General features: G+C 40.8%; 2 protein-coding genes across 8 annotated transcripts; both read right to left on the reverse strand.

The window, feature by feature from the left end:
• Positions 1 to 22690: 22690 nt before the first annotated feature.
• On the reverse strand, positions 22691 to 50120 carry LOC108410970 (core histone macro-H2A.1). Of its 2 annotated transcripts, none has more exons than XM_017682314.2 (9): positions 49941 to 50120; positions 48003 to 48197; positions 45941 to 46047; positions 45182 to 45373; positions 44897 to 44998; positions 35774 to 35864; positions 32907 to 32993; positions 27181 to 27355; positions 22691 to 23345 (listed from the first exon to the last, which is right to left on the reverse strand). In XM_017682314.2, the coding sequence occupies exons 2-9, from the start codon at positions 48172 to 48174 to the stop codon at positions 23180 to 23182; spliced, it is 1092 nt and encodes a 363-aa protein (XP_017537803.2). In that variant the 5' UTR covers positions 48175 to 48197; positions 49941 to 50120; the 3' UTR covers positions 22691 to 23179. The 2 variants fall into 2 exon arrangements, with proteins under 2 accessions (XP_017537803.2, XP_017537802.2); XM_017682313.2 differs by lacking the exon at positions 35774 to 35864 and adding an exon at positions 37947 to 38046.
• An 8289-nt stretch (positions 50121 to 58409) lies between these two features.
• LOC108415434 lies at positions 58410 to 63077 on the reverse strand. 6 transcript variants are annotated; one of them, XR_005131616.1, is made up of 9 exons: positions 62908 to 63077; positions 62584 to 62805; positions 62203 to 62505; positions 61746 to 62111; positions 61545 to 61646; positions 60483 to 60563; positions 60181 to 60294; positions 59136 to 59167; positions 58410 to 59037 (listed from the first exon to the last, which is right to left on the reverse strand). XR_005131616.1 is itself a non-coding variant. In XM_017688475.2 (9 exons), the coding sequence occupies exons 1-9, from the start codon at positions 62966 to 62968 to the stop codon at positions 59017 to 59019; spliced, it is 1275 nt and encodes a 424-aa protein (XP_017543964.2). In that variant the 5' UTR covers positions 62969 to 63077; the 3' UTR covers positions 58410 to 59016. The 6 variants fall into 6 exon arrangements, 4 of the variants coding, with proteins under 4 accessions (XP_017543964.2, XP_037401696.1, XP_037401695.1 ...); XR_005131615.1 differs by having other exon boundaries at positions 60181 to 60320; XM_017688475.2 differs by having other exon boundaries at positions 60181 to 60267.
• Between the last annotated feature and the right edge of the window lie 9012 nt (positions 63078 to 72089).

The following is a 72089-nucleotide window of genomic DNA, read 5'->3' on the forward strand; positions in this document are numbered from 1 at the left end:
GTAATGGTGCTGGTGGTGTTGTTGGTGATGTATTACTGACGATTGTATTGTTGGCGGTAATGGTGCTGGTGGTGTTGTTGGTGATGTATTACTGACGATTGTATTGTTGGCGGTAATGGTGCTGGTGGTGTTGTTGGTGATGTATTACTGATGATGGTATTGTTGGTGGTAATGGTGCTGGTGGTGTTGTTGGTGATGTATTACTGATGATGGTATTGTTGGTGGTAATGGTGCTGGTGGTGTTGTTGGTGATGTATTACTGATGATGGTATTGTTGGTGGTAATGGTGCTGGTGGTGTTGTTGGTGATGTATTACTGATGATGGTATTGTTGGTGGTAATGGTGCTGGTGGTGTTGTTGGTGATGTATTACTGATGATGGTATTGTTGGTGGTAATGGTGCTGGTGGTGTTGTTGGTGATGTATTACTGATGATGGTATTGTTGGTGGTAATGGTGCTGGTGGTGTTGTTGGTGATGTATTACTGATGTTGGTATTGTTGGCGGTAATGGTGTTGGTGGTGTTGTTGGTGATGTATTACTGATGTTGGTATTGTTGGCGGTAATGGTGCTGGTGGTGTTGTTGGTGATGGTATTACTGATGTTGGTATTGTTGGCGGTAATGGTGCTGGTGGTGTTGTTGGTGATGTATTACTGATGTTGGTATTGTTGGCGGTAATGGTGCTGGTGGTGTTGTTGGTGATGTATTACTGATGTTGGTATTGTTGGCGGTAATGGTGCTGGTGGTGTTGTTGGTGATGTATTATTGATGTTGGTATCGTTGGCGGTAATGGTGCTGGTGGTGTTGTTGGTGATGTATTACTGATGTTGGTATCGTTGGTGGTAATGGTGCTGGTGGTGTTGTTGGTGATGTATTACTGATGTTGGTATTGTTGGCGGTAATGGTGTTGGTGGTGTTGTTGGTGATGTATTACTGATGTTGGTATTGTTGGCGGTAATGGTGCTGGTGGTGTATTACTGATGATTGTATTGTTGGCGGTAATGGTGCTGGTGGTGTTGTTGGTGATGTATTACTGATGATGGTATTGTTGGTGGTAATGGTGCTGGTGGTGTTGTTGGTGATGTATTACTGATGATGGTATTGTTGGTGGTAATGGTGCTGGTGGTGTTGTTGGTGATGTATTACTGATGTTGGTATTGTTGGTGGTAATGGTGTTGGTGGTGTATTACTGATGATTGTATTGTTGGCGGTAATGGTGCTGGTGGTGTTGTTGGTGATGTATTACTGATGATGGTATTGTTGGTGGTAATGGTGCTGGTGGTGTTGTTGGTGATGTATTACTGATGATGGTATTGTTGGTGGTAATGGTGCTGGTGGTGTTGTTGGTGATGTATTACTGATGTTGGTATTGTTGGCGGTAATGGTGTTGGTGGTGTTGTTGGTGATGTATTACTGATGTTGGTATCGTTGGCGGTAATGGTGCTGGTGGTGTTGTTGGTGATGTATTACTGACGATTGTATTATTGGCGGTAATGGTGCTGGTGGTGTTGTTGGTGATGTATTACTGACGATTGTATTGTTGGCGGTAATGGTGCTGGTGGTGTTGTTGGTGATGTATTACTGATGATGGTATTGTTGGTGGTAATGGTGCTGGTGGTGTTGTTGGTGATGTATTACTGATGATGGTATTGTTGGTGGTAATGGTGCTGGTGGTGTTGTTGGTGATGTATTACTGATGTTCGTATTGTTGGCGGTAATGGTGTTGGTGGTGTTGTTGGTGATGTATTACTGATGTTGGTATTGTTGGCGGTAATGGTGCTGGTGGTGTTGTTGGTGATGGTATTACTGATGTTGGTATTGTTGGCGGTAATGGTGCTGGTGGTGTTGTTGGTGATGTATTACTGATGTTGGTATTGTTGGCGGTAATGGTGCTGGTGGTGTTGTTGGTGATGTATTACTGACGATTGTATTGTTGGCGGTAATGGTGCTGGTGGTGTTGTTGGTGATGTATTACTGATGATGGTATTGTTGGTGGTAATGGTGCTGGTGGTGTTGTTGGTGATGTATTACTGATGATGGTATTGTTGGTGGTAATGGTGCTGGTGGTGTTGTTGGTGATGTATTACTGATGTTGGTATTGTTGGCGGTAATGGTGTTGGTGGTGTTGTTGGTGATGTATTACTGATGTTGGTATTGTTGGCGGTAATGGTGCTGGTGGTGTTGTTGGTGATGTATTACTGATGATGGTATTGTTGGTGGTAATGGTGCTGGTGGTGTTGTTGGTGATGTATTACTGATGATGGTATTGTTGGTGGTAATGGTGCTGGTGGTGTTGTTGGTGATGTATTACTGATGTTGGTATTGTTGGCGGTAACGGTGTTGGTGGTGTTGTTGGTGATGTATTACTGATGTTGGTATTGTTGGCGGTAATGGTGCTGGTGGTGTTGTTGGTGATGGTATTACTGATGTTGGTATTGTTGGCGGTAATGGTGCTGGTGGTGTTGTTGGTGATGTATTACTGATGTTGGTATTGTTGGCGGTAATGGTGCTGGTGGTGTTGTTGGTGATGTATTATTGATGTTGGTATCGTTGGCGGTAATGGTGCTGGTGGTGTTGTTGGTGATGTATTACTGATGTTGGTATCGTTGGTGGTAATGGTGCTGGTGGTGTTGTTGGTGATGTATTACTGATGTTGGTATCGTTGGCGGTAATGGTGTTGGTGGTGTTGTTGGTGATGTATTACTGATGTTGGTATTGTTGGCGGTAATGGTGCTGGTGGTGTATTACTGATGATTGTATTGTTGGCGGTAATGGTGCTGGTGGTGTTGTTGGTGATGTATTACTGATGATGGTATTGTTGGTGGTAATGGTGCTGGTGGTGTTGTTGGTGATGTATTACTGATGATGGTATTGTTGGTGGTAATGGTGCTGGTGGTGTTGTTGGTGATGTATTACTGATGTTGGTATTGTTGGTGGTAATGGTGTTGGTGGTGTATTACTGATGATTGTATTGTTGGCGGTAATGGTGCTGGTGGTGTTGTTGGTGATGTATTACTGATGATGGTATTGTTGGTGGTAATGGTGCTGGTGGTGTTGTTGGTGATGTATTACTGATGTTGGTATTGTTGGCGGTAATGGTGTTGGTGGTGTTGTTGGTGATGTATTACTGATGTTGGTATCGTTGGCGGTAATGGTGCTGGTGGTGTTGTTGGTGATGTATTACTGACGATTGTATTATTGGCGGTAATGGTGCTGGTGGTGTTGTTGGTGATGTATTACTGACGATTGTATTGTTGGCGGTAATGGTGCTGGTGGTGTTGTTGGTGATGTATTACTGATGATGGTATTGTTGGTGGTAATGGTGCTGGTGGTGTTGTTGGTGATGTATTACTGATGATGGTATTGTTGGTGGTAATGGTGCTGGTGGTGTTGTTGGTGATGTATTACTGATGTTCGTATTGTTGGCGGTAATGGTGTTGGTGGTGTTGTTGGTGATGTATTACTGATGTTGGTATTGTTGGCGGTAATGGTGCTGGTGGTGTTGTTGGTGATGGTATTACTGATGTTGGTATTGTTGGCGGTAATGGTGCTGGTGGTGTTGTTGGTGATGTATTACTGATGTTGGTATTGTTGGCGGTAATGGTGCTGGTGGTGTTGTTGGTGATGTATTATTGATGTTGGTATCGTTGGCGGTAATGGTGCTGGTGGTGTTGTTGGTGATGTATTACTGATGTTGGTATCGTTGGTGGTAATGATGCTGGTGGTGTTGTTGGTGATGTATTACTGATGTTGGTATTGTTGGCGGTAATGGTGTTGGTGGTGTTGTTGGTGATGTATTACTGATGTTGGTATTGTTGGCGGTAATGGTGCTGGTGGTGTATTACTGATGATTGTATTGTTGGCGGTAATGGTGTTGGTGGTGTTGTTGGTGATGTATTACTGATGTTGGTATTGTTGGCGGTAATGGTGTTGGTGGTGTTGTTGGTGATGTATTACTGATGTTGGTATTGTTGGCGGTAATGGTGCTGGTGGTGTATTACTGATGATTGTATTGTTGGCGGTAATGGTGCTGGTGGTGTTGTTGGTGATGTATTACTGATGATGGTATTGTTGGTGGTAATGGTGCTGGTGGTGTTGTTGGTGATGTATTACTGATGATGGTATTGTTGGTGGTAATGGTGCTGGTGGTGTTGTTGGTGATGTATTACTGATGATGGTATTGTTGGCGGTAATGGTGTTGGTGGTGTTGTTGGTGATGTATTACTGATGTTGGTATTGTTGGCGGTAATGGTGCTGGTGGTGTTGTTGGTGATGGTATTACTGATGTTGGTATTGTTGGCGGTAATGGTGCTGGTGGTGTTGTTGGTGATGTATTACTGATGTTGGTATTGTTGGCGGTAATGGTGCTGGTGGTGTTGTTGGTGATGTATTATTGATGTTGGTATCGTTGGCGGTAATGGTGCTGGTGGTGTTGTTGGTGATGTATTACTGATGTTGGTATCGTTGGTGGTAATGATGCTGGTGGTGTTGTTGGTGATGTATTACTGATGTTGGTATTGTTGGCGGTAATGGTGTTGGTGGTGTTGTTGGTGATGTATTACTGATGTTGGTATTGTTGGCGGTAATGGTGCTGGTGGTGTATTACTGATGATTGTATTGTTGGCGGTAATGGTGTTGGTGGTGTTGTTGGTGATGTATTACTGATGTTGGTATTGTTGGCGGTAATGGTGTTGGTGGTGTTGTTGGTGATGTATTACTGATGTTGGTATTGTTGGCGGTAATGGTGCTGGTGGTGTATTACTGATGATTGTATTGTTGGCGGTAATGGTGCTGGTGGTGTTGTTGGTGATGTATTACTGATGATGGTATTGTTGGTGGTAATGGTGCTGGTGGTGTTGTTGGTGATGTATTACTGATGATGGTATTGTTGGTGGTAATGGTGCTGGTGGTGTTGTTGGTGATGTATTACTGATGTTGGTATTGTTGGTGGTAATGGTGTTGGTGGTGTATTACTGATGATTGTATTGTTGGCGGTAATGGTGCTGGTGGTGTTGTTGGTGATGTATTACTGATGATGGTATTGTTGGTGGTAATGGTGCTGGTGGTGTTGTTGGTGATGTATTACTGATGATGGTATTGTTGGTGGTAATGGTGCTGGTGGTGTTGTTGGTGATGTATTACTGATGTTGGTATTGTTGGCGGTAATGGTGTTGGTGGTGTTGTTGGTGATGTATTACTGATGTTGGTATCGTTGGCGGTAATGGTGCTGGTGGTGTTGTTGGTGATGTATTACTGACGATTGTATTATTGGCGGTAATGGTGCTGGTGGTGTTGTTGGTGATGTATTACTGACGATTGTATTGTTGGCGGTAATGGTGCTGGTGGTGTTGTTGGTGATGTATTACTGATGATGGTATTGTTGGTGGTAATGGTGCTGGTGGTGTTGTTGGTGATGTATTACTGATGTTGGTATTGTTGGTGGTAATGGTGCTGGTGGTGTTGTTGGTGATGTATTACTGATGTTCGTATTGTTGGCGGTAATGGTGTTGGTGGTGTTGTTGGTGATGTATTACTGATGTTGGTATTGTTGGCGGTAATGGTGCTGGTGGTGTTGTTGGTGATGGTATTACTGATGTTGGTATTGTTGGCGGTAATGGTGCTGGTGGTGTTGTTGGTGATGTATTACTGATGTTGGTATTGTTGGCGGTAATGGTGCTGGTGGTGTTGTTGGTGATGTATTACTGATGTTGGTATCGTTGGCGGTAATGGTGCTGGTGGTGTTGTTGGTGATGTATTACTGATGTTGGTATCGTTGGTGGTAATGATGCTGGTGGTGTTGTTGGTGATGTATTACTGATGTTGGTATTGTTGGCGGTAATGGTGTTGGTGGTGTTGTTGGTGATGTATTACTGATGTTGGTATTGTTGGCGGTAATGGTGCTGGTGGTGTATTACTGATGATTGTATTGTTGGCGGTAATGGTGCTGGTGGTGTTGTTGGTGATGTATTACTGATGATGGTATTGTTGGTGGTAATGGTGCTGGTGGTGTTGTTGGTGATGTATTACTGATGATGGTATTGTTGGTGGTAATGGTGCTGGTGGTGTTGTTGGTGATGTATTACTGATGTTGGTATTGTTGGTGGTAATGGTGTTGGTGGTGTATTACTGATGATTGTATTGTTGGCGGTAATGGTGCTGGGGGTGTTGTTGGTGATGTATTACTGATGATGGTATTGTTGGTGGTAATGGTGCTGGTGGTGTTGTTGGTGATGTATTACTGATGATGGTATTGTTGGTGGTAATGGTGCTGGTGGTGTTGTTGGTGATGTATTACTGATGTTGGTATTGTTGGCGGTAATGGTGTTGGTGGTGTTGTTGGTGATGTATTACTGATGTTGGTATTGTTGGCGGTAATGGTGCTGGTGGTGTTGTTGGAGATGTATTACTGATGTTGGTACTGTTGGCGGTAATGGTGCTGGTGGTGTTGTTGGTGATGTATTACTGACGATTGTATTGTTGGCGGTAATGGTGTTGGTGGTGTTGTTGGAGATGTATTACTGATGTTGGTATTGTTGGCGGTAATGGTGTTGGTGTTGTTGTTGGTGATGTATTACTGATGTTGGTATTGTTGGCGGTAATGGTGGTAGTGGTGTTGTTGGTGATGTATTACTGATGTCGGTATTGTTGGCGGTAATGGTGGTAGTGGTGTTGTTGGTGATGTATTACTGATGTCGGTATTGTTGGCGGTAATGGTGTTGGTGGTGTTGTTGGTGATGGTATTACTGATGTCGGTATTGTTGGCGGTAATGGTGCTGGTGGTGTTGTTGGTGATGGTATTACTGATGTTGGTATTGTTGGCGATGTTGTTATTACTGATGTTGGTGGTGATGGTGGTATTGTAAGTGATGGTGGTGTTGGTACTACTGGTGTTGGTGGTGTTGTTGGTGATGGTATTACTGATGTCGGTATTGTTGGCGGTAATGGTGCTGGTGGTGTTGTTGGTGATGTATTACTGATGTTGGTATTGTTGGCGGTAATGGTGCTGGTGGTGTTGTTGGAGATGTATTACTGATGTTGGTATTGTTGGCGGTAATGGTGCTGGTGGTGTTGTTGGTGATGTATTACTGATGTTGGTATTGTTGGCGGTAATGGTGTTGGTGGTGTTGTTGGTGATGTATTACTGATGTTGGTATTGTTGGCGGTAATGGTGTTGGTGTTGTTGTTGGTGATGTATTACTGATGTTGGTATTGTTGGCGGTAATGGTGGTAGTGGTGTTGTTGGTGATGTATTACTGATGTCGGTATTGTTGGCGGTAATGGTGTTGGTGGTGTTGTTGGTGATGGTATTACTGATGTCGGTATTGTTGGCGGTAATGGTGCTGGTGGTGTTGTTGGTGATGGTATTACTGATGTTGGTATTGTTGGCGATGTTGTTATTACTGATGTTGGTGGTGATGGTGGTATTGTAAGTGATGGTGGTGTTGGTACTACTGGTGTTGGTGGTGTTGTTGGTGATGGTATTACTGATGTCGGTATTGTTGGCGGTAATGGTGCTGGTGGTGTTGTTGGTGATGTATTACTGATGATGGTATTGTTGGTGGTAATGGTGCTGGTGGTGTTGTTGGTGATGTATTACTGATGATGGTATTGTTGGTGGTAATGGTGCTGGTGGTGTTGTTGGTGATGTATTACTGATGTTGGTATTGTTGGCGGTAATGGTGCTGGTGGTGTTGTTGGTGATGTATTATTGATGTTGGTATCGTTGGCGGTAATGGTGCTGGTGGTGTTGTTGGTGATGTATTACTGATGTTGGTATCGTTGGCGGTAATGGTGCTGGTGGTGTTGTTGGTGATGTATTACTGACGATTGTATTGTTGGCGGTAATGGTGCTGGTGGTGTTGTTGGTGATGTATTACTGACGATTGTATTGTTGGCGGTAATGGTGCTGGTGGTGTTGTTGGTGATGTATTACTGATGATGGTATTGTTGGTGGTAATGGTGCTGGTGGTGTTGTTGGTGATGTATTACTGATGATGGTATTGTTGGTGGTAATGGTGCTGGTGGTGTTGTTGGTGATGTATTACTGATGTCGGTATTGTTGGCGGTAATGGTGTTGGTGGTGTTGTTGGTGATGTATTACTGATGTTGGTATTGTTGGCGGTAATGGTGCTGGTGGTGTTGTTGGTGATGTATTACTGATGATGGTATTGTTGGTGGTAATGGTGCTGGTGGTGTTGTTGGTGATGTATTACTGATGATGGTATTGTTGGTGGTAATGGTGCTGGTGGTGTTGTTGGTGATGTATTACTGATGTTGGTATTGTTGGCGGTAATGGTGTTGGTGGTGTTGTTGGTGATGTATTACTGATGTTGGTATTGTTGGCGGTAATGGTGCTGGTGGTGTTGTTGGTGATGGTATTACTGATGTTGGTATTGTTGGCGGTAATGGTGCTGGTGGTGTTGTTGGTGATGTATTACTGATGTTGGTATTGTTGGCGGTAATGGTGCTGGTGGTGTTGTTGGTGATGTATTATTGATGTTGGTATCGTTGGCGGTAATGGTGCTGGTGGTGTTGTTGGTGATGTATTACTGATGTTGGTATTGTTGGTGGTAATGGTGCTGGTGGTGTTGTTGGTGATGTATTACTGATGTTGGTATTGTTGGCGGTAATGGTGTTGGTGGTGTTGTTGGTGATGTATTACTGATGTTGGTATTGTTGGCGGTAATGGTGCTGGTGGTGTATTACTGATGATTGTATTGTTGGCGGTAATGGTGCTGGTGGTGTTGTTGGTGATGTATTACTGATGATGGTATTGTTGGTGGTAATGGTGCTGGTGGTGTTGTTGGTGATGTATTACTGATGATGGTATTGTTGGTGGTAATGGTGCTGGTGGTGTTGTTGGTGATGTATTACTGATGTTGGTATTGTTGGTGGTAATGGTGTTGGTGGTGTATTACTGATGATTGTATTGTTGGCGGTAATGGTGCTGGTGGTGTTGTTGGTGATGTATTACTGATGTTGGTATTGTTGGTGGTAATGGTGCTGGTGGTGTTGTTGGTGATGTATTACTGATGATGGTATTGTTGGTGGTAATGGTGCTGGTGGTGTTGTTGGTGATGTATTACTGATGTTGGTATTGTTGGCGGTAATGGTGTTGGTGGTGTTGTTGGTGATGTATTACTGATGTTGGTATCGTTGGCGGTAATGGTGCTGGTGGTGTTGTTGGTGATGTATTACTGACGATTGTATTATTGGCGGTAATGGTGCTGGTGGTGTTGTTGGTGATGTATTACTGACGATTGTATTGTTGGCGGTAATGGTGCTGGTGGTGTTGTTGGTGATGTATTACTGATGATGGTATTGTTGGTGGTAATGGTGCTGGTGGTGTTGTTGGTGATGTATTACTGATGATGGTATTGTTGGTGGTAATGGTGCTAGTGGTGTTGTTGGTGATGTATTACTGATGTTCGTATTGTTGGCGGTAATGGTGTTGGTGGTGTTGTTGGTGATGTATTACTGATGTTGGTATTGTTGGCGGTAATGGTGCTGGTGGTGTTGTTGGTGATGGTATTACTGATGTTAGTATTGTTGGCGGTAATGGTGCTGGTGGTGTTGTTGGTGATGTATTACTGATGTTGGTATTGTTGGCGGTAATGGTGCTGGTGGTGTTGTTGGTGATGTATTATTGATGTTGGTATCGTTGGCGGTAATGGTGCTGGTGGTGTTGTTGGTGATGTATTACTGATGTTGGTATCGTTGGTGGTAATGATGCTGGTGGTGTTGTTGGTGATGTATTACTGATGTTGGTATTGTTGGCGGTAATGGTGTTGGTGGTGTTGTTGGTGATGTATTACTGATGTTGGTATTGTTGGCGGTAATGGTGCTGGTGGTGTATTACTGATGATTGTATTGTTGGCGGTAATGGTGCTGGTGGTGTTGTTGGTGATGTATTACTGATGATGGTATTGTTGGTGGTAATGGTGCTGGTGGTGTTGTTGGTGATGTATTACTGATGATGGTATTGTTGGTGGTAATGGTGCTGGTGGTGTTGTTGGTGATGTATTACTGATGTTGGTATTGTTGGTGGTAATGGTGTTGGTGGTGTATTACTGATGATTGTATTGTTGGCGGTAATGGTGCTGGTGGTGTTGTTGGTGATGTATTACTGATGATGGTATTGTTGGTGGTAATGGTGCTGGTGGTGTTGTTGGTGATGTATTACTGATGATGGTATTGTTGGTGGTAATGGTGCTGGTGGTGTTGTTGGTGATGTATTACTGATGTTGGTATTGTTGGCGGTAATGGTGTTGGTGGTGTTGTTGGTGATGTATTACTGATGTTGGTATTGTTGGCGGTAATGGTGCTGGTGGTGTTGTTGGAGATGTATTACTGATGTTGGTATTGTTGGCGGTAATGGTGCTGGTGGTGTTGTTGGTGATGTATTACTGACGATTGTATTGTTGGCGGTAATGGTGTTGGTGGTGTTGTTGGAGATGTATTACTGATGTTGGTATTGTTGGCGGTAATGGTGTTGGTGTTGTTGTTGGTGATGTATTACTGATGTTGGTATTGTTGGCGGTAATGGTGGTAGTGGTGTTGTTGGTGATGTATTACTGATGTCGGTATTGTTGGCGGTAATGGTGGTAGTGGTGTTGTTGGTGATGTATTACTGATGTCGGTATTGTTGGCGGTAATGGTGTTGGTGGTGTTGTTGGTGATGGTATTACTGATGTCGGTATTGTTGGCGGTAATGGTGCTGGTGGTGTTGTTGGTGATGGTATTACTGATGTTGGTATTGTTGGCGATGTTGTTATTACTGATGTTGGTGGTGATGGTGGTATTGTAAGTGATGGTGGTGTTGGTACTACTGGTGTTGGTGGTGTTGTTGGTGATGGTATTACTGATGTCGGTATTGTTGGCGGTAATGGTGCTGGTGGTGTTGTTGGTGATGTATTACTGATGTTGGTATTGTTGGCGGTAATGGTGCTGGTGGTGTTGTTGGAGATGTATTACTGATGTTGGTATTGTTGGCGGTAATGGTGCTGGTGGTGTTGTTGGTGATGTATTACTGATGTTGGTATTGTTGGCGGTAATGGTGTTGGTGGTGTTGTTGGAGATGTATTACTGATGTTGGTATTGTTGGCGGTAATGGTGTTGGTGTTGTTGTTGGTGATGTATTACTGATGTTGGTATTGTTGGCGGTAATGGTGGTAGTGGTGTTGTTGGTGATGTATTACTGATGTCGGTATTGTTGGCGGTAATGGTGTTGGTGGTGTTGTTGGTGATGGTATTACTGATGTCGGTATTGTTGGCGGTAATGGTGCTGGTGGTGTTGTTGGTGATGGTATTACTGATGTTGGTATTGTTGGCGATGTTGTTATTACTGATGTTGGTGGTGATGGTGGTATTGTAAGTGATGGTGGTGTTGGTACTACTGGTGTTGGTGGTGTTGTTGGTGATGGTATTACTGATGTCGGTATTGTTGGCGGTAATGGTGCTGGTGGTGTTGTTGGTGATGTATTACTGATGATGGTATTGTTGGTGGTAATGGTGCTGGTGGTGTTGTTGGTGATGTATTACTGATGATGGTATTGTTGGTGGTAATGGTGCTGGTGGTGTTGTTGGTGATGTATTACTGATGTTGGTATTGTTGGCGGTAATGGTGCTGGTGGTGTTGTTGGTGATGTATTATTGATGTTGGTATCGTTGGCGGTAATGGTGCTGGTGGTGTTGTTGGTGATGTATTACTGATGTTGGTATCGTTGGCGGTAATGGTGCTGGTGGTGTTGTTGGTGATGTATTACTGACGATTGTATTGTTGGCGGTAATGGTGCTGGTGGTGTTGTTGGTGATGTATTACTGACGATTGTATTGTTGGCGGTAATGGTGCTGGTGGTGTTGTTGGTGATGTATTACTGATGATGGTATTGTTGGTGGTAATGGTGCTGGTGGTGTTGTTGGTGATGTATTACTGATGATGGTATTGTTGGTGGTAATGGTGCTGGTGGTGTTGTTGGTGATGTATTACTGATGTTGGTATTGTTGGCGGTAATGGTGTTGGTGGTGTTGTTGGTGATGTATTACTGATGTTGGTATTGTTGGCGGTAATGGTGCTGGTGGTGTTGTTGGTGATGTATTACTGATGATGGTATTGTTGGTGGTAATGGTGCTGGTGGTGTTGTTGGTGATGTATTACTGATGATGGTATTGTTGGTGGTAATGGTGCTGGTGGTGTTGTTGGTGATGTATTACTGATGTTGGTATTGTTGGCGGTAATGGTGTTGGTGGTGTTGTTGGTGATGTATTACTGATGTTGGTATTGTTGGCGGTAATGGTGCTGGTGGTGTTGTTGGTGATGGTATTACTGATGTTGGTATTGTTGGCGGTAATGGTGCTGGTGGTGTTGTTGGTGATGTATTACTGATGTTGGTATTGTTGGCGGTAATGGTGCTGGTGGTGTTGTTGGTGATGTATTACTGATGTTGGTATCGTTGGCGGTAATGGTGCTGGTGGTGTTGTTGGTGATGTATTACTGATGTTGGTATCGTTGGTGGTAATGGTGCTGGTGGTGTTGTTGGTGATGTATTACTGATGTTGGTATTGTTGGCGGTAATGGTGTTGGTGGTGTTGTTGGTGATGTATTACTGATGTTGGTATTGTTGGCGGTAATGGTGCTGGTGGTGTATTACTGATGATTGTATTGTTGGCGGTAATGGTGCTGGTGGTGTTGTTGGTGATGTATTACTGATGATGGTATTGTTGGTGGTAATGGTGCTGGTGGTGTTGTTGGTGATGTATTACTGATGATGGTATTGTTGGTGGTAATGGTGCTGGTGGTGTTGTTGGTGATGTATTACTGATGTTGGTATTGTTGGTGGTAATGGTGTTGGTGGTGTATTACTGATGATTGTATTGTTGGCGGTAATGGTGCTGGTGGTGTTGTTGGTGATGTATTACTGATGATGGTATTGTTGGTGGTAATGGTGCTGGTGGTGTTGTTGGTGATGTATTACTGATGATGGTATTGTTGGTGGTAATGGTGCTGGTGGTGTTGTTGGTGATGTATTACTGATGTTGGTATTGTTGGCGGTAATGGTGTTGGTGGTGTTGTTGGTGATGTATTACTGATGTTGGTATCGTTGGCGGTAATGGTGCTGGTGGTGTTGTTGGTGATGTATTACTGACGATTGTATTATTGGCGGTAATGGTGCTGGTGGTGTTGTTGGTGATGTATTACTGACGATTGTATTGTTGGCGGTAATGGTGCTGGTGGTGTTGTTGGTGATGTATTACTGATGATGGTATTGTTGGTGGTAATGGTGCTGGTGGTGTTGTTGGTGATGTATTACTGATGATGGTATTGTTGGTGGTAATGGTGCTGGTGGTGTTGTTGGTGATGTATTACTGATGTTCGTATTGTTGGCGGTAATGGTGTTGGTGGTGTTGTTGGTGATGTATTACTGATGTTGGTATTGTTGGCGGTAATGGTGCTGGTGGTGTTGTTGGTGATGGTATTACTGATGTTAGTATTGTTGGCGGTAATGGTGCTGGTGGTGTTGTTGGTGATGTATTACTGATGTTGGTATTGTTGGCGGTAATGGTGCTGGTGGTGTTGTTGGTGATGTATTATTGATGTTGGTATCGTTGGCGGTAATGGTGCTGGTGGTGTTGTTGGTGATGTATTACTGATGTTGGTATCGTTGGTGGTAATGATGCTGGTGGTGTTGTTGGTGATGTATTACTGATGTTGGTATTGTTGGCGGTAATGGTGTTGGTGGTGTTGTTGGTGATGTATTACTGATGTTGGTATTGTTGGCGGTAATGGTGCTGGTGGTGTATTACTGATGATTGTATTGTTGGCGGTAATGGTGCTGGTGGTGTTGTTGGTGATGTATTACTGATGATGGTATTGTTGGTGGTAATGGTGCTGGTGGTGTTGTTGGTGATGTATTACTGATGATGGTATTGTTGGTGGTAATGGTGCTGGTGGTGTTGTTGGTGATGTATTACTGATGTTGGTATTGTTGGTGGTAATGGTGTTGGTGGTGTATTACTGATGATTGTATTGTTGGCGGTAATGGTGCTGGTGGTGTTGTTGGTGATGTATTACTGATGATGGTATTGTTGGTGGTAATGGTGCTGGTGGTGTTGTTGGTGATGTATTACTGATGATGGTATTGTTGGTGGTAATGGTGCTGGTGGTGTTGTTGGTGATGTATTACTGATGTTGGTATTGTTGGCGGTAATGGTGTTGGTGGTGTTGTTGGTGATGTATTACTGATGTTGGTATTGTTGGCGGTAATGGTGCTGGTGGTGTTGTTGGAGATGTATTACTGATGTTGGTACTGTTGGCGGTAATGGTGCTGGTGGTGTTGTTGGTGATGTATTACTGACGATTGTATTGTTGGCGGTAATGGTGTTGGTGGTGTTGTTGGAGATGTATTACTGATGTTGGTATTGTTGGCGGTAATGGTGTTGGTGTTGTTGTTGGTGATGTATTACTGATGTTGGTATTGTTGGCGGTAATGGTGGTAGTGGTGTTGTTGGTGATGTATTACTGATGTCGGTATTGTTGGCGGTAATGGTGGTAGTGGTGTTGTTGGTGATGTATTACTGATGTCGGTATTGTTGGCGGTAATGGTGTTGGTGGTGTTGTTGGTGATGGTATTACTGATGTCGGTATTGTTGGCGGTAATGGTGCTGGTGGTGTTGTTGGTGATGGTATTACTGATGTTGGTATTGTTGGCGATGTTGTTATTACTGATGTTGGTGGTGATGGTGGTATTGTAAGTGATGGTGGTGTTGGTACTACTGGTGTTGGTGGTGTTGTTGGCGATGGTATTACTGATGTCGGTATTGTTGGCGGTAATGGTGCTGGTGGTGTTGTTGGTGATGTATTACTGATGTTGGTATTGTTGGCGGTAATGGTGCTGGTGGTGTTGTTGGAGATGTATTACTGATGTTGGTACTGTTGGCGGTAATGGTGCTGGTGGTGTTGTTGGTGATGTATTACTGATGTTGGTATTGTTGGCGGTAATGGTGTTGGTGGTGTTGTTGGAGATGTATTACTGATGTTGGTATTGTTGGCGGTAATGGTGTTGGTGTTGTTGTTGGTGATGTATTACTGATGTTGGTATTGTTGGCGGTAATGGTGGTAGTGGTGTTGTTGGTGATGTATTACTGATGTCGGTATTGTTGGCGGTAATGGTGTTGGTGGTGTTGTTGGTGATGGTATTACTGATGTCGGTATTGTTGGCGGTAATGGTGCTGGTGGTGTTGTTGGTGATGGTATTACTGATGTTGGTATTGTTGGCGATGTTGTTATTACTGATGTTGGTGGTGATGGTGGTATTGTAAGTGATGGTGGTGTTGGTACTACTGGTGTTGGTGGTGTTGTTGGTGATGGTATTACTGATGTCGGTATTGTTGGCGGTAATGGTGCTGGTGGTGTTGTTGGTGATGTATTACTGATGATGGTATTGTTGGTGGTAATGGTGCTGGTGGTGTTGTTGGTGATGTATTACTGATGATGGTATTGTTGGTGGTAATGGTGCTGGTGGTGTTGTTGGTGATGTGTTACTGATGTTGGTATTGTTGGTGGTAATGGTGTTGGTGGTGTTGTTGGTGATGTATTACTGATGTTGGTATTGTTGGCGGTAATGGTGTTGGTGGTGTTGTTGGTGATGTATTACTGATGTTGGTATTGTTGGCGGTAATGGTGCTGGTGGTGTTGTTGGAGATGTATTACTGATGTTGGTATTGTTGGCGGTAATGGTGTTGGTGGTGTTGTTGGAGATGTATTACTGATGTTGGTATTGTTGGCGGTAATGGTGCTGGTGGTGTTGTTGGTGATGTATTACTGATGATGGTATTGTTGGTGGTAATGGTGCTGGTGGTGTTGTTGGTGATGTGTTACTGATGTTGGTATTGTTGGTGGTAATGGTGTTGGTGGTGTTGTTGGTGATGTGTTACTGATGTTGGTATTGTTGGCGGTAATGGTGTTGGTGGTGTTGTTGGTGATGTATTACTGATGTTGGTATTGTTGGCGGTAATGGTGTTGGTGGTGTTGTTGGTGATGTATTACTGATGTTGGTATTGTTGGCGGTAATGGTGTTGGTGGTGTTGTTGGTGATGTATTACTGATGTCGGTATTGTTGCCGGTAATGGTGCTGGTGGTGTTGTTGGTGATGGTATTACTGATGTTGGTATTGTTGGCGATGTTGTTATTACTGATGTTGGTGGTGATGGTGGTATTGTAAGTGATGGTGGTGTTGGTACTACTGGTGATGGTGTTGGTGGTGTACTCGGTCACGTCACTCTGAAATGATGACCATGATGCAAGGATTGATGGAAAGGATGCCAAAAGGAATAATGGAGGATTGTTGCTGTTGGTCTGAATCGGGGTTAGTGTTTAAGGTTTGACATGCAAAGGATCTTTCTAGATATTTTTTTAAAGACCAAAAATTTGAAAAAAATCAAAGTTTCTTCTCTGTAATGCTACTTTGTTTCAATCTGTGTTGCAGTGAAAAGTAAAATTTGGATTTTGTTTTTGAAAACTGTAACAAACTTCTACACTTTTCACTGCTAGGTGTATTTTCATAATAATTTTCATTAACACTAATAACTGTGTCCAGATCATGTATTTTACAGGTAATTTGGTCCATTTTGCTGTTGTATATTAATCACATTTCTCTCTACATTTATTCTGTCAACATTATAAGGCAACAAAGAAATAGCTGAACTGACTGCGCTCCAAAAGATGCGGAATTGCGTTGCATGTTTACTGCGAAAATGGGTTATTTTCCTATTTGTAGATGTTTTAATCATTTTATGTCAGTGATTTGTCTTATTCTATTGCAAATGCTTGTTGACCCTATTTAAGCAATGCGAAGAGTACATGTTTTCATGCTTTGTTGATTTTTAACATACAACTATTCATCTTACTTGTCTTTAAATCAAACCCAGGTCATAATCTCAACCCTAATCTGAGCCTAAAACCAGAACCTAAACCTGATCTTCACTGTGGCCCAATTCTGTTGAGAATCTGTGAGTTCCACCAGTTTGTAAACATCTGTAGATATAAAATACGGCTTGATATAAGTGAAAAACATGTCAAAATAAGTTAAACAGTCTTTAAATGTTTTTACTGCAACCTCATAATAAGAACTAGATTTAAGTAGTTTTTTCTTGCCAAGACATTCTCCATTTCTCCGCTTTTGTCTAACAGATTTATTTCAGGATTCAGAGAAAGCTTTATTCCTTTTTTTATGATTTCCCTGAATTTGTATGTCCACCCTGCAGTCCAGCAGGGGATCTGTTCAGATGATGCATGTACAGGATCACATGGGACTGCATGTGAGTTAAAGGTCCATGGTATCTCCTCCAGAATCCAGCTGCCGGTCCAGCAGTGAGCCCAGGAGGTTCGTGGTGACGGCCGCTCGGTTTCAGGCTGTGCTGCGGAAAGCCTTAAAACACAAGAAAATAAATCAGCGCTCAGCTCTGGCCTGAGTAGACCTGGATTCACTTTACTCTGCTGATCCTGATTCAATGAGTCAAAGGGGACACGGCTTTCAGCTCCAAACACTCCAAGTGTACAACCACTTCAGCTACTTTAAAGTCACTCACTGCTAACACAGCTATAATCTCCACAGAAAAGCACTGACTGATAGAACAAAACACTCTGGAGCAGCCGCACAGGAGCCTAAGGTCACTGTGTCCAGTGCCAAGCGTGGGCTAGAGGGGCATAAAGCCCCCCAGCATTGGGCTGTGGAGCAGTGGAACTGTGTTCTCTGGAGTGATGGAGCTCCATCCAACACCTTTGGGATGAGTTGGAGATCCAGAACTGACCATCCAACATCAGTACCTGACCTCACTAATGCTCAATCAAATCCTCACAGCAGTGTTCAACATCTAGTGTAAAGCTTTCCCAGTAGAGTAGAGGCTGTTACTGCAGCAAAAGGGGACAAACTCACTATTGAAATAATTCATAATTAATTTTTACATGACCATTTTCTGACCTCTCTTAATGCCTGACAATAAAACAGGCTGTTTGTTACTGTGACTTTAAGACTGATATATGTAAATGAACTCTGCTCTGATTGGCTGTGTCTCATTTATAAAGCAGTCTGGGCTAAAACACTGTGGAATATTTAGTAGTGAGGAAATTTCACGACTGGACTTGCTGCACAGGTGGCGTCCGATCACGGCACCACGCTGGAATTCACTGAGCTCCTGAGAGCGACCCATTCTTTCACTAATGTCTGTAGAAGCAGTCTGCAGGCCTAGGGGCTCGGCTTTATACACCTGTGGCCATGGAAGTGACTGGAACACCTGATTACAATGATTTAGACAGATGACTGAAAACTTTTGGAAATATAGTGTATGTATATGTATTTGCTTCCATGACATCATAAAAATAGCAAATTCAAAACAGCAGCTTAGCTTCCATGTATGGTCTGTATATACTAGAGCAAATGGTACATTTTGAAACTTTAAAAATGTTTACGTACTAAATCAAACTCTTGCATTTCAAAAACAGGGAAAATGTTCCATGTCGTCTTTCTGTCAAGTTTTCCATGATGTGGACACTTCGGTACGCTAAATTAACAGGTGTGTACATACTAGTGCATGAAAACACTGATGAGGATGAGACTTCACATAATCAGGCCTATTAGAGATACTGAACGACTCCACACGGTTTGAGATAGGTGTGAGATGTTGTTAGCACCATGCTAATTGGTGTACATAAGATTCCATTACATGCTAGCATTGGGGAACCTTCAAGGCCTATTAGGATAAAAAATTTCTGTGCAATAAAAAAAAATCTGCTTTTTTTTTTAGTCCATTTGTGTAGAATCACCATGTTCTGCAGGTACAATAGTAAATCCATTGTTAAACAAAAGACCTAAACTCTTGAAATACAAATTGTCCAATCAGGATTGTTTTCTCAGTGGTATCTAGGCAGATACAGCCAAGCAAGCTCTCCCATTGGTTAGGACTTCAGGAACTGGACTGGAAGATGAATGCTGTGTTTGATTGGTGGGAAAACTGGAAAAGACCAGATTCCCCACTTTTAAAAAGCTCAGAATTCCAGATGGTACACATATTTATAGGATGTGACGTATAACGCAACGTTTCACCTTTTACATGAGTGAAAAACGGCAAAGGATGCAGTGAATGTGAAAAATGACATACCTGATGCGCTTCTATTAGATCTATGGCTTTAACAGCATATGAAAAGCAGGACTGTGTTCTCTGGACCTCCATGCTGTCTCTCTCCAAGCGGTGGGTGTTTCAAAGAACAAGCACCCGACTGAAATGCAGATATACTTACTAGTCAACCATCTGGTATATACACTCACCGGCCACTTTATTAGGTACAGTTCAGTTGCTTTTTAACACAAATAGCTAATCAGCCAATCACACGGCTGCAGCTCACTGCATTTAGGCATGTAGAGGTGGTCAAGACAACTTGCTGAAGTGCAGACCGAGCATCAGAACGGGGAAGAAAGGGGATTTAAGGGACTTTGAACGTGGCGTGGTTGTTGGTGCCAGACGGGCTGGTCTGAGTATTTCAGAAACTGCTGATCTGCTGGGATTTTCACACACAACCATCTCCAGGGTTTATGAAAATGCCTTGTTGGTGTGAGAGGTCAGAGGAGAATGGGCAGACTGGTTCCAGATGATAGAAAGGCAACAAGAACTCAAATAACCAACCAGAATCTCTGAGGAACGTTTCCAACACCTTGTTGAAAGTCTGCCATGAAGAATTAAAGCAGTTCTGAAGGAAAAAGGGGGTCCAGCCTTTTACTAGCAGTGTACCTAATAAAGTGGCCGGTGAGTGTACAACCTTCTGATGAGCACCTGAACACACCCATATATTCAGAATCCAATCACACTCTGAGTGGGTGAGGGAAAAACATCACTTGTGTCCTTGTGGAGGTTCTAGATAGGTCACTGACTGTAAAAAGGAGCTGTAGTCTAAGCAGGTTCTGGTTAGTTGTCCATCCATCCATCCATTTTCTAAGCCGCTTCTCCGTCAGGGTCGCGGGGGGTGCTGGAGCCTATCCCAGCAGTCTTCGGGCGGAAGGCAGGATACACCCTGGATGGGTCGCCAGTCCATCGCAGGGCAGACAGACAGACACAGACTGGTTGACACAGACTGGTCTGTCTGCGTCTGTGTCTGGTTAGTTGTTATGAATGTAAAACAGGGGCGGCAGCTCTATGCAGGCTTCTTTACTGAAAGATTGGCCGTAACACTGATACATACAAGCTCAGATATATGAGGACGTCTGTTATAAGCTATTATAATATATAATGAGTTTTATAAGCGTCGACTGTCCAGGTTTAATCTAGAATGGCCAAAATTGCTCATCTGCACCAGCGTTAGCTTGGCGCTAATGCACTGCTAGAAAACAAACATTACTATCAGCAGAAATCTACAGAACCCGAGGTGTTTCTACCACATTTCTGTCTGGGTTTTGATGCTTACGGCCCAAACCGAAGGCCTCGCTCCAATCGTCACGGTTCACAACTGCCTGCCAGCTGCATTAGCCTCACAGCACCAATCTAAAGAAGCAACCTAAAGGAAGGCTTTGGCTGAACTATCGCTTTAATACGGACGCAGCTCCACCGGATCCGGTTCGAATGAGCTATTCTGTGTCCCGTTTCATTACTGGCTCTGGAGCTTCTCGCAGTATCGCTCACAGTGAAATCCTGCCACACACACTTTCACTCTGGACACTGTTCTGAATAACCGCGCTCGCTTCGGGCGATGACCAAAAACTTCAAGTCCAGAAAATCAGCTCCGTATCACATCCCGGCCTTTTGCTTTCTGTAAACAGACATTTAAGCCGGGCTGAGATGACTGCGGGGATAAAAGTCAATCAACACACTCCCGGGGGATTAGTGGCCATCAGCGTGCCGGACTGGAGCTGCCCGTTATTTTCATAATGAAGCACATATTACATTCCCCCCTCATGTACACTGGCAGAAGCTTTGATGAGCAGCTATTTACCCGCCGTCATCTTCAGTACTGTTTGTTTTACTTTATTCAGCCCCCACCATCCCTTTTTTTTCATGTGAATAATAGAAGCCCGTGTGCCTGGGCTGCTGGGAAAGTGGGCTGTTTCTGCAGATGCTTTGAATTTGCAGAGCTTTTCCTCGGCGGGGAGAGAGGGAAAACCTGCCTGTATTTCCGGGGGATCGGGGGATTACTGCCCAGATTGGTGTCCTTCCTGGAGGTCCGTATGGGAACTGACCCCATCCACAACGGTCACACTCACAGACGGCACGATACCACTTTTTCTTTCGGCGATATCAATACTGATACCGACAGCTGGAGTATCGGCCGGCGCTGGTCCTAACCCGCTGTTAAAACCTCAAGCACTCTACAAACTAGCCAAACTACCTAGACTTAGAAGTACACTTGAGCTAGAACACCGAAACTGGACATCAGAGATGGTGTAAGGTTTTTAGGACTGACCTTTGGAAGTAATGTATACGTAGTACGTGCGGTATGAGCCATGGGGAGCCAACGAAAGACTCCTCAAAACATCAGGTCAAGCATGGTGGAGGATGGGTGAAGGTTTGGGGATCTTTAAGCAGTCGGTGATGAACCATGTTTAGTGCATCATGCAATATCGCTCTGGAAAATGTTTAAGCGGGAAGAAATTAATTCTACAGTAAGATAACGACCCCAAGCACACTGCTGAGATCCGAACGTGAGAATCGAACAAAGCTGCTGGAGTTCTGAGAGAAATGGACTGACCACCCCAGAGTCCAGACCTCAGCATCACTGAAAGTGTTTGATTACTCCAGAAAATCATCAACCAGCTTCTAAGACTGAACTCTGGAGGTGCGTCAGGAGATGCTTTGAGGAACTGAAGGGAGTCTCCTGAAAAGAGTGGAAGCTGAAAAGGCAAAGTGTGAACACACTAAATGATTGCTACACACACACACACACACAGACACACACATACACACACAGACACACACAGACGAACCTCATATCTCCAAAACAGCAACTTTACAGGAGAAGGAAAGAATATACATAACTTTTAATGGAAGTCAATGAAGCCAGAACTTTTTCCAGGCAATTTTCAGCCTTTTCTTTTCTTTTGATCCATTCATCACGGAATTTACACACAATATAAAGAACAACAGGCATTTTCAAAATATGTCAAGAACTAAAAAACAACAAAAATTGAGATCCAAGGTTTTGTTCTGACAATATAAATATATATACACCCCTCCGAATTTGCTAACTTGTTAATAACTTGTTCTTAAAGGCTGGTATGAATTAAAATTAAATAAATGAAGCGTGGTCTTTCGCACAGTGTTTGTGTGTGTGTGTGTGTGTGTGTGTGTGTGTGTGTGTGTGTGTGTGTGTCTGAAGAACCCTTTCACCATACAGAGAAGGCTTACTAAAGAACCCTTGAAGATCCACCTTAAGAGTGTAGTTTTGGAAGAAGTCGAGCAACTCGAGCAGTTTAGCAACTAAACAGGCGAGGAGCTTCCAAAACCTGTGAATGAGTCAAACAGCCCTTCACTGAGGACAGTGTTTGTATGAGGGTGGAGGAGTGAGTCACAGCAGAGCTGCACTTACATACACACTCCTCTCACTCCTGCTCTCCCACCGAGGACACGGAGACGAGGAAGCCAGTCGAGAAATGCCCAGCGATATGGCGCCATCTACTGGTAGCATTAAGAACTGCGACAACACAAAGAGAAAAGGACGCTCATTTCTCAGCCCAATATTTTACTAAAACTTTTTTCTTACACATAATCTATGTAATCTGTAAGTAATGCACATCATAGACCAAAAAAAAAACAAAAAGAGACAAAGGGATGGAAACAACAAAGAGGCACAGCACGGAAAAAAAAAAAGTGCACCAACCACTTTCCATTTACAACATAATCACAGCACCGCTCCACCTGGAATGCCACAATTCATCATTACACATTAATCCTTCATTATGAACATTATAAATACCGCAAGAGAGACCAGTATCATGACAAAAGTGCCCACAAGACAGCATCACCTCCACCGTAAGCATGGCAACACCAATAAGACAAGTACGCAAAGAGCATATCTAACAGAAATATTCTCAAATTGACTGCCTTTCCATAAAATCTTACCAAATAAATCTTTTCTTTTTCTTTTTAATTCTCAGAAAATCTGCGACGAGCATAAAAATTCAGGGGGGGGGGGTATAAATTTAGTTAGCGTCAAGTTTCGCCATTTCCTGCACGTAGATCCCTATGCTCTCGCTGTCAAACAGAACGAAGTAGACTGTTTTGATTGAGGATGACATGGTAGACACAAAGTAGCTGGAGATGGCCTTCAGGATGAGCTGGGCGGCCGTCTGCTTCGGAAAACCGTTTCTAAACAGAAAGGAAGAGTTTGATTAGATCAAAAACAGTGACTCTATAAAACAATCAGGGAACATGACAGCTGGCTTTAGTGTTATGGTGAGGCTGTACGTTATATATACACACCAATCAGACATAGCACGATGACCACCTCCTCGTTTCTACGCTCACTGTCCACTTTATCAGCTCCACTTACTGTGTAGCTGCACTCTGTAGTTCTACAGTTACAGACTGTAGTCCATCTGTTTCTCTGATACTCTGATACCCTGTTCTTCAGTGGTCAGGACCCCCATGGACCCTCACAGAGCAGGTACTGTTTGGGTGGTGGATCTTTCTCAGCACTGCAGTAACACTATCGTGGTGGTGGTGTCAGTGTGTGTTGTGCTGGTTCGAGTAGATCAGACACAGCAGAGCTGCTAGAGTGTTTAAACACTGTGTCCACTCACTGTCCACTCTATTAGACACTCCTACCTTGTCGGTCCACCTTGTAGATGTAAAGTCAGAGACGACAGCTCATCTGCTGCTGCACAGTCTGTGTTGGTCGTCCTCTCGTCCTTCATCAGTGGTCACAGGACGCTGTTGGCTGGATATTTTTGGTTGGTGGACTGTTCTCAGTCCAGCAGCGACACTGAGGTGTTTAAAAACTCCAGCAGCACTGCTGTGTCTGATCCACTCGTACCAGCACAACACACACCAACACACCACCACCACCACGTCAGTGTTACTGCAGTGCTGAGAATGACCCACCACCCAAACAGTACCTGCTCTGTGAGGGTCCATGGGGGTCCTGACCACTGAAGAACAGGGTAACAGAGTATCAGAGAAACAGATGGACTACAGTCTGTAACTGTAGAACTACAGAGTGCAGCTATACAGTAAGTGGAGCTGATAAAGTGGACAGTGAGTGGAGAAACGAGGAGGTGGTCATGATGTTACACCTGACCAGTGTGTAGAAATATGGGCAACTGATTTGGAAGCTGTTTGCTAATTATATCACCAGAGAGGGACAGAAATCAGACTCTTACACGCTTAAAAACATGGTTCTTCAAGGGTTCTTCAGCAAAGAAAATGGTTCTATAAAGAACCATTAACACTCAAAGAAGCCAATGCACAGTTAAAGGGTTCAGTCTTCAGACGGATGGATAATGTGCTGTAGATGGTTCTAGATAGAACCTTTTTTAAAAAGGGTTCTATCTAGCACCAAAAACAGTTCTTCCATTACTACAGGCTTGACATCGTGACAACTGAAGAACCATTTTTGGTGCTATATAGAACCATATACAACACATTCTCCATCAATCTGAAGAACCCTTTCACGATGCAAAGAATCCTTTAAAAGTTCTTCAGACTGATGGAGACTGTGCTGTAGATGGTTCTATATAGAACCTTTTTGAAAAGGGTTCTAAATAGCACCAAAAACAGCTCTTCTATTATTACAACCACAAACACTTAAAAAACCCTTCGAATGATTGATGGGTTCTTTACCTATTGTTATAAGCCTGACAATGTAACAACAGAAGAACCCTTCTGGGTGCTATGCAGAACCATTTTCGAAACGGTTCTATACAGAACCATACACAACACAATCTTCATCAATCTGAAGAAACCTTTCACCATGCGAAAGAACCCTGTAATCAGGCACTGGGTTCTTTAAGTGATCATGGTTCGACATAGAACCATTTTCTTAACTGAAGAACCCTTAAAGAACCATCATTTTTAAGCGTGTAGTTTAAAAGCCTCTGTTTTCCAGCCAAACTGTCACTTTTCACCCGTCATCATGTTTTCTGCGCTGAAAGATTCCCGTTAAATCATTTCCGTGCTGTTTTTGTTCTGGTTCTGTGAAGCGAAGTTGGGACGTTTTCTTAGCTAATCGTTCCGCAGCTTGTTCTCAGCGCTTTGTACTTTCCCTTGACGGCAATAAACAACGGCATTATGGGCGTTTTTCACAGTTCGGCTCTATTGTTCTCTACTTCTAGAGAAGAATCCTAAGTAAGCCTCAAAAATCTGGAATCAGTGTTTCCAATCAAATAAAAACTATTTGTTTCCAGACGAATGTGTTCAATGAATCTACAGCGCAGCTCCCGTTCACCTTCACCAGTTTCAGACAACCGATAGGAAGTCTAGAGCGGAAACCGGGAACTGTAGGACGTCTCCAACGGCCTTTTTGAGTAAATCATAAACACAATTTATAAAGCAAAGCATTTCATTTTACTCTGGATACGTCTAATTTCATGCAGCCCTGCTGGGGACATCCAGTATCCAGTATAAATACAAATAATGCGTGGCCACGGCATGTTAACGTGTGGGAACAAGATCCTAATGTATGGCCACGACTTAATCATCTCATTCCTACGTCTTACTGAGTCGGGGCTACCCATTAGGATCTCATTCCCACCTCTTACTAAAAAGACCATGCCATATTAAGCTGTATTCAAGGCTTAATTATCTCTTTCCCAGTTGTGGCCATGCATTAGGATCTTGTTCCCACGCCTTACTTACAAATGAGATCATATGTTGTTAAGCTGTGGTCAAGGGTTAATTACCTCGTTCCCATACTTTACTAAGACATGGCCATGACATAATTCTCTCTTCACCACACCTTACTAAGTCATGGCCACAACATAATTCTCTCTTTCCCCACACCTTACTAAGCCATGGCCAATCAGTAGGATCTTGTGGCCATGCCTTACTTACTAACTAGATCAGATCTTATGCTGTGGTCAAGGCTTAATTATCTCGCCCCCACGCCTTCATATGTCAGGTCCATGACTTTATCTCTTTCGCACACCTTAATAAGTCGTGAACATGCATTAGGATCCTGTTCCCATGCTTTCCTTACTAATGAGATCATGTCTAATTAAGCTGTGGTCAACGCTCCCATACCTTAATAAGTCATGGCCACGACTTAATTATCTCATTCCCATGCCTTTCTAAGTCGTAGCCATGCATAAAGATCTTGTTCCCATGCCTTACTTAATCGTGGTCATGCATTATTTTTATTTATATGGGACGTCACCAGCGGGGCTCTGTACAGTTTAAAACGATGATGTTCACAGAGATCCTCCTGGTGTGGGTTTCCTCTCTCTGTGCTAACAGCGCTCCTGTGTGAGGAATGGTCAAAAACCTGAGAGCACTATTATTAGTTGAGTTTTTAAAATAAAGAAACTGATTTCTGATTAATCGCGACAGCTTTACATGCGTCCAGAAACATGGACAGGGTATACAAGTGTGATTCTAAAATTACTGAGAAAGTCGTATGACATGAAGAATAAACTTCTGAATCAAAACTGAATATCCAGAACGTCCTGCGGCAATTAAATCTTTAGGCCAGTTTCTTTATTATTAAAAATAATAACATTTTTAAAATAAATTTTAACAGAACAAAATGCATCATTAAGATAATAATAATAATAATAATAATAATAATAATAATGGGAAAATGTTCCTAACCTCAATATAATAACTAAAAACCCCTTTTTGGAGTTAGTATATTATATTTGAAACTACATGACATGTTAATTGCAGTTGTCAGAAGAAAACCTCATGTCTCCAAAATAGTAACTTTACAGGAGAAGGGAAAAACCTACTTTACTTTTAATGTAAGTCAATGGAACCGGAATTTTTTCCAAGTCATTTTGGGTCATTTCTTTTAGTCCACTCATCTTGAAATGTACAAACAACGTAAAGGGCAACAGGCATTTTCAAAATATGTTAAAAACTGAAAAACGGTTTTCTTCCAAAAACAGCGTAATATTACACAGAAAAGACAAAGCTTTATTAATATGCCGAGTGATTCCACACTTCCGGACAGCAGTGCACTAATGAGGCAGTATTTCAGAGCTTTTACCTGCCGCTGCCAATGGAAGGGAAGGCGACGGATTTGAGTTTTTTCTCGTCAGCCAGAGCCAAGCAGTTCTTCACCGTTTTATCCAGAAGCTCTTCGCACTTATCGGATCCCCACCCGGGACTGTGACAGTGGATCACAAACTTAGCCGGGAGCCCGTAGCCTGAGGTCAGGACCGCTGAGGAAACAAGAACAGATTTCATTACAGAAAAAAGATAAAAACCCCCACAGTGCAGTGAACACACTGCTCCAGCTGAGGAGAATGAACCCCTGGCAAAGCACTAACATTCCCTGATCTCCTGAGAACTTTTAGAGCAGCTCCAGATTTACTCCATTTCCCAAAAATAACAGATTAGCACCGGCGAGAAGTGAGATTAGACGCTGATGGTTTCTCCAGAAGGAAAAGGATTCTGGAAGCCGCATGAAGAGCAGTTCCCATCACTGAAACCTTCCCACAGGAACTTTACCTACAGTCAGACTTTGGGTGAGAATAAGAACTCAATCTGATAAAGTGCCCAAGGCGACTCTGCTGATAGTAAAAACCTCAATGATAATATTAAGACACAGTTCATGTCCAAAAGCTTACAGACACCTCCACCAACAGTGTTTTTGGGGAGTTGGTTCCTTTTAGCTGCAGTAACAGCCTCGACTTATTAGTGAGGTCAGGTACTGGTGTTGGATGGTCAGTTCTGGATCACTCCAACTCATCCCAAAGGTACTGGATGGAGCTCCATCACTCCAAAGAACACAGCTCCACTGCTCCACAGCCCAATGCTGGGGGACTTTAGACCCCTCTAGCCCACGCTTGGCATTTGGCATGGTCATCTCAGGCTCATGTGGCTGCTCCAGAGCATATCTATTCCACTGTGTTCTAAAACCTGTTCTACTGTGTTAGTGTGTGTTGTACTGGTCTGAGTGGATCAGACACAGCAGTGCTGCTGGAGTTTTTAAACACCTCAGTGTCGCTGCTGGACTGAGAATAGTCCACCAACCAGAAATATCCAGCCAACAGTGTCCTGTGGGCAGCGTCCTGTGACCACTGATGAAGGACGAGAGGATGACCAACACAAACTGTGCAGCAGCAGATGAGCTGTCGTCTCTGACTTTACATCTACAAGGTGGACCGACATGGTAGTAGTGTCTAATAGAGTGGACAGTGAGTGGACACAGTGTTTAAACACTCCAGCAGCTCTGCTGTGTCTGATCTACTCGAACCAGCACAACACACACTAACACACCAGTGTTACTGCAGTGCTAAGAATGATCCACCACCCAAATAGTACCTGCTCTGTGAGGGTCCATGGGGGTCCTGACCACTGAAGAACAGGGTAACAGAGTATCAGAGAAACAGATGGACTACAGTCTGTAACTGTAGAACTACAGAGTGCAGCTATACAGTAAGTGGAGCTGATAAAGTGGACAGTGAGCGCAGAAACGAGGAGGTGGTCATGATTTTATGCCTGACCGGTGTCATTCTATTGGGAGATCATTTTAATTTTCTAGCTTCCTGTTATCTTAAAATTTACTCCCATTTTTATCCTTGGGGTCAATTTGTCCCCACGTCACGTGGATCACGCACTAATAATAAAAAAAATATATCAGTCATTTATTTAGAGATTGAATGGGGTCAAACTGATCCCAAAGATAATAGAAGGGTTAAGCATTATTTCTTTCAGATTAAGAGGCCCTTATTAGTCCCACAAACGGGGAAATTCCACCTCCGCATTTAACCCATCCATGAAGTGAAACAACACACACACACACTAGTGAGCACACACACTAGGGGGCAGTGAGCACACTTGCCCAGAGCGGTGGGCAGCCCAATCCACAGCACCCGGGGAGCAGTTGGGGGTTAGGTGTCTTGCTCAAGGGCACTTCAGTCACGTGCTGTCGTGACTGGGGAGTGGGGGATGGAAAGATGACTTTCACAAACAATCAGACAAAAATAAACATTACAATAAACCACAACAATACACTTTACACCATCACCTGATTCCACTGTACACCCTACAACCCCACCTGAGCAATATCTCTACGTTACTAACTGAGCACTTATGTAACCCGCTCACTCTCAATTATCACAATGGATAAAATGACCTAAAACAAGCAAAAGTGTATAGAAAAAAGCTGAATAATCTGATTCTCATAATATCTTTTTCTTTGCAGTGCAGAAGGTGCAAAGAGAAATAAGTTATGATCAGACTAGACTAGTCAGATCGTTTGTTTATATTAAAGGATTTAGACTGATGCTTTTCTCAGCGTCAATCAAAATAGTCTTTATTGTTCTTTACTGGACACAGTGATAAATTCACACAGGGCTCTATAGCCAACAGAATAAACAGATTAAAGAACGCAGAGAGCCCCTGCAGATGGTGGGTCCCGTGTGTCCCAGCACTTCTGCAGTACTTTCCCTAATTGGTTCTAGCTGTTCGTTTGTAGCGTAACTCCCTCTTACATCAGCCACCACAGCAAAGACCAACAGGCGCTGCGAGCATAAAGCCCAACTTCATTAACAACGAACACTCCACTGGAGCTGTTACAGCTGGACTCCTTAAAGCTGCAGAAACAAGCTGAGCTCCAGATGTTTCCACATGGTTCTCGGTCAAGCAGGAAGCCCACAGTGTCCCTTTGCAGTTTAACACCATTCGTCTCATTAACTGACCATCAAGCTTAACTTTCATTTAACCTGTTAATGTCCAGATCTGAAATGCTGGCCTTTTCTGGTTTTTCTCTGTGAGGAAACTTCAAACTGATCAAACTACATGGCTAAAAGAGCGCTTAACACATGTAAATGAATCTGACTGAATAAAAGTGTGAACGCAAGCAAACAGGTGCTGTTAGACATTGACTATACAAATCTGCCCCACTTCAGACCAATCAGAACAGGATCTGTGGCATTCCTCCTCATCATACTGAATGTAGCTGTTGGACATGAATGGGTCAATAACAGAAGAATAAGGAAACATCACATCATTAATGTCCTCGACACACAAAACCTCCTTTGTCCCGCAGTCTACTCAGGCACTAAACAGACGTAGGTAGGGTTTCTAAGACGACACAGTAAACAAGTTACAGTTTAATGGAGGTGACTGGTGAGGAAGAGCTGCTTTCACAAAAAAACAAATAAAAAATAAATAAGAAGGAGCCAATTTGCCGTACTGTCATCACGCAATCTGAGCATGCACAGAAACAATAAGCCGCAAATACTGACCGAGAGGCTATTTTGAGGTATTTTGTGGTATAGTAGTGATTATTATGGTTTGTATTTCATGGTACTGTAGTAATTAGTATTGTTTCGTATTTCGTGGTAAAGTTTGGTAGAAATTAGTATTAGTTTTGTATTTCGTGGTATGGTTTGGTAGTAATTAATATGATTTTGTATTTTGTGGTATGGTTTGGTAGTAATTAGTATAATTATGTATTTCGAGGTATGGTTTGGTAGTAATTAGTATAATTATGTATTTCGAGGTATGGTTTGGTAGTAATTAGTATAATTATGTATTTCGAGGTATGGTTTGGTAGTAACTACTATAGTTTTGTATTTCATGGTATGGTTTGGTATTAATTAGTATGGTTTGTATTTCATGGTATGGTTTGGTAGTAATTAATATAGTTTGTATTTCGAGGTATGGTTTGGTAGTAATTGGTATAATTATGTATTTTGTGGTATGGTTTGCATTTCATAGTATGGTTTGGTAGTAACTACTACAGTTTTGTATTTCATGAAATGGTTTGGTAGTAATTAGTATAATTATGTATTTTGTGGTATGGTTTGGTAGTAATTGGTATGGTTTGCATTTCATCGTATGGTTTGGTAGTAATTAATATAGTTCAAGGAAACTTTTCAAACGGATCAAACTACATGGCTAAAAGAGCGCTTAACACATGTAAATGAATCTGACTGTGAATAAAAGTGTGAAAATTTCATGTAATCAGACGCGAGCAAACAGGTGCTGTTAGACATTGACTATACAAATCTGCCCCACTTCAGACCAATCAGAACAGGATCTGTGGCATTCCTCCTCATCATACTGAATGTAGCTGTTGGACATGAATGGGTCAATAACAGAAGAATAAGGAAACATCACATCATTAATGTCCTCGACACACAAAACCTCCTTTGTCCCGCAGTCTACTCAGGCACTAAACAGACGTAGGTAGGGTTTCTAAGACGACACAGTAAACAAGTTACAGTTTAATGGAGGTGACTGGTGAGGAAGAGCTGCTTTCACAAAAAAACAAATAAAAAATAAATAAGAAGGAGCCAATTTCCCGTACTGTCATCACGCAATCTGAGCATGCACAGAAACAATGAGCCGCAAATATAGTAATCAGTAATCAATACTTTATTAAATCCTGTGCACCTATACAGCAAGTGGAGCTGATCAAATGGACAATGAGCCCAGAAACACGGAGGTGGTCATGATGCTGTGCCTGATCTGTGTAAATGGTTTTAAACAATGAGCTTAGGGACCTAAAACGTTCGCAGAGCACTGCATCTGCACATGAGGAGAAACCAAAGGCCAACATCTGCTGAGATGAATAATAAACTTAATCTAAATTTAATCTAATGTAACTAATCTGTAATTTAGTGGCGCATGTCACAGCAGCGTGAGGTCCCACAGGACGAAGGTCTGACCCTCAGTTGCAGAGCTGGAGACTTTATTTCAGACTGAATTGCTCTGCTGTTACTGATCCAATGTGCCGTGTGTGTGTGTGTGTGTGTGTGTGTGTGTGTGTTAGTTAATGAGGTGGAGCACAGCTGCTTTTACAGCATTACATCATCACGAAACCTAAACCACATTTCAACAGAGTGAAACGCTGGAGCCGCTGGAGATCTGCGCTGCTCAGACCTCCTCCATCCTTTTTTGCCACCTAATTTAAAAAGCTCATTATGTCACTTTATATCCAGGATAAGTAGAGTAACAGCACATACGGTCCAGAACTGTTTAAAAAGCTGACCAAAGCTCTCCTCGGTCAGCGAGCCGGAGGTTACCCTGCTCTACGAGAGCACCAAACACCTCGGACTGCAGCCTTTATCTACACTAGCAGGATGTTTTTACAGCAGAATTAAACTGCACACACACTACTGTCAAACTGCTGTCTGTGTGTGGAGACTTAACACACCAGAGTATAAGGTGTTCACTGAGTCTGGAGATGCAGCGATATGGAATTTACTGTTATTGGTATTGTTGTTGTTGTTGTTATTAATGGACATTTTGCAGAGGTGTGGACTCAAGTCACAAATTTGATGACTTGAGAAAAGACTCCAGTGACTCGGACTCGGATCAAAACCTCGTATCTCCAAAGTGGTAACTTTATAATAATAATAATAATAATAATAATAATAATAATAATAATAATAATACTACATTTTATTTGACGGCGCCTTTCTGACACTCAGTCACCTTACATAAAATGAGACAATAATAACAGTAAATAAACAGTAAAACAATAAAACACAGTAAAAACCAAGAGATAACACTCAAAGTATAAAATAAAATAAAATAAATGAAAATAAACATTTTACTTCTAATGTAAGTCAATGGACTCACCCCCCTCCCCCTCCCCTGGTCATGGTCTGTTCATCATGAAATTTACACACAACGTAAAGGGCAAGAGACATTTTCAAATTATGTCAAATTATTTTAAATTAAGTTCTATTTAATGTGTAAAAAACTTTTTGCCAAATTGTTTTACGAAAGCTCCAGCGCTGTGAAGGGTCTTACCTCCAGCCACCTCTAGAGGGCCGTTCTTGCGTAGCTCCAGCACCGCTTCACCGAACTCCTTCCCTCCCTTCTTCTCCAGCGCACTGCCTACAAAAACCACATTCTGCTGTCACTCCCGCGTCTCTCGTCTGCAGGCTGATCTAAAACGACTGATGGAGGGACTTCGAAATAAAGTCATGCAAAACAAACAAACTAACATGTTTCCTATAAACGTCCAACATATCAAAACACAGGGTTGAGGGTGAAGTGGATAAGAAACATCTACGTCACTCTTACAAAAGACGGTTCTTCAAGGCTTCTTCGCTAAAGAAAATGCTTCTATACAGAACCCTCTGCATGATTAAGGGTTCTTCGGATTGACGGAGAATGTGCTGTAGTTGGTTTTATATAGACCTGATTGCTGTAATTGTACTTATGACCAAGCTTGTAACAATAGCAGAACCTTTTTAAATAGGTTCTATATACATTCTCCATCAACCTGAAGAACCATTTCCCCAAGCAAAGACCATCTAACCATGCAGAGAGTTCTTTGAGCGGTCATGGTTCTATATAGAACCATTTTCTTTACTAAAGAACCCTTGAAGAAACATCTTTTTTAAGCGTGCACTGTTCAAACGTTTGGAATCAACATTTTCAATAGCATAAAACTACAGCTCACAGAATCGGCCTGAATATAAATGTATAAAATTATTCTGATCTGCTACTTCACAGGTTCCAGAGAATCAGCATGAACATAGGAAGCTGTAAACACAAACAAATTAGTCTGGAAAGATTAACGGAGCTGTAGAAGATTCTAAAATGCCTGGAGAAGCTGTTGAAGATCAAGAATGAAGGAGTAAATAAATCTGATATCCACAATTAATCATATTTCAAAAGTGGGGATTAAATTTCAAGATAGAAAACAATGTAAAATTGACATAGGTGGATAATTAAAGAATGTTATTTAACATCTAACAACTATTCGCTCACAGAATTGTTCATTAAAGATCTTTAGCAAATTATCTTTACTATTTAAATCCATGTGTATCATCATTGCATATAAAATATCTAAAATACTGGACATGGGAAGTGATTCCAAATGTTTGAGAGCCAGTGTAGGTGACAGGAAACGACATGCATGCAGGTTAAAAGAAAATGAGTCAACATTTAAGCCACTGAAGCAAACTCCAAAAAAATGGGGTGGATGTATAAATTCAGCGCTCTCGCTGCCGTGGTGTTAGAAAGCAAAGCGCCAAATGTGAAGGGTGCAAGTCAAGTTTAGGCAAATCTGGAGCTCTGAAACTTCCTAAAGACAGTCAGGGAGTAAGTGAGTAAAGACCCGACTGACTTGATAACTGAGCTGGATTAGTTTTATCTGGTGAGTGTTTTTAGTAGTTTGGGGTAGTTTTTGAGTGTAGTTTTTTACAGATCTGCTAAGTAATAATTCTGGAGAAAATGACTCAAACGCAGCTCTTGGCACAATTTGTTCATCCTTAGCCCTTTAATGTTCTGCCCAACCATTTGGTGCGAGCACATTTTGAGTCACAATACACCCACAACAAAGTGTCGTCTCGACCGTTTGGCAGACGTGAATATTTTTTTTTAAATTGTGGGGTAAAAAAAAAGATTTATCAAAATTTGATCAAAGTTTTTATTATTGGCCCAAACAAATATATATATTTTTTTTAATTCCACTGCTTTTTTCTTGGTGAGGACAAAAATCAGAAAAGAATGTAAACAGGACCGAAATCTCACAGATTTCATCTGTTCAGCTAAAGTCAGCTTTACTAGACTTATGCTATTGTATCTGGTATTAAATGGGAGTTTAAAATTTTTGGACAAAAAGTTTGGACAATCTTAACAGTGAAATGAACATCTGGGCTGTGATGTTTTGATCCGGGCTATCCGGATTCATTTGGGTAAATCACACACACTGCAAGAGAAATAAATAAATACTATTTTAAAATCTAATTTTCTCAAATTAGTTTAGACAAAATCTCATCTTTTCATTAAAAAAATCTTAATTATGCACTTAAACAATGGTTCTGTTTAGAACCCCAAGTTCTATATAGAACCATTTATATGCTTAAATGGTTCTTTGTAAGGCGAAACTGTTCTTCAGGTTGTTGGACGTGTTGTGCGTAGATCTTTAAAAAAAAAAAAAAAACACTAAAAGGGGTTCTTCTATTGTTAGAAGCTTGACACTTGACAACAGCAGAACCCTTTTTGGTGCTGTACAGAGCCAACACATTCTCCATGAACCTGAAGAACAATTTCACCATGAAAAGAACCACGTAAACATTGTCTTCACTAATTTCCACCTACAGGCCTCAACGTCCAAACTGGGAAGAGGAACCAAGTAAAAATCCACCAAAACATTTCAGAACTTTTTTTTGTTTCTTTTATTTTAGTTAGCTGAGCTTAAACTGTATTTCGTTCTTCAGTTCTGCAGACGCAATTTCTGTTTAAACTAAGTTGAGAAATATATAATAAATATATTTAGATGGTTTCACTTAAAATTTCACATTGATCTGATGTTTAATTTACAGCACAGAAATTTTATCCAATAAAACTCAGCCAGTCAAGGGACCCTAAGGAACTGATAACACTAATCCAGCTGGAATAGGGCTTTAATCAGAGCCACTGAACAAGCACTGTTAAAGAAAGTGAACGTCATGGAACTGAACTGCTGAGCTGCTGGAGGACGTTGCACTCACAGTGCTGCATTATAAACACTACAGAAGGAAGGAAGGTACAAATGCAGAACAGGCAGCATGTTTGTCTATGAGTTATGAGCTTCATGCAGACATCTAAGAGCGCTACAGCTAGGCAGGCACTTTCTTTCCTCAGTGCACAGTGACCTGTACGGGCGGAGGAGACTCCTTTACCTACTTCCCCACCCGTGTAGAGGGAGGAGTTGGTCGGATGGACAACAGCGTCACTGTCGATGGTGGCAATATCAGCTTGCACAACTTGCAACTACAACAACGACAACAACAACAACAACAACAACAGGCAAACAACATGGTGTGAAATTTCGGAAATGACAGGCAGATGAAGGCAGTGGGCACAAAAAAAATGAAGGGAAGGGAAAAGAAGGCTGGAAGTCTCAATGGGAGAAAAGCCACAAACAATTCTGCTGTGTTTACTGTCAGAAAAGAGTGACGGGGTGACAGAAAACCGTTAAAGCGAGCCTGAGGAACAGTCAAAATCACAACACTGCCCAGATCTGACAGAGCCCCCTTCTGAAGAGAGGTTTCATTTTGGGCTAAAATCAGTCAAATCTTCAGATTTAAAAAAATAAATAAAATAAATTAATTAAAAATAAAAAAAAGTTACCTACAGACCTTTTAAGATTTGCTTAATATTTTGAGGGATTAATGTCACTGTATCCAACAGATCGTGTACAAAATCTTAGGCTAATATCTTGAGTTGTTTCCGAGATATTGAGGCTTTAAAAAGTGGATGTGGCCTTGAAAGGAGCAACATGTAATACTGACAGCGAGTGTTTAAAATGGGCACTGCAGCCTAAATTCACAATATTGAAGAGAGCTGCCCCGCCCACTCCTCCCCAGACTCAAAGCTAATGTGGGTTGCCAGGTTGAGGACACTGAACCTATATGAACAAGCGCAAGACTAAACTTTAACAATAACAAGTGAAGAATCATCCAAACCATTCAAACCAGCTCATGTAGATTCTTTATAACTCTGTCAGCGTTGGCTAGATGCATGACAGGCTATGAACAGTAGCCAAAGCCAAGGTCGTTGTCCCGAAAACAAAAGCCCACCACTCCGAAAATACACACCTGAGTGGGAGTTAATGCTTTCCAAAGACATATCGCTCAACTGAACGTCAGCCACCATCAGATGGAACTCGATGCTAACCAGTTCAGGAGAAAATGAGCAAACTCAGCATCTCTCTCAAAGTCCTTCTGGGCTCTGAGCATCTCCATCTTTCAGATGTTTCACTGCGTCTCTGGTCATGGAGCTTTTTTACAAGGATGCCGGGGCTTTTCTGGGTCTGGTAGAATCGAACGTTATCTCTGTTTATCCAGTTCATTTGCTGGCTTCCATGGCTGCAGCATGCTGTGTCTGCTGGCCAATTAGGTTCTTACCTGGCAACCCAGGGTGTCAAAAATGCTGCTGACAAATGGTCAGTGGGTGGGATCACAGGCCAAAATACAAAGAGATCGTTGGAGAAGCCAGTAGTTGAACTTTCCTTAATCTCTGATCACATATGGTCTTTTTATGATTTAGTACAGTAAATATTACGTATTGTTCCTTTAATTGTTGCCTTCTGTAGAAAAAGGAAACTTTGCCAAGTCATTTTTTAACTATTAATAATGGATGCATGAAATTACAAGTGCTTTTTGGAGGTGCAATAAACTACCAAAATAGAAGATACTGAAATGCATGCAATTGTATGTCTAGACAGACAGACAGACAGACAGGCAGATAAATAAATAGACAGGCAGACAGATAGACATTTTAAACCAATGTACAATCTTTACGTCAAAAGTTATGACTGATCAAAATTTGCACTTTTTTCCCATAGCGCTCATTTTAAAAGTTAAGGCCCAGTTTTTAAAACCTGTATGTCTCAGAAACAAATTTTAGCATTAGCTTAAATTTTTTAGCCTAAAAAAAAAAAAAAAAAAAAAAAAAAAAAACTTTCGGGAACAACAACATTATTTCCTAGAATTATGAAGCGAATCTGCGATGGCCAATAAGGAGTCGTTTGGTAATTTAACCTGATGGATTAACTAGTTTTAGGATCATCAAATCTACAATATCCCCGTTAAACGGTGAATTTCGTTTTCGAGTGTTTATCAAATCCAGGCAGAAAAATGCCTCCGACACTCAAACGTTGCGCCGAGTCAAAAAGATCCCGTCATTGCACAAACTCAAGCGGTGCCACATTTTCCAGTCTGCTAACAGAGGCCGAAGGGTCAGTTCACCGCAATAAGAAAGGCATTACTTGCTTGTGCAATGTCAGCAAAAGCGAAACGCTCTGGGCAGAATCGGCAGGTTTTCTGGATCCGGGCCCGCAGTGCCGCTCACCTAGATCATCTTTAAGGTCAATGTCAGCATTGGTCGGATTGATTACCCCTTCCACGTCAAAGCCAGCCAAGTTACTGATCTCGCTGTGAATAAGATTGAGCTGCAGAAAGAGCATGCGGCGGGGTGGGGACGTGGGGGGGGGAGAGGGGGGAGAGCATTGCGATTAGTCTGAACACAGCAAGTCCAGCAGTGAGCAGGATTAAGCACCACAACACAAACAGAATGCGCTAAAGCAAAAACAGCAGGCATAAACACTAACAATGCACATTACAGTAAATCACATTCAAATGTATACATTTCATACCAAACACCAGCGTGACGCATGGTGATTATAGACCTTAACCTTCACAGATGTTCTTATTCTAAGCTTAATTATTCAGTAGCAGCATTGAAAACAAGGCGAAGGTTATTACAGGTTTAATATTTACAGGTGTTTTGTGGGAAAAGGGGTTAAAAAGTACATTTTTTAATAAAATAAAAAAAAATAAAAAATTTTAACCATAAGACATTTCTTAAATGTCAGCTATAAAGCAATAAGACCACCATTCTGAAACATGAGGTCTGGTGCTAGTTTATATATACATACACACACACACACACACACACACACACAAATAAATTATGTACACTCTTAAAAATGATGGTTTGAGGGTTCTTTAGTAAAGAAAATGGTTCTATATAGAACCGTGAATACTAAAAGAACCCTCTGCATGATTGAAGGGTTCTTTCCATCATTAAATTGTTCTTAAAAAGCACCAAAAAGGGTTCTTCTGTTATGATGTTAATCTTGTAGCAACAGAACCATCTACAACACATTCTCCATCAATCTTAAGAACCCTTTCCCAATGCAAATAAACCTTTAACTATGCAGAGGGTTCTTTGAGTGTTTGTGGTTCTATACAGAACCACTCAAGCTAATTGGTTAAGAGGCACCGTATCTGTATCACTGCACTGAGACGCTGAGTCAGCTGACAGCTTTAGGAGACGCTCGAGCCGTTTGAACGTTTTTACTTCTTACTTTGCCACAAATAGAAAACGGACGCTGTTAAGATCACATCTGACCGACAGCTGATTTGGTCCGACTCTGAAGACGAGACGACACTAAATTCCCAAACTGTCGTCACCACTGAGCCGCTTTTCAGTCGGCAGCTGTGACAGAAGAACAGCTGAACAACCTGGAATCAGCCAGAAATGAACCCAACACCATTCGCCAAACTAAACGGGCTGTAAGAAGCTTCACAGACCGGCTGGAACAAAACAACATTAATACTGATCTGGAAAAACTGACCAAACTGAGCTGAACCTGATATTGGGTCAGTTTTACGGCGCAGTCTGATTTGGTCCGACTAGCCTGGTCACATCGTACCTTTTAGCTGGAAAACAGTGAGTTTATGAAGATTTCGTTATCAGATACCAAACACAATAAAATCAATAAGTGATGCTGGAACGTTTACTCCATTAAATCCATACAGTAGGGGTGTCAAACTCAACCACTTAAATATTTAAAAATCTCAACAAATCCTGAATGTCTATGTTTTTGTTTCATTCTTTATTATTATTATTATTATTAATAATAATAATAATAATAATAATATTTTTTATTTACATAGCACTTTTCATGCTGGTGGCAGCTCAAGGTTCTTTACAGACAGGTGATAAAGCTTAACGGTAATACAAGAAATATTAAGTATTCATTTAGAAATCATAAGAAAATGACAAATCAAATTAAAAAGATAAAAACCATGAGCCGTAGAGTTTTACTGAAGCTCTGAGTTAAAGAGCTGTGTTTTCAGGGGTTTATTAAAAGTGAGCTCTGAGCTCGACTGTCTAATAAAAGCTGAACTGAGCTCCAGAGTTTAGAAGCAGAAGAACTGAAAGTCTCTCCACGTTTTCTGTATTTTTACAGGAGGTGTTCAGAAGGTCAGTATCTGCAGATCTAAGATCATAAACAGACACTATGATATAAGCGGTGCTTTAGGGTCAGAGCCTCAAAAAACTAGGAGCAGGGCTTTAAACTCCATCCTGAACGACATGTGGCGCTGAACTGTGCTGTAACCCGAACTGGTAATTGTTTATTCAAAATACACAACCTCAGCAGTAAAACACAGGCGCTTATTATAGACCTTGAAATATTACATGAAAAGCTCAATCGTCCCAGCAGCTCAGTCTTTTAAACATACCTATTTGCTTGAACTAGACTCCTGGGGTTCTTTGTTTGCTGCCAGGTCATTAATACATGGGTCAGTTTCTGAGCGGCTGAGCTGAGAGTCGGGTGTTTATGTTGGTTGAGCTGCAGGTGAAACACAGCTAGTGTGTTTGGTGATATAACTGGTGTGGAGTTACGTAGAATTAAGTAGAATTGAGGCATATATGCTGTCCCACAGATGTGTAGGAGAGCCAGAGCACACATTATGTTGCAGTGCATGCTGGGGGCTGTAGTGCAGCACATCGTGAAACAGACTAATACTAAATGAACATACTTCTGTGGGCCGGACAGGATTGTGCTGCAGGCCTGATCTGCCACACAGGCCTTGTGTTGGAACCACAGGGCTTAGAGGAATTAAACTCAGACGTCTGGTTCCCATCACCACCACTATGGCACAGAGCATTTCACACCAAACCACTCCGAATGACTTTGTTTACATTTACGCTCCACTTATGAGGTTCGGTTTAAGTGCCAAAACAGTCATAATTCATTATTATCTGACCATCTACCAACATCTCTGACGCCTTTAACCAAGCAGGCTGTGAGTGTTATGGAGTCTTTAAGGTCTGGGTCATACTGCACAGCGTTCCCCCGATTTTAGCCCCGATTCTCAGTCCGAGTCTGACTGGCTCTAGTCTGCAGATGTTCGGGTCAGTCGGGGTCGACAGTTGGAGCGAGAGTCGAGTCGTGTTTGAGGGGCGCAGACTCAGATATGTGGCCTCCCGATCGCGTTTCAGACCAGTCGGAGTTTATCGATAATGATTGATTTTTTCAACCTGACTCTGAGAGTTATATAACGGGAACTGGTCAACGACGCAATCTGGACAGATTCCTGCAACAACCAATGAAAACAGAGGTAAAAACGGTGAAAAGCCTCTCACGTGTGGAGCGAAGCTTTTTAATGAGCTGAGTTTAATGCACAATCGAGTTGATGTACATTTAAAACTCTAATAAACGCCACACTGATCACATTTTTAAACCTATGGTCCTCATTTAAACATGTTTACCTGCAGAGAAAGCAGCAGCAGCCACTACACGTTTGTTTATTTGAACGCGTGACTTCGCGTGACTTCACATGACTTCGCGTGAGCTCCATTCAGATCAGCAACAACTTGAGCTCGAGTTGATACTGTTAAAAGCTGAAACAAAATTCACCAACTTCTCACGTGTAAAGCTGTAAATGTAAACGACCTTCCCTCTGGAGAACGATGTAACTAGCAAAATGACCGCTATGTGAACGAGGCTGATTACTGACCTGCCCTCCTTTTTACTGGAAAGCGTATCTGCAAGCCGACCTCAAAAATCAAGACCAAACAAAGAAAAGAAGAAAGACGATTTCCCTCCTTATTCAAACACGCCTCTGATGAATATCACTAAAAGGGTTTGATCTTTAAGCAAACAGAAGCGCTTAATCTGAGGATGAATGAGACGGCAGTGGCTGCCGTGACGCTTTAAACGAAACAGAGCTCCTTTGTTTCAACGCTGCTAAATCCCACACTGAGAGTGCTCAACTCGGGATGATGAACAGAGTAAATATTAACCCACATGAAGAATTTATGTTTAAATGGATTAAATGATCATGACAGACCGTGATGGCTCTCAAACTATTCACTGATCTTAATACGGCATCGTCCAAAATCAGGGGTTAATCCTTTCTACACTGAAAACGCTAATGCACTGAACTGAGTACAGCATTTTCACATCAACAAAACACTAGATTAACATATTTGTATTGGAGCCTTTCTTTCAAAACTGAGGAGAGTTCTTTTATGTAGAATTTGCCATTTTGTTGATGCCTTTGAATTAACGTAATAATGCTGGCAATACAGTGAAAATGAACGAGCACCATGGACTGAGAAAAGGAGACCTGATAAAGTTTTCAATTAAAAGTTGTAAATTTATGAAAATATTTCATGGTTTCCCAAAAGCATCTAAAGCTGAATTCCAGAGTGCCTCTTTCCACCATACAGCTGGAAAATCTCATTTTTAACCAGAAAGGCTTGTGAGTGCCAACCAGAGGAGGATGGGTTCACCTTTAAAGTCTTGGTTCCTCTCAAGGTTTCTTCCTTTTGCTTTGAAGGAGTGTTTCTTGCCATGTCACCACTCATTGGGGCTTGGACCCAGATTAAAAATGAGTAAAGCTGCTTTGTGACAACACCTGCTGTAAAAAGCACCATATGAATAAACTTGGACTCGACTTGGCTTTGGAACTGTCTTTGGACTTGGCTTTTTGGATGCTGTTAGCACACAAGGCGCTTTAGTGCATTTAGAGAAGAAACAGCCATGAACCCACACCAGCAGGATCTTACAAACACACCACAACCTCAGTATCCTTACTCTATCCTCCACTAGAGGGCAGTGTAGTGCTGCATCTTACAGTCTGGTCAGAGTATCTAATCTGTATAGTCCAGTGAAGGACACTACGGCAGCCGTCTAAAGGCTACCGCACACCGGCGAGAAGCTCCGCGCAAAGAAAACCGTTTTGTTAAAAATCAAACCCAACATCATTTTATTCTCTACTGTATAAATTTAATGGAATAAAACTTTCAACATCCATTAGTGAGTTTATCAGGTTTAATATCCAGTTTTCCAGACAAAAGGTGCAAGCGGAAATAAGCTTTGATGTGGCTAGTCCAGTAATGTGAACTGAGCCAGTAGACGATTAGGCCTTGCACATCCCCAGTGGAAATTATGTGCACATTTCAATCAAATAAAATTAAGTTATTCATTATTTTCTCTGTAGTTTAATGAAAGCTACAGCTTTGACTACAGCAGTTATTCTACAGCAACATGCAGTGTAAACAGCAGCAGCAGCTGAACTGTAGAAGCAGAGAACACTCAAGTCTAGAGAAAGGTGTAAAAAAACGAATATAATCAAAACACATCAGTCATAATTTTTTGAGCGCATAGCAAATTATAGAAAGTAGCGATGCATCTGTGTTTTTAATCTTTTTCAGACCAACTGCATATAAATACGTTTTTGCTACTCCCAGATACCAATTCCAATACCACACTGACTGATCTACTTACGCTGCAGTTGTTGTTAGCGTAAATGAGTGCAACGTACCTTTACAGCTAAATCATTCAAATCTAACTGATTTTAAATGAAGTGAATTACTGTGAATCGAAGTGAATTGAAGTGAATCACTATTAGTGACTTTGGATCAAGTAGCGCTGCAGTGGAGAAGAGCAGGCAGAACAGCTCTTCTGTACAGCTGTAAGTAAAGTAGGTTTCATAGTTTTGATCCTCATCCGTCTCTTTCAGCAGCAGCAGCACAGCTACTGCTGGAATGACATCCGAGGCTGATGCATCCGGGAGCTGACGCTTCCAGTTTTACGTCTTGATGGAGTCTTTTGACTGGCTGGTTAAGCTGCGGCTGAATGTCTAAAGCCGGACAGACACTGCGCGATGTTAGAAATCTCGTTATTTGGTGACTCACTGAGTTCTAATAGGCCATCATGTTCGAGCATAGCTACGATTTATACTCGCGCTGTACGAAAACGTGAAACGCAGCCTCTACAGATGCTCTGTCTACAGACGATCGTCAATAAAGCTGATTCATTCAAATCAACACGCTGGCGAACTGAGCTACAGCAGGGTTGCTAACATGGAACGCACTGTGCAACGAAACCAAATGCAGGCAGTGACCACGGCAGGACCATGGTCACCAACCCTACTCCAACCTTTGAGTTTGTATCCTCTCAAACCTGCATTCCTAACTAATTTAGATAATTAAGGAGCTCTGACGGCAACAAGTAAATATGTCAGATGTGTAAATCAGTGATGTAGCTGAAGTCTGCAGGAAAGTAGATTTCCAAGAGCAGAGCTGGTGTCCACTGCGGTGGGACTCTCTACAGCATGCTTCAAAAATCATCGCATTAATGTTTTTACCTCATAATTCTATTCAGTCAAACAGAATAAAGTGGCATATCGGTGCATTTTTATGAGTACAATTAAATAAGCACAATATAAGGATAAATACCTGATACCAGTATTGGTATCAATGCATCCCTAATACAAACGATAATTGTCTTGATTATATTTGTAATTATAATAATCATAATGCTATGACTGTAACTGACTGAGTCAATAAAACATGCTAATTTTGGGGGTATGATAAACTATTTAAAATAATTCTGAATTCTACAAAAATCGTCTAACTGAATTGTAGTTATAGAGGGAGATTCACTCGAAAGAGGCCCCGAATATTCTGCTGTCACTCCCGTCAGGATAAATCAATCTGAACCAGAAAAATCCACTACATATCTTGACGTGTATGAATCGATTGCATTACATGCATTGCTGGAAGTGATCTCCGTTTCCTGCCAGACACATTTCAACGCAGCGCTCCATGTTCCTGAACATTTCAGCAGGCATACCGGGGGGAATAGCAGCAATTTCATGTTGGATGTTTTCCTGCATCCCAGCTTGTTCGAAGCTCCATATACTGAGGAGCACATTGCACTTTGTTTTGTTCAGGTTTCTCTGTACCAGCGAGAATTATTACAAAATATGCGGGGCGTCTTTTTAAGTGAGTCCCCCCGTTTTTAATTGCTTGTGTTGCACTGAACAAATGAATAAAATAATAAATTGCTATAATAATTGACTGACGGAATCCTAGCTGACCAAGACGCTACTGAGCAGTCCACTGAGAGAGAACAGCCATACAGATAACAACCCCATCATTAATTTATAAATAAATAAAGTTTGATAATAAATAAAGTTTGATAAGTGCAGTCATACCTTCTGTCCCAGGAAGAGGCTCTTTGTGGAGAGAACGGTGAAGCCGTCAGTCGGAGTGTCGGTGGTGCTGTCGGCACTCGCAGATTTACTCCCACTACCCTTCTGCTCAAACAACAACACAATAACAATCACCCCTGCTTCTGCTAATGCTTACACACACACACACACACACACACACACACACACACACGCTCACCAACAGAAATTAAATGATCAAGCCAATAATTACACACTGTGATGGGACACTCCAGGACACTGAAGGGGTTAATGTGCAGTGACCTGTACCTTCGCTCTTGAAGACTTTTTGGTGCCCAGTTTCTTGGCTGTTCCTGATTTTTTGCCAGTTTTGGTTTTCTTGGCTGGTGGGGGGGTGATGACCGCCTCCAGTTTGCCCTTTGACCCTCTCTTCTTCGCCAACAGCTCAGGGTGGATGTTGGGTAAAACTCCACCTGCTGCGATGGTTACGCCCTTCAGCAGCTGCAACACACACACACACACACACAGATTCATCTTCCACGTTGAGCATCACAACCATCAAGTCTAGGCAAGTTTAGTTCTGCTGGAGTGTCATCAGCAACACGGTGTAGTGCATCACTGCTGGAACAAAAGCTGGCATGTCCGAAATGTACACACAATGTAAAGGGTCACAGGTGTTTTCCATGCGGCGGGAGCTCGGGCCGACGGCATGCGGTGGGAGCTCGGGCCGACGGCATGCGGTGGGAGCTCGGGCCGACGGCATGTGGCGGGAGCTCGGGCCGACTGCAGGGCTGAATTTTCCTTTTCTTCCTAACACATGAGCTACAGCTGCAGCATCATGTGAAACAGGAAAACGCTTCTTATCACAGCTAAGCTCCCTTAAGACTGACCTTTAACTAAGAGAGTGGAAATAAATTGCAGTGTTTCAGAGGATTATTCCTCTCTCCCTCTCTCATCTGCAGAGGAATCAAACGGCTCCCACAGTCCATTAACCAACAAATAATCTCTGTTCGCTGCACATGCCGGAGCTCCGGAGCGTAAAGCCGAGTCTGCGCTCTTTCATTTTACCTGATTGAGCTCCTCGTCGTTGGCCACAGCCAGCAGGATGTGTCTGGGAGTAACACGGCCTTTCTTATTATCCCGCGCCGCGTTTCCCGCCAACTCCAGGATTTCAGCTGAAACGGTGACAGCAAACATGATTCAGTTTAACTACTATTAATCATAACAATTCAAACACACTGAATTCATTACTAATAATGTCTTTTATATCACTGCTGTCAGAAGAAAACTTCACAGGAAAAGTAAAAGACCTACTTTACTTTTAATGCAAGTCATTTTGAGCCGTTTCTTTTGGTCCATTCATCATGAAATTTACACAAAACAAAGGGTTGATTTTCAAATCATGGCAAAAACTGAAAAACAACGAAAATGGAGATACGTGGTTTTCTTCCGTCAACAGCAATACATATACACATACACACATATATATACACGTGTGTGTGTTTTTCTGAAGGTTCTGGCTGGACAGAGTCCAGATTTAAACCCTACAGTGAATGTTTGGTCTTACATTAAAACACAGCCTAGCTCTGCAGTGTTATTCAGCTGTGTGAAGCCGTCAGTGCTGAGTGGATCAGTACGGACTCTTCTTTCTGTTTAAGACTGTCTGCATATTTACACACTAAACCTAAACTTTTCATATCAAAGTGAAAAGCTCTCCCATATTAAGATACTTTACATTTTTAAAAAATTATTAATTGTTAATGTACTTTTTTTACACAGTATATATTTACAAAGTATATATTCAAATTGTTATTAATACCATAAATGGCCAAGAATTTTTAAAGAGGGGGTTAATTAATTAATAAATTAATAAATAAATATAATAATAATATAATATAATATAATATAAATAATAATTATGATCAGCATTTTTAACACAGCCTATTTCAACTTGGGGCCCAACTGACACATCACACCAGAATCACAATCAGAATCACTGTATTTTTCCAAGAATGTTGCACAGAGATTTTTACAATTATTCTAATTTAATGATGTTATCATTTATTTGCTGGCTTTCAGGGTCTGTGATATTCCTCGGCCTGTCTCCTCCACCAGCTCTGCTGTCAAGGATGGACTCCATTTCCCAGGATTCCGTGTTAGGTCACATGACACCTATATCTACTCTCGCCACCAATCACAATTCACTTCATCGTTCTGGGTCACCTGAGTACTGACTGTTTTCACCTGTTGCCAGATTTAGTTTCATTATAAACACTGGACTGTTTCCGTCATGCGTTGGGAAGCGTTGCCGTGGTGCTCACAGTGCACGCCGCGCAGTTTCTCCTCGCCTGAGAGCATCGTGGTTTTGACCTGCTCTGGTTTTTTGCTTCTCCCTTTTGTTCCCGTTGGCTGTTTTGGGTCTTCAACCTGGATCCGTTTTTTTTTTTTTGCTAATCTTTGGCTTCATCCCTATGCATCTCTCTCGGTTTTGACTTGGGCCTGTTTGTGCACTAACATTAGATAAGATAATCCTTTATTAGTCCCACAACAGGGACATTCTCAGTGTTACAGCAGCGAAGGGAGAGCAAGGCACTCAAGAAAATACAAGAAATAACAAGAAGAGAATTAACAAGTAATTTACCTTATTAATTAGTAACCAAGGTCCACCCAAACCCCCCCCCCCCCCGCAACCCTGAGGGAGAAGTGGCTGTTTGTTACTTCTTACTTTATAAACAATATATGATACTAAAAGTGTAAAATAAAAATATATAAACTTTTTCCTTCACAAAAACGAACAGGATTATAAATAAATAAATGAATAAAATAAGTACACTGTAAGGAAACTCTGCCGTCATCTTATTCACTTTAACCTGAGAGCGTCTGGCTTGTTTTTGGAGAGTTCATCGACGCAACAGCAGCAGGACTCAAGCTCACGAGCTCTAGACGACAGGACAGACCTGAGATAACCTACTATAACATTTAGATCAGTGAGTTTCACCACATCAGGCAGGACGGCGCTGTTTAACTACAACTACTGGTGCAAAAAATAACATTTTAAGCTACAAATATAAAACGCTGCACATATTAATGATCTTATCAGTCATGTGAATTTTTGGAGCCGGTTCCTCACCTGTCAGATACTCCAGAACCGCAGCCATGTAAACCGGAGCGCCCACGCCGATCCTGTATTTGGGGAGGCCTCTCTTAATGTAGCGCAGCATTCGGCCCACGGGGAAGATCACCCCAGCTTTAGTGGACCTGGACGTCTTCGTGGTCTTCTTCTTTCCTCCTCGGCTAGACATTGTGCAACAGCCAGTGTGAGGTCCTGCACAGAGAGATCCATCATTAATCACACGCTCACTTATTCATCTCCTACCAGTCTGACTTACAGTAAGACTGGAAGAATGTTCATTATTAACATGTTGCGCAGGGTAACTGGTACGGATATGACCAAAGTTCAGAATTACACCTTCTGAAATATCAATGTAATGCTCATATTACAGTATGCAGTTTTGTTGGTATGAAAACAAGATGAATATTATTATTATTATTATTACCGTATTTATATATATATATATATATATATATATATATATATATATATATATATATATATATATATATTAAGTATATTATTTTGGTTTATATTGTTAATTCTGTATTACAATCCTTAATTGTGTTAGTGTTTATTCTGTATTAATTTAATTATTCTATCTTTAACCTGTGTCAGAGTATTTATTCTATATTATACCCTGTAATCTATGTTAGTGTTTATTCTGCATTGCAGCCTTGAATCTGTGTACAGCATTTAATCTGTATTACAGTCTGTAAATATATACAGTGTTTACTCTGTATTTTATCATTTATATCACACTGTTTAATATTTATTCTATATTATAGTCCATAGTCATTACTCTGTGTGTTTTTGTCAGGTTTCCAGACCCAGATCAAGTTTAAAGCTAAACTACAAATAATTCCCAATAGTGATTTGTCATTCATTAGCCCTGCAATTAATTCCAAGATCAGACGTAATCTGTGTCCAAGTAATCGGTCCTCAGTCTGCACTGCTTGTTGTATGTTACTGGGTGTCAGTCTGTAGTGCGGCGTGTTGACTGGGTGTCAGTCTGTAGCGCGGCGTGTTGACTGGGTGTCAGTCTGTAGCGCGGCGTGTTGACTGGGTGTCAGTCTGTAGCGCGGCGTGTTGACTGGGTGTCAGTCTGCAGCGCGGCGTGTTGACTGGGTGTCAGTCTGCAGCGCGGCGTGTTGACTGGGTGTCAGTCTGCAGCGCGGCGTGTTGACTGGGTGTCAGTCTGCAGCGCGGCGTGTTGACTGGGTGTCAGTCTGCAGCGCGGCGTGTTGACTGGGTGTCAGTCTGTAGTGCGGTGTCTTTACTGGGTGTCAGTCTGTAGTGCGGTGTCTTTACTGGGTGTCAGTCTGTAGTGCGGCGTGTCGACTGGGTGTCAGTCTGTAGTGCAGCGTGTCGACTGGGTGTCAGTCTGTAGTGCGGCGTGTCGACTGGGTGTCAGTCTGTAGTGCGGTGTGTTTACTGGGTGTCAGTCTGTAGTGCGGCATGTTGACTGGGTGTCAGTCTGTAGTGCATTGTGTTTACTGGGTGTCAGTCTGTAGTGCGGTGTTTACTGGGTGTCAGTCTGTAGTGCGGTGTCTGTAGTGCGGTGTCTTTACTGGGTGTCAGTCTGTAGTGCGGTGTCTTTACTGGGTGTCAGTCTGTAGTGCGGTGTGTTTACTGGGTGTCAGTCTGTAGTGCGGTGTGTTTACTGGGTGTCAGTCTGTAGTGGTGTTTCAGTGCTCAGGCCTGAGGGCTGATCTGTAACCCGGACTGTCACTGCAGGCCTCAGCTGGTCTGGTTATGCGGTACTGCAGGTCCGTCAGAGCAGATAAACCCGTAAACCCGTAAATAAGCTCTGTGCGGTTCCTGTTCGGTTCTGTAAGCGGATCTCGGCCCTGTCTGGTTCTCCTGCTGAGCCCGAACAGCAGAGCAGTCAGAGCATCGCGCCCAGACTAAACAAACCCAAACACAGCAGAAACACACAGACCACGCATTACTCACAGCTCAGCTGGGTCAGAGTTCGGCTCCTGCTCGGGTCAGTGTTTGGGTCGGTCCGGCTCGGTTCTGCTGGAGGAAAAACAAACCCGCCGTGCCTCCTGTTCCCACAATCCCCGCCGCTGAATGTGTTTCGTGGGGAAACAGAGAGCGCAGCACAAACGGGCCCAGGCTTAAAGGGGAATAGCAGAGGGAAAAGGGCAGAACTTCGCCATCTGCTGGTTGCTCCCAGATCTCCATACAGTCCTATGTATGTACTGCATGTCTCTGTGTGTATGCAGTTATGTATGCTATGTATATATATGTCTATGGTATGTATGTGTTTATTTATTTGTGCATTTATTGTATTTTTATCTCATCTTTCTCTTCGTTAAATGCTTGTCTGGTCTGTCCAGTATGTTAATGTTTGTTCTATGTACCACATTATTTGTAAGTCGCTTTGGATAAAAGCGTCTGCTAAATGTAATGTAATGTAATGTTAATGCCATACATGTGTAACTTACCAAGACTATTTTTATATGTGTAACATAATTGGTAAATTCTGATTCTGATTTTTTCGGTGAAAACTGATCAAGTAATAATTTGGAACTTTTATACATTATATGTCACATATAACTAAACAGGGAGGTGTTATGTTGTACATCACATACCTCAAATTCATTGTTAAAGATTAAACAAAGGGACCGGTCACGTATGAAAAAATAACACATATTTTTAGACTGTAAAGATGTTTATATTCACAGTCAGCAGTCTATTTCTGTCTGGGTAACCTGACAACTGTATAGGATGAGAGAAAAATATAAATGAATAAAAGACAAAGTATTACCGCGGCAAATATTCTGATGCCAGAACTAATACATTTGTGGCGATCTTTGCGATTTTTAGTCTATATATATATATATATATATATATAAACATAGATTATATCTGAAGGCCTTATTAGTATTCAATAAGTGAAGTGTCTCCATCAGAGCGTCTGAGAGCGCGGAAGGAAAAGTAGTTCCTCTCTCACATTCATTTACTAAAATCTTTTGTACACTTTTTTTTTAACTTTTAGCTTAAAAGATAGCTTCGGTTTTTTTTTTAATAGATATATGATTTCATAGATTTTAATGTTTTAATGTGAGGATAAAAAGAAGCGGGAGGCTCGGTCGTATCCATCCGCCAACGGTCTGCAGCACAGCGGTGAGGCCAGGGAGCCGCAGCAAGAGCAGAAGCTCCTCAGCGAAATTTATTAGCTAAAAATGTGGAGAGAAACGAAGAAATATACACCTGTCCGAGTGTAAAGGAGCGGAGTGCATACTAGACGACTCTAGGATGTATTAGCGCTCGCCAGAAACGTATTTCGACCAAAAATAAAAGATAAAAAAAAATCGAACGTCAGGTTCGATTTACCTCAGGTTAGCCAAGATGCTAACCTGAAGTAAAACTAAAACGGGAGAATTCAGGCGCAGAAAGAAGCTATTGATAATGAATGTGTCTAGAAATTCAGCATAATCCATTATAAAAGCAAGACAGAGATAAGAAAAAGAAAAGACAGAAAGTGAAACAGGTAAGTTCAGTGACTATTTTTTTCACAGCTAACAAAAATAGCCTCTTTATTAGCTATTAGCCACAGCCAGCAGTGACCGTTATGAATGGATACATTTGAACGGTGGGAGGGCGGAGCCTCAGCAGCCTCCCTGATGACGACCTGGAAAACTCTCAGTGCTGATTTACACGGAGCCCATAGAACAACATGGTAATTCGTTTTTAACAAGGCGTAGCCACCAATTAATATACTTCTCATATTCCATGGCCTCAATATAGTAATTCACATTCTGTATAGTAAATTATAGTAAATTGTTCCCTGAATATATTTGTGGCCTCTATAGTAAACTATGTTCTGCATATAGTAATTTCTGCCCTCACTATAGTAACATGTGGCCTCAATGTAGTAAATTGTGGCTTCAGTATAGTAACTTGTGGTCTTAGTTTAGAAATTCATGGCTTCAATATAGTAAGTAATGGCCTCAAGAAAGCAATTTCTGGCCTCAATATACTCATTTGTGGTTTAAAATAGTAATTTGTCGCCTTTATTATAGTAATTCATAGTCTCCTTGTAGTAAATTATGGCCTCAATATAGTCCATTGTGACCTCAGTATATTAATCTATGGCCTCAATATAGTAAACCGAGGCCTAAATGCAGTAAGTTGTGGCCTCAGTAAAGTAATTTGTTGCCATTATGTTAATCTTCCTCAATACATTAATCTTTGGCCTTAATATAGTAGTTTGTCACCTAAATAAAGAAAACTGTGCCCTCAGTTTAGTCACTTGTGGTTTCAACAAAGTAACTTGTGGCTTTAATACATATATTAAACTGTGGCTATTAAAACTAATCACCATGTCACCTCATTTGATCATTTAAATTGGCAATTTTTTTTTTTAGAATTTATATTTTATCTTTTTACATTTAAACCCCAGCTTGAGGCAGTGCACATGCAATAAATTCTGTAAACTAAAACTTAGTATATTTATTTATACAGCGTTGTCCTGCCTTTAAACGTGGTTGTATTTCATGGAACCGCTGTTATAACACACTGATAACTACTTAATATAGGTTTTATGGGTATGCCTGGTTTAATTATTGTCAAAGATGACAGGCAGTGAGACAGGACATTATAAACGATAAAACATGTAGAATGCATACAAACAAAAATATTTTTATACTAAAATAAAAGACTAAATATATATTTTTAAATGTACATTCTCATTTAAACAGACTACAGAATCTGTTTCTTGGACGGCATCACAATTTTCATAGATATACAAAACATTTTGCTGTTATATTGTGTCTGTAGCTACTTTCAAAAAATGATTATTTTCATGCAATCAGAAAATTCCCTGTGGAGAAATGAATAGAGATTTAAAAATGTACTGGACACAGTCAGCAGATGGCGTAGGTCTGCATTTTCCCTCCCCATTAGTAACTGCAGTGTGGTATACAGTACTGCAGTTGTATTCATCACTGTGATAAATGACATCACAGTATGTTTTTCTGAGAATATTGTCGATATTCTCAGTAATTTAAAAACTCAGACTGCATGTTTGATTACAAAGAGAGCATAATTAGCCCCGTTTTAATTGTTTTTAGCGCAGTACAGTGTGTAAAATGTTGAAAACAAATAATGTACTTCATAGTTTTGATAGTATTTTTTCAATGTATGCTCACTTTGTCTGTTCTAAAAAACATATCTTGATATGACATTTTGCCGTATCAGACACACACACACATTTTCTAAGCCACTTCTCCCTCAGGGTCGCAGGGGGGTGCTGGAGCCTATCCCAGCGGTCATTGGGTGGAAGGCAGGATACACCCTGAACAGGTCGCCAGTCCTTCGCAGGGCAGACAGACAGACATAGACAACCACACATTCACTCACACCTAGGGGCAATTTACCATGTCCAGTTGGCCTGACTGCATGTCTTTGGACTGTGAGAGGAAACCGGAGAACCCGGAGGAAACCCACGCCGACACGGGGAGAACATGCAGGCTCCACACAGAGAGGACCCTGGCCGCCCGGCCGGGGAATCAAACCCAGGCCCCCCCTTGCTGTGATCCAGTACAACAGCATTAAAACCAGCAGTGCAGTACGAAAAACAGCATATTTTTAAAATGGAAAAACTGGCTCTGTTCTTTTTATAGGGGTTCTCCGAGAAACTTGCTAGGTTGTGAAGTTGGTGGCAGTTGCGTTCTTACTAGACAGGTAAGTTAACATGACCAGAACGTCACCTCTGTGAATCAGTGGGTGGCTTGACGTAAAGACTCCGGCAGCTTACAGCTTGTGTAGACAGTTAAAGGCACTGATTTCGAGTGGACCTCCTCTATAGATTATGTGTCGTGTTAGATAACTGCCGTGTTTGAACTCTGGCCAATTTGCACTAATATACAGATGCGTTTTTCACGTAGACATCCAAGAACTTTTGTAACTCACTGGATAAGAGCGTCTGCAAGAAGATGTAAGTGCACATCTAGTCAAGATGTGCTTACTACTTTCATGATTTGATGTCAGGGTACCTAATTGACCGTGTGCAAGATTTTAGGTTTGAATCTTGAATGTTTACAATGTGGGGGTCAATGATGAATTTGTTGAATTTGAATGATGAATTTGAACTGTTTCTGATAAAATGGCCAGTGAGTGTAGCTACAAGTTGGAGTATCTCATAAGCAGGCAACTCAGTTTATCTCAGGATGCGTTGTGGGTGTTTTCACACTTCCGTGTCTGAAGTGGGGCTCAGGCCGCTTAGTCATGGTTTTCTGTGCATATGTGAACATGCCAGACGAACTCGCACCCCTCTAAATGTCACCAAAACGGACCGAACTGAGACCACCTGTCGAGGTGGCTTCAGTTCGGTTTGTTTGTAATTCGTTTTGTGGTGAAGACCTCCAGGTTGACCGTACACACACAGCCACAGTCTTCCAGCATTCCATTTATAAAGTTCTGCTCAAGAAAAAGCCTGGCTGTGATCTGCGACCCGACAGCAGCCCTGACATATAAAACGATAATATGCGAGAACCTGCGTGATTTTAACACGTTAAAGGCTCATCGCATCGCTGAGTTTTAAGCTGCTTTCACACCGAACACTGAATGAATAAAAATTCACCACTGCTCTTTCAAATGCTCTATTGCAGACATGGATTTTCCCCGGGTGGAGCTCAGTGAGGAGCACAGCAACGAACAGAACCCACCACAGTAGACACGCAGGGTCATATTTCCAATTTTGTGCCATGCACTTCGGCCAGCCGCTTCAGCGTGGCCAACAGGAGAGCTGCAGGCAGGTCTGGTCGTTTCCGACCGACACCTGAAAGGTTAGATTTATCAGAGAACGCTGCCCACATTGTGAGCACTGCACACACGGCGAGTGCTGTGAAAGGGGTCTGAGTTCTAATGGAGAGCACAAAATACATTGTGAGCTGAGATCATTTACAGTTGGTTCCCTTTCAGGTTCACTTTAACAGAACTCAGTGTGGATCATTTGAAAAGAACTATATGCCAAAAAAAACTCTTATTTTTGTAGTTCAGAGCTGTGTTGCACTAGTTTATGCATAAAGTCCTTCATTACATTAATTAGTTTCAAACTATTCCTTTGCTAAGTTTGTTGCACTACAAATCTTAAAGTCTTAGCTAGTAACAACTAACTAATGTGTCCATCACTTTAACACAACAACAATACGTTCAGAACCATCTATAAACATGGAAACGTCGCTGCAGGTTGTGCAGACTTTTTGCATTCCAGCAAAAAATATGGAATAGAAGGGAACTGTCAATGCAGGTTTACAATTTCCATCCATCCATTTTCTAAGCCGCTTCTCCGTCAGGGTCGCGGGGGGGGGTGCTGGAGCCTATCCCAGCAGTCTTCGGGCGGAAGGCAAGATACACCCTGGACAGGTCGCCGGTCCATCGCAGGGCAAGGTTTATAATTTTATGTTTTACAATTGAAATGAAAAAAACTGAATACTTGTTTGTTTGTTTATTCTTTAATATTTTCTAGCAACAACCAAATATGCAGCTTTTTAAAACTGTTTCTGGCCAGCTAACACGAGCAGCATCAGTTGAACGTTTCAACTGCAGAGTCTCAGAACAGGAGCTGCGGATGTGAGCTTGGAGTCAAAATCAGGGTCATGATTAGAGATGTAAGTAACATCAGCTTTTATTCTTTTTAGATCAGTGTCTTAACCAGAAAAGTCAGGCCATGGTTTTGGTCTTCTTGGTTGGTTTCCCCATCACTTACACCTGCTAGGAGGGTGTAAAAATATACTAACTACTGGGCACAACATACAAACTAGTTTGCATGGAGCAGTTTTTTCTTTCATTGAGTAATGCATAAGCCTGAACTTAGTAAGGACTTGCAGTATGACCAACCTGCGTTTGAACTCTGATGCAACTGGCTGTGCTTCCTTTTGTCCAGACCAAAGCAGGACATTATATACAGCCTCCTTCCCCGAGCAGATGAATCTGATTTTTACAAGCCCATTTAAACAGTTTTCAATGAAAGCTCAGTCAAAACTTGGTGAAATACGCATCTTCTGAGGGTGTGAGTGGATTATCTACTATTGTATCATATCTTCATAAGTAGAACGCTGATTATAAGATCATTTGAGGCCTAAACATCGAGCTGGACCTTCTTTTCGAGGCTGTGCGTGACGTTAATACGTAAAAGACTTTTACATGATTATTTTGGGCTTTACGGGACACCTTGCAGCAGTTCACACTCACCGTATTTTAGCCTGTTTTTATTCTTCTCACTCAGTGACGATATTTTCTTCTGTTTTGACAAGAAAATCTTTACTATGTAATGTTTCTTTTTTTCAGATGTTTTATTCAGCAAGTAAATAGAAATTGTGCTCTACATATTTGCAGAATAACACCATATTTAAGTTTTTTTCCTGGTAGAGAATGCGGCAACATAGAAAATGAACAATACATGTGATTTGACCGGGAGTGTTCAAACTGTATTTTTGCATTTAGTTTAGTGAAATTTTTGTAAATATGTAAAGTCATATGGATGAAAAGTCAGTAAAACTGCTCTTCTGATGTAATTTTTAAGTTGTGAAAGTGAAATAAATCTGCAGTCTCTTGCAGCAAATTCCTTTACTGATAATAATGCAGCGTTAGCAACATTTTGGCTCCGGGATATTAAAAAAAGCTACGTAATAACATCACCAAAAGCTTTTTAAACATATGTTTAAACAATAAGTTCAAAATTTTACATGTGAAAAGGTTTGCATTAATATGGTCAGTGTTAAGCATGCTGATTATAAAATACAACAGTGGTGAATGAGCTGTGATGTGACTCAGTGGACCTGATTTAAAGAACTGAATGCTGACCTTTAAAAAGAGGCCAATGAGCGTTGTGGCCAAATCTGAAGCCTGGCGTTCAGTTGACAAACCACAGGACTGCATGAATAAACGTCTCATTTGTTAGTTTCATTTTTCTATTGCAGCTTAACTGCAGGTTATACTGGATCTACACATAAGAAATTATGGAATCTGTGATTTAAACAAATGGAAAGCATTGTTTACATTGATATTTTAGCAAACTATTATCAAATTTATTCTGAATATTTTATGGATAAAATTTAGACTGCTTTTATTTTTTTCAAAACAAAACTTACATTTAGTAAACAATGAGCATAAATTTCCTAACTCAGCCTAAATAACCACAGACACCTTTTAATATACACTACCACACCAAATTTTAAAAACACCTGATAGGATGTATGTTTTTCATAATCTTGAAGACCTTTTAATCTGCCAGTTATGCTTAAATGCTATGCATATATATTAATATGGTCAAATTATGTGTTGTTGACTTTTTAAGGGAAATTCATTCTCTACAGAGAACACATTTTAATGCACAGTTACTGTTTATTTGATGTTAATATAACATATAGGGGAAAAACTAAATGTTGCCTGCACAAACATTATTAAATATTTCATGTTTTACTTTTTAGCAGATAAATAGAAATTGTGCACTAAATTTGGAGCGTATTTAAATTTGTTCTCTGTAGAGAAAATCAACAAAACATCTAATCTGACTGGTGAAGTTCAAACTTTTGCACTTGAATAGTTTAAGACATGCTTATGCATGAATTTATTTCCAAAAATGTATAAATTAAATGTTCGTTTTCTGCATGTAATACTTTAAAAAGTAGTTTTTACCAGCCAACAGGGTCATTTATGTGTCATTCAAGCCTATTGGAAAAGGCAAAAACGGGCCACTATTAAGAATCTAAAATAGAGGACAACATTTGTTTTGGTCATTGCATAATTCTGTTTGTGTTGTTTTATAGTTGTATTCACTTATATTGTAAAATGTGTGAAGTAGTAAGCCAAAAATATTAGGAAAAACCCTTCTGTGAGTATGCTTACATTTCTGGCTGCTTATGTAAATATAGATTAATCTGATTTTTCACATTTATGATGAATGACATCTGTCTGAGTAATAGTTAAGTAATAGTAACTGATTAATTGTTCACTAAACCAATACAGATACAATAGAGGTCAGACTTTTTCAGCTTTAATCAAACCTCAAACCAAAGTTTCAGTCCAAAAATAATTATACAGAATTCACTCTGGGCAAACTGTTGTAATCGGTGCAGTGAATATATAACCAGAATCAGCAAGTTGAGTTTAGATTTCACTCTTACACAGATCATCTCGATGAGACAGGAAACTGCTCGCATCTTTGAGCCTCGGCTAAAACCACTACAGCTGAATAAACGAGAGCTGCAGGCTTGAATGTACAGTAAAAAAACTTTTATATTTCACTGGCATGCATGATGCATGTAATGCTGGCATTCACAAATGTGCATCACAATAAGAACAGGAAGTGAAATGAGAAAACTGAGCTGCTCAATAAGAAAACCTATACTTATTAAATATTTTTAATCAAAGCAAAAACGTTTGTTATGATAAAGGACACCCAAAAACTCAAATATCTGTTTTAATTATCTAAAATGACAATTCATACTGAAAGCACAGCAGTAATTATTGACATTGCAATCAGGTGAAATTTTATTGAGGAACTTTAAGATAATTTCAGTTTTCAGTTTAATTTCACAACTTGATAAATCAACTGGTATTGTCTACATCAAAAGCGTTATGTTCTTATTTTACTTTCCTATTATCATGTGTGTATTATCTCCTCAGCTATAATAATAAAGATTTTCACCGCACTGTCTATAAATGCACAAAGAAACATTTCATAGTTTACAATTTACATTGTGTCTGATTATATTTTGTGACTTTAAAAGACCGAAATTACACTCACTTAATTCCCCACAATTTATTTTTCTAGAATTTAAAGTGTAGATCAGAGTGAATTTAAAAAAAAAAGAATAACGAACAAAAGAGATATAGTATTGCTACAGCAAATAATTTAGATTATCTATATTGCAAAATGATACATGTGTTAATAATGATTAACTAGAATACATTATACGTATACAGGTGTAAACTTATAGTGAAATACTATATACACACCAAATAAAATTTAACTTAAACATTTAGATAAGTTAACAGATGAATACAGGACTTCTTATTCGGCTGAATTGTCCTTCTGAATAAGAGGAGACAGAAAAGATGGGGTCTTTTATACAGAGAAACAGAGATGAAACAGAAGGAAATGGGTTTGTGCTGAACTTTGTCTTTACTTACAGAAACTGGCTCACATTCAGAGGAAACATCATCTGCAAAGAGTTTCGTACATTATATTAATCCGTTATATTCCAGAACAGACTGAGCAGTAGAAGAAGAAAACTGAGAAAACTGACAGAGCTACACTGATTACACACTTTCAAAAATATAAAATGTAGTGTGTCGCAGGTAAACGTATAAAATTATTCTAAATCACTTCTAATAACTAGTAGAACACTATCAAGCTGTAAAGATATAAAGATGTGTCCAGATTGAAGAACTGAGATGGCTGTGTAGCATCAAGCCTGAAGACAAAATAAAGTTAAAATCCAGAAAGCATCTTCAAAATCAAATCTTAAGGCTGATAACTTTGTAAATAATCACAGCATATTTATTTAGCTTTTAATAATTTGTTGCTCTCATAACTATTGCATTAAAGGTAAAAAAAGGTGATAATTGTATGATGTTATATGAGTTATTTATTACATAAAATAATAAAAAATAGTAATATGACCAAAAATTTGTAATTTTTAAACAGTAGTATAAAATCTTTAAAAGATGTGACCATATTCAGTTTTTTTGTCCTGGGGACACGCAGTATCTGTAGAAGGCTAAGGGCCACAAAGACCATTTTAAAAATGTTTTTATAACATTACACCATATTTTGTTACTAAAATTACCCAAAATATAAATTATAAATGGTAAATATGGTTTTAATAAGTTATATATATTGTAAAATATGTTGCGGTACAACATATTGGGTGTGGAGGTGGGCTTAGAGTAACCTTCTAACCTTCAAACGTTCTTATGCGCCGACTGTTTTTTATTTTTATTTTACTACACAGTAAAAATTTATTTAATGTTTTAACTTAAAAAGTAATCCATATTTTACACTTTGTTGCTGTTATTTGAAGTTCAGTGGAATCAAAATTTTTAAGGCAACCAGGTTTGTTTCTTAAGTTTAAACAATTAATAATTTTTACTGTGCACATTCACTTCCAGCAGTTTTTCTTTTGGAAAATTTAGGGCCTAAAAAGTGTGAATGTTTGATATAAAGGTGACCCACCTGGTTTCTGCCTGAAGCTCACTTCAGCGTATGTAACACTGTCTCTCTCCCACATAGGGAGATCTTCCTCCAATGTTTTCCTCCTCTCTGATTAGAAAACCCAGTAGAGATGACCTTAATAAAATTACTGTAAGGTTTTACTGAAAAAAAGCAGGAGCATTTCTGAGTAGAAACAACCCTAATTGTTTGCGTTGTATTAGTTTTTGAACAAGTTATACTAATTTTATACCTAACAGTACATCTGTCTTATTTTGGGGGACCAGAAAAAAGCAGAGCCTAAAAGTGACATAAAACTGACCCACCTGATTTCTGCCTGAAGCTCACTTCAGCGTATGTAATGCTGTCTCTCATACATAGAGCAGGGTGCTCCGCTTCTGCATTGTCTGATTAGAAAACACAGTAAAGAAACAAAGAAGATCTAATAAAACTACTGCATTGTCTTGTATACTTGAATAATTTATTTAATGTCTAATATAAAGTTTTTAAGGAGCCCAGATAGCGAGTTGCCAGGGTATTAAGCACCACTATGTAGTAGTGTATTGCAACACGTTGCACTTCAGAACAGCGTGAAATCGTCAGGGCAAGGACTCTGTATCTACAACTGAAGGGGCCTTTTTGCTTCATCTTGAAGATGATCCATAGGGTTGAGATCAGGAGACTGTGCAGGCCTCTGGAGCTGAAAATCTCTGTCATGTTCCCCAACTCCTTTAGTAAAAGTGTGTGTCTTCTAATATGGTGCATTATCATTCAGGAAGCGTTCAGGTGTGGATAAACTGAAGCCATGAAAGGGAGAGAATTTGCTCAGAGAATGTGTTCAGCTTCTTTCCCATTCTTCAGTAGGCCATTTTTGACTCTCCTAGTTTTTGATCTTTGCTCACAATACCGGCGTATTAAACATAGTCTTGGGCTGTTGTAGCCCATTCAGGGCAAAGTCGTCTATTATGCTGTGACAATCTGCACGCCAGTATTGAATTTGATTGAGCGTGTCGTGGTCTATCTGTCTGCTTGCAAGTCATTCTCTTTTTTATCCTTCTGTTGCACGAGCTGTTTTTTGTCCACAAGAAAACCCATCACTGGTAGCTTTTGGATATTCGCAATATCTTTGCTGAAGCAGTTGCATCTGAAAAACCCAGAGCGATGCTGTTTGGGGATGCTAGAACCATCGAATTCGAGCCATCAAGTCACAGACTGTGTCTATTCAATTCAGTGCTCAATTGAACACAAACTCATACTAAAAAACATGCTATGTTTGCCTGATTTACCTGACATATTCAAGACATCTAATAAATATTAGTACCTAATAAACTAGTAACTTGATGTGCATACCTGTAAGAGGATATGATTATAGGTGTAAATTTTCTTACTCTTAGTCCTTCTTCTCCAGTATACAGCACCAAGCGTGACTACGAGGATGAAGGAGAACCCACTGGTGATTAAAATGAGGTTTTTCTGAGGGTGGCTGGTTCCTGTTAGAGAATGCAGGGGGGTTACAGAAAGTGCATCTATTATTCATTCTTTACATGCAAATTTCTCTCAGAATATACTAACGCATGTCACTCATATACCCTCTGAGTCAGCTTCTGATGTAGTCCAGCGATTGTTTCTTGTAGTCTGTAGCAGAGTTTTTGACTCATCGGAGGTGTGATAATGAGTCGTCGGAGTTGATGATCTGGCAGTGGTGGTGAAATACTGGCTAATGTTTAGAGTTAATGGAATAAGTGCTTTTAGTGTGGAGCCGATAAAAACAGCACACATCCAGTTTCTCTGGCCCATCGTAACGTTCCTCAGCTGATGTGGGTTTGGAAAGTTCTCTTTGGTGTCCATGTTGATCCAGCGCAACTGTATGTGTGGAAACCTATAAGAAACTTCACATTGTAGCTTGACGTCTTCCCCCTCAGTTATGCTGAGGGTCTGCTGAGGGTCGGCGTGAACTGTGGAGCAGACAGACTGATTTCAGTTTTTATAAGTCAGCACTGAAATAAGCAGCACTTAAGGTAGAACAGAGAATATATGTTAGGGTACCTCTCACCACCACAAGTTCAAAGGAGGTCTTTGCTGCAGATAAATCCTTAACACGTTGACATTCATATGTCCCAGAGTCGCCCCAGTCTATATTTGAGATGGTTAAAGAAAAGTCATTGTCCTTAGCGCTGAAATGGAACCGTTTCACAGCAGAGTCCGGTTGAAGGGTGATATATTGACCTAAGCTGTGGGGTCTCCAGGACCAGGTGGCCTTTACTGATGAAGAGATCAGATCTTTGCAGAAAAGGAAGAGTGAATCTCCCTCACTGGCTCGAAACAAAATCGAGTGGTCATTTGATGATCCTGAAATTAAGACAGGGATGATTTATTTATTTATTTATTTATTTATTTAAATACAGAAATATTTATATAATATGTTACCATATTTTTGATCCAAAATATGACTATCTTTATTTCTTTTTCTGCAACAATCATATTTGCCTCTGTTCTGATTTTGAAAGTCTTTTATAAGCAGATACTCTATCCCTTCGAAATTCACTCTCATTGTGTTGCTGCTTTTAGGTCCTTCCCAACAAGCCTGTCCAGTGTTGCATGAGCAGCTTAAAGTAAAATCATTCCCAAGGGCAATTTGAGTAACCTTTTCTGAAGAAAGACAGAAACAAAAAATTAAATCAAGTAAATATAACTCTGTTTTTATTCACTCTCTCCCATCAATTAATCCCATCAAACCAATTTTTTACTTACCATTGGAGCCTGTAGGTTCACCAGCACAAAAAATCAAACAGATTAAGACCCTCACCGACATTGTAAAAGACAGAGATACATGAATCGTCTAGCAATTACAAGAACACCGGTCTCATATTTCCTGTTATGAGACGTGTAAAGAGGAGGTTTCCATCCGAGCACGGTCAGACTCTCACTAACATCACACTGAAGGCGCAAACAAACACAAACCACTGAGATAAAACACCCACAGCAAGTCAATTCACTGGCAGTTGATGCAACTGTGTTAATTAGAACGAAGTGTATTGTGTGTGCATCTGTATAAAACATTAGAATAAGAAATATGTGTACAACCCCATTTCCAAAAAAGTTGGGATGCTGTGCAGAAAGTAAATAAAAATAGAATGCAATGATATGCAATTCATGTAAATCATATTTTAAACGGAAAAACATTTTTGGAATACATTGTTGGCATCAAATTCTAAATGGGCCTGTATTAATAATAAAAATTCCCAACATTGGATATGTAATATAGGAGTGAACATCATTGCATTTTGTTTTAATTTGCATTTTGCAGTGTCTCAACTTTTTTGGAAATAGGATAGTGTGTATGTGTGTGTGTGTGTGTGTGTGTTTTGCTGCTGACGAAACAAAACCTTGTATCTGAAACAAGAGGTAACTTCACAGGACAAGGAAAAAGCATACATTACATACACACCCACACACACACATAAATATATACACACACACACACACATATATATATATATGTATGTATATGTATATATGTATGTATATATAGGCATTTAGAACTGAAACCGGAGATGTATTGCAGCATTTTATGGTAATGTAACTGTATTTGCAGAATTGTGCAGACGTTCTGGATGCAGAAATGAATGAAAGTTTAGATATCAGTGTGACATTTAGCAGTAATTTCACTTGTGGTCTCTGTTGTGGTACTTGAAAAGCTTATGTGACATCCCAGGCATGCACTACAAGGTGCTGCCTTTGTGACACTTGTGATATATTTGAGCCTGACAGTGAAGATTTCCTGTGAAGAAAGGTCAGAGTAAGAGATGGGAGCATTTGGCAGCATCTGCCATTTCTGGGGTGAGTGAGGTATTCTTTGCAAGATGTTCCAGCCCTCAGCTGAGTCACTTTACACAAGTTCAGAATCCCTTTCTCCTCAAACCACATTACATAACATAAAGGCCACATTTCACACAATCAATGTAAATTGTGCTAATTAAAATGGAAAAATTATGTAATGTGTATAGTAGTCAGTTTTGAACTTGGCTTGAAGTTGCCTCCAATCCTAATCTCTAAACTCTATTACATTCAGTAATTTTCCATTTCTTTAACAGAAAGAGATAAAAGCACTTTTTCCATTTTGAGAATGAGTCAGAATGACTTGTCTCTGCAGATGATCTGTGAGAGGTCTTTAATTAGGTAGGCCAAGAAAATACTCACTCATGTTCTTCTCACTGAAGCCCAGCTCTTAAAGTCAAGTATAAGATTTAGGGCTCTTCAATAAATTGCTATGAGTAATCATTTGTATTTCTGGCGACACAGAGCCAGAAAGATGGCCAAATTTGCGTGTAAAAAGGGAAACAGCATCTGACCCCTTTGAAATGACATATTCTCGCCTAGTGCGCTCGTTCTATGGTAAAACAAGTTTGAAAATGCATTTGACCCAATGCATTTCCATTTTCATAGACTTCCAACCTGTCAATCATCCAAGCAACATAATGTATGCTCCCACCCCTCCATCCCAGCAACAATCTATGAGATTCGGTTGTGGTTACAACTCAATTCTACCACACCAGTCATATCACCAAACACACTAACTGCGTTTCAGCTGCAGCACAACCAATATAAACACTCAGCAGCTCAGAAACTGATCCCAAAAATGAATGAACTTGCAGCAAAGATGCAATGTGTCTAGTTTAAGCAAACAGGTAGATCCTGGAGACTATTTCTAAGTGCTAAAAGTACCTATGTTTTACGATTGACATTTTGCCATATGAAGAAACAATGGTCATTTAAGGTAATGGCAAAATATTATTTAAAAATTAAATAAACAGTTTTGTTGAAGTTTTTTATTATGGCCCTTTTATTGGTTGAGTTTGACACCCCTTGCTCATAGCAATTCTTGTGTTAGCAGATTAGATGAAGCAGAACAATATATACACTTGTGACATTTACTGTGTCGTTGTACGTGACCCGGTGAAAATTTTGAATCAAACGCACGGCTGAGTTTTCTGGTTTATCAGTCTAGAAGTTGGCTAGAAGACTATGCTCTTATTCAGCAGAGCAGGAGAGCCCGACATACAGATTCCAGTTGTTGCCATGTAGGCGTATCTTCTACAGAGTGATCATCAGATGTGTATATATTCCTCACTAACTACATCCATACGTATACACAGCATGACTGTCCTGCACTAAAAGTTATACTCAGCATCTATTTTTAGATTTGCGAGAAGCAGTACATCAGTATTAACCCTGTTTAAGAGACCAACCCAGTCAGTTCTGCTGACCTTTTTAAGAATTAATATTATAAAAATTTGACACAGTTATTATAAATATTATAAAACAATATTATAAAAATTTGACACAATGACACAGTGAGCTGCTTCATGTCATCCAGCATGTTAACAGTAGATGGTGCATTCCTTGGGATTGTTAACTGTAGCTTTTAGCCACCTTAATTCTGCAGCCTTCCTCAATAGCATATTAGCAGGTGAGGTAGTGGCAGAGCAATAGATCCACATTTTAAGGTCACTTTGTAGAAGATATGGCAACATCTGGAATCTGTATGGCTCCCACGCATGAGACTACTGGGAGTCCATGATGGAGTTCCCTAAGGGGACAAGAGTATAAAGTATATTCAATTCGGTTTTCAACATTATTTTTGATTGTGAGAAGTGAGAAGATTTATTAAATGTGTCTTATTTTATGGTCTCCACACTAAAAAGACAAACATGGAGTTCAGATCAACTTATTTCACTGTGGCTTTTAAACCCTGTGTGTCACAAGCACTGGGCTTGTGCACAATGTATGTGACTAGCAACAGGCTTAATGAATTAATTATGTTCATTCCAGATGCTTTGTAAGCACATACTGCATTGTGTCTTCTCACTTACAAACATCTGGCCTTGGGTTTCTCTGCCAGTAAACATCAAGAATGGTTTGATGCAAATGACTGTGAGATCCAAGAGCTGTTTAATTGACAGCACAAGGAAGTCCCAGAGTCTGACTGTGGCCCGAAAAACAATTCTGTCTCAGCTCAACTGTTGCCTGACAAAGTTCTGTCTGAACACAACTGGAACCTGATAAAACTCTGTCTTTACCCAATTACAGCCCAACAAAGTTCTATTTTAACCAGACGGGTACTGACAAAATTCCGTCTGAAGCCAGCTGCAACCTCAAAAAATGCTTTCTGAATCCATTTGCAGCCAATAAAATTCTGTCTGAAGCCAGCTGCAGCCTCAAAAAATTGTCTGAACCCCACAGTATCCCAACAGAATTCTGTCGGAACCCAACTGGAGCCTGATAAAATTCTGTCTGAATAAGACTGTAGCCTCAAAAAAATCTGTCCATTTGTAGCCAACAAAATCCTGTTTGAAGCAGAGTGTTGCCTCAAAAGATTGTCTAAACCTGTTTGTGGCCTCCCAGATTTCCATTCCAGCCTAAAAGATTTCCTGTGCAAACTTCACTGTAGCTTTAGAAAATTCTGTTCTAACTTCTCTGCTGAATAAAATGTATTGTTTAAAGTAATTTAAAAACACTATAAAAATAGAAATGCCACAGTGAGTCAGAAATGAAGTGTGAATGAGTGCAAAAAGGTGTTAATCTAGGCATTGCATGAAGAGGTGAGCTTTCACATCATAGTGGAACGAACTGAGTGACTGTGCAGTGCAGAGAAAGAGATCAGAGGAAACGTTGCTTCACCACTAAGGGGTGCTGAAGGACACTAAAGCAGCAAGACTGAGCCCAGCATTCAAAGACTTAATCTAATACGAAGGTGTGTACGCTGCTGCACACAGAGAGATGATGCGGCATGTCTTCATTCACAGAGACGCTCTGTTTTATCTTGCAGTGACAGAACATTACAGTTCCTGTCCTACTCCATTCGCCTCCTGTCCCAGATCTTGTCCCACACTGTACTGCTCCACCCCCATCATTACCCCCAGACCAAATGGCCTCAGACCAGTAGTCCACGTATGTACACACTATGCATGAAAACGTCAAGATGAATAACATTCAGTTCAAGTGTATGAGAAGTTTAAAACATAAAATTATTCAATATTTTTTACATTAAACTATTTTATGTGATGTTGACTAATGACAGTGTATTCACTTAAGACAGCATGACAGATGATTAGGCTGAACAGAGTAATAGCTAAATTGGATGTTTTAATGTTAAGTGTTATCTACTCGTTTCTGGAGCGAAGGCAGGGAGTAAATCGAGTGGCTGCACCCAATTCCGTCATTTATACAGAATTTATTACCCTATGTGAACTGTTCATAAACACAGCAGACGTCCTGTGGTAAGATTACATTACCCTGCCTCCCAATGGAAAACTGATCTCGTCTGAATCGTGTTTGTTAAATCTTTTTTTTTTACACGACCATATATAGAATCGCTTCGTCCTAAATGTCTCACACACCCACTACACACCACAAACCTCTATTCCAGCTAAGTCAGTCAGCTAAACAGGAAGCAATATCAAGTCAAAGTCAGCTTTGTTGTCTTTCTGCACCACAGATGTGGTAAGAGATAATACAGTTTCTCTAGAACATGGTGCTCTACAACACAGACGACCAGCAGACAACGGATAAGCAGACAATAAACTATGTAAAATAATAAACCGTACCTCAGACTATACTATACAATAAATAATGAAGTCTAAAAAAAAATAAAACAGTACAGACTAGACAGTGACAAAGTACAGAGAGAAAAACAGACCAGCTGGAGGTCTACAGCACCAATGACTGCTGTCAGACCCAAAGATACTGGCAACACATTATTTATTGACTATAAATTCATTACTACCAGCTATTCCACTTATGCCACTATAGCTGCAACACATTTAATAAAGCTGCTCAGCCTCTAAAGTGGTTTGAGCCCCTGTAGATCTGTAGAAATAGTAAGTATTTTGTATGGCAGCCCACCAACAGTAGCTGAATCCCAACAAGATCAAACTGCTGTACATTAATAGAGCTACAGGCCCTCACTGGGATCCTGCCATCTCATTCAAGAGCACCTTGGTCATTTAAGTCCTTAGTGTGATTCTGGATACTTAGTTATTGTTCTCAGCTCATTTTGCAAACCTGAATTGGTTATGCAGGTTCTTCAAGGCTTGACTACTGCAGCTCACTTCTGGTCGTTCTTCTTATCCAAGCCATCAGGCCCATCTTCTCCACTGCTGTGTTCCCTTCACTGGCTTCCTGTTGCTGCACCAGATTTAAAACCTTGTTGCTTGCCTAAAGTCTTTCTGTTTATCAGCACAGATTCTTGGCTCTAGCAGTGTTTTAGCTGAAGGGTAGTTTGGACTAAAATAAGTTTCTGAGTGAACAACAAAGGAGCTTTTGTACTTTGTTCTGAATAAGAGCGTCTGCTAAATGCTGTAAAGGTGAACGTAAATGTGAGAGAATCGTTCAAACGTGTAAGCTTGTAAACAAAGACTGCTGGTGTTTGCTATTCTTTTTTATAGAATGAAGCAAAATGAAATGCATTTTATTCAAACCAATTTAGATCAATTTTAGGTCAAGGCTGCCCAATACTGGTCCTGAAGATGTACCACCCTAAATAATTTAAATCCTCCTGGTTTTAATGTTCAGATGCCTTGAAGGCCTACATTACCTGAATTAGGTAGGTTAGATTAGGCTTGGCGCTTACTACAGCCCCACACCGTCTACTCCAGGCACCATTTACTTCTTCTTTTAACACCATTCTATAAGCGTTTGGGAACTGAGAGGGCTAATTGCTGCAAGGGTTTTGAAAGTGAAATGTTTTCCTATTCTTAATTAATATAGTATTTCAGCTGCGCCACAGTTTGGGCCTCCTTTGTTGTATTTGTTGTTTCATAATGCACCAAATGTTATCAAGGCTGACAGGTCTGGACTGCAGGCAGGTCAGTTTAGCACCTGGACTCTTTCATTACAGAGCCACACTGTTATAGAACATGCAGAGTGAGGTTTGTCAGTGTCTTGCTGACATAAGCAAGGCCTTCCCTGAAGAAGACGCCATCTGGATGGCAGCATATGTTGCTCCACAACCTGTATGTATCGTTTAGGATTAATGGTGCCTTCACAGATGTGCACTAATGCACTCCCGTATCATCACAGAGCCTGGCTTTTAAACTTTGTGCAGATAACAAGCCAGCTGGTTCCTCTCCCCTTTAGCCCGGAGGGTGGGAATCCACGGAAATTTGGATTATCAGATGTGTCTGACCACAGGACAGTTTTGCACTTCATCTTAATTGTGCTTGTACCCAGAGAAGGCGGCAGCATTTCTGGATCCTGTTTATATTGTCTTTTTTGCCAGATCAAGGCCAGTCAGTATTGGTTTTCGGCCTTGTCCCTTACGTATAGAGATTTCTCTGGATTCTCTAAATCGTTTAATATTTTGTACCATAGATAATAAAATCCCCAAGTTCTTTGCTGTTTTACATTGAGAAACTTTATTCTTAAATTGCCGCATTATTTTCCGTTCAGTCTTTCACAGAGTGGTTAACCCCTCCCCATCCTTCTCAGATTCAGCCTCTCTGAGATGCTCTTTTATACCCAATTATGTTACTGACCTGTTTCCAATTAAGCTAATTAGTTGTGAGAAATTACACCAGGTGATTTCTTAGCATTACACAACTTCTTTTGTTGCCTGTGTCCCAACTTTTGTGAAACATGTTGCTGGCATCAAATTCAAAATGGGCTTATATTTATAATTTCTTATCTGTTTTAACATCTGATGTGTTGTATTTGTACTTTTTTCAATGAAATATAGGGTCTAAATGATCTGCACATCATTACATTCTGTTTTTGTTTATTTTCTATTTTTATTTTATTTAGGAAACAGGGCTATATAGTTATATGTACGCACAAATTCAAAACAAATACCAAGTTTTTTTACCTTAACATAAAATGCACTTGCAATTAATGAGAACATATGGTCACTGATTGGTTCAGTGTTTGAGTACAATGGCTTTTACAGCAACTTGGCAGTGCGACTCAATCAAAAATGCTACCAAACAGGTAACTTTCTTGCATATAATGCCACTGTTCTATAGACAGTGCTTGCTGCAACCACAACACAGAGAAATATAAAGTTAAATTTAGTGCATATTCTTTATCCCTACAAATACTTATTACCAGGAAATACTTATTTTTTTTATTTCTCAAACCTATTGATAATCACATGGTTAGTGGTTTCTGTGACTGTGCACTCTTGAAAGATTTTTGCTTGTATCGTAAAACATTTTAGATGCTACACAGTGACTTCTTTGGTCACTGTAAAGCAAAAATAAAAAAATAAAATAAATTAAAGTTAACTAGAGCTCCCAGGAAAACAGTAGCTTCCCTACTCATGAGTGCTTGCTCTGTACATGTAACGCTCTGTAGACTCGCCCATCCTGCGAGGGGTCGGTGTTGAACTTGTGCTGTTGAGGTGCTGATTAATACTGAGAGTTAATGGAAAAAGTGCTTTTAGTATTGGAGCCATTAAACACAGCCAGCATCCAGTTTCTCTGACTCATCTTAACCTTCCTCAGTTGACGTGGGTCTGGAAAGTTCTTTTGGGTTTTCTTGTTTATCCAGTACAGTCATGTGTTCGGCAGGTAATGAGAAACGTCCCACCTCGCTGTGGCAGACTTTCTCTACCTGATTTTGATTTTGAACGTCTTTTCTAAGCAGATCTGTCTTCACTCTCCTTTTGTTTCTGAGTTGAGGTCCATCCCAACTAACCTGTCTAGTGCTGGAGGGGCAGTTCAAGAAAAAATCATGCCCTGCAGCATTTTGAATAGGCTGTCCTAACGAGAAACAGAAACATTAGTGTAAGATGAGACACTGCAGTTGAATGAGGGAAAAAGAATAGATTTTACAGATATCTCTGCCCATTGATTACAGATATTCTTTTCAAAAATACAATAAACGTCATTTTTGTTTAGCCATTTTTCTTGGAAGTTTAGAAAACAAATTAGATATGCAAGTGTAGACCGACCGACCAACCACACACACACACACACACACACTATAACAGGACAAATTTAAACCTGATCTGCTTATATAATAGTAATACAAAAAGGGAAATTTAGACTTCTGATGTTGGAATTGAAATGTTTCATTAACATGAAGATTATTAAAATCATAACTCAAAATCAAATTATAGCATAAATCGGTTCACTGTCAGTTGATGTAACGCTGTAAATTAGGACACAATTATACAACCGATCAGGTATAACATTCGGACATCCTCCATGTTTCTACGCTCACTGTCCACTTTATCAGCTCCACTTACTGTATAGCTGGTCTCTGTAGTTCTACAGTTACAGACTGTAGTCCATCTGTTTCTCTGATACTCTGTTACCCTGTTCTTCAGTGGTCAGGACCCCCATGGACCCTCACAGAGCACGTACTAGGTAGGGTGGTGGGTCATTCTCAGCACTGCAGTAACACTGACATGGTGGTGGTGTGTTAGTGTGTGTTGCGCTGGTCTGAGTGGATCAGACACAGCAGTGCTGCTGGAGTTTTTAAGCACCTCAGTGTCGCTGCTTGACTGAGAACAGTCCACCAACCAAAAATATCCAGCCAACAGCGTCCTGTGACCACTGATGAAGGACTAGAGGATGAGTGGACTTCTGTGAGATGGGACACAAAAAGGACAAGATTGCAGTAATTGAGACAAAGTTAAATGTACGTATATAATGCTCAGCATCTAAAACTAAGTTCTAATCAAATGCAGGTTACATTCCTCAAGTAAAAGAATGCAGACTGCCTAATTTCACCAACATACAAGTCAAATGAAAGTCATATCCAACATGTCAGAGAGATTTTTGGCTTGTGGAGATGGTATAACCCTAATGTTATTCAAAGTTTACTGTAGCTACCTACAGAAAATGCTGGGACAGTTATTTGGATTGATTAATTTGGATTGACCAGTACTGTGCAAAAGTAAGAGACCACTATTTGTTTGTTTAATTTCCAGA

Source organism: Pygocentrus nattereri, chromosome 16 (assembly GCF_015220715.1).
Source record: "Pygocentrus nattereri isolate fPygNat1 chromosome 16, fPygNat1.pri, whole genome shotgun sequence".
In the NCBI taxonomy this organism is placed as follows: domain Eukaryota; kingdom Metazoa; phylum Chordata; class Actinopteri; order Characiformes; family Serrasalmidae; genus Pygocentrus; species Pygocentrus nattereri.

Excerpts from the sequence above, each read along its gene's own strand:
- LOC108410970 (XM_017682313.2), bottom strand. The coding sequence starts at position 48,174 with ATGTCTAGCCGAGGAGGAAAGAAGAAGACCACGAAGACGTCCAGGTCC. Across the intron at positions 46,048-48,002 it reads GGTTCTGGAGTATCTGACAG|CTGAAATCCTGGAGTTGGCG; the intron begins GTGAGGAACCGG and ends TCACCGTTTCAG. Across the intron at positions 45,374-45,940 it reads ACGACGAGGAGCTCAATCAG|CTGCTGAAGGGCGTAACCAT; the intron begins GTAAAATGAAAG and ends TGTGTGTTGCAG.
- LOC108415434 (XM_037545798.1), bottom strand. The coding sequence starts at position 62,968 with ATGTCGGTGAGGGTCTTAATCTGTTTGATTTTTTGTGCTGGTGAACCT. Across the intron at positions 62,112-62,202 it reads TGAACTTGTGGTGGTGAGAG|TTCACGCCGACCCTCAGCAG; the intron begins GTACCCTAACAT and ends TCTGCTCCACAG. Across the intron at positions 60,564-61,544 it reads CTGGAGAAGAAGGACTAAGA|ACAATGCAGAAGCGGAGCAC; the intron begins GTAAGAAAATTT and ends TTTTCTAATCAG.